General features: G+C 40.3%; 1 long non-coding RNA gene across 1 annotated transcript; it reads right to left on the bottom strand.

Moving 5' to 3' along the window:
• Window positions 1-38,240: 38,240 nt before the first annotated feature.
• On the bottom strand, window positions 38,241-53,324 carry LOC144589191 (uncharacterized). The gene is made up of 2 exons (XR_013545146.1): window positions 48,493-53,324; window positions 38,241-43,241 (listed from the first exon to the last, which is right to left on the bottom strand). It is a non-coding gene; the product is annotated as an uncharacterized LOC144589191 (long non-coding RNA).
• Window positions 53,325-72,089: the final 18,765 nt, after the last annotated feature.

Below are 72,089 nucleotides of genomic sequence, written 5' to 3'. Positions count from 1 at the left end.
GTAAGGCGAAAGGGGGGATATTTTAATTAAGTAAAACAATAAATAAATAAGACTAGCCTTCTGCTACAGTTCCATAACTTTTTAGCATTTTTACCCATTTGAAGTTTTGAAAAACCCTCATACCTCTCCACCCTTCCTTTTCCATTACCTCACATCCTCTTAAGAACAATGTATCATTTTTCAACATAAAAATATAAATGGCCATCAAAACTTTATAAAATTATTCTAAATTCAACATATTCATGTATAGCTTTTGTCACAATAATAATAAAAATATAATTTAACATGGAAATGACAGAAACAAGATGAATATAACGTGAAGGAACATTAAAAAATCCCACAACTACATGCCTCTTTGGAATGTCATTCTCCTCTTCCCCATCCTAGTTGAGAATCAATGGATTATCACCAGCTTTGCCTCACTGTAATTCACTCAACAGAGTTATTGATTTTCTATGAAGGTTTGGACAATCTACTCCAAAAACTGTTCCTACAATGATAAGAAACCAACCCAAACGTAGTTATACTTAAACCTCAGTAGTTACCAGATACTTCAGTGACAAACTCATTTTCCATCTGTAACATCAATAATCTTAGTGCAGTAACTTGGAAACAGCCCTAGAATAGGCAACTCAACACCTTTCTATAAAAATCTGCTATGCTATAAATTTAGCCACCTACGCTTATGCTGTCTTCTCATTCTTCTCCAGTCCATGGTATGTTTTGTAAAAGTAGCATAACAAAACATACAGCATTTTACTAATAACTAGGATGTAAGTACAGAAATAACTCTTAAGTTTTAGTTTCCCAAGGAATGAGTATTTATTGGATATGGATAAGTGGCCCAATCTTATGTGTGCTTTTATTATATTGAAGTGGTGATGTTCCTGAGTTTGATATGGATCATGAAATGCTGGCCATTTCATGATCCATACCTAAATTCTCTTGAAATATATTGTGCTTATATATAAACTAGGGCTATACCAGGCTGTCCTTCTCCCTTTCCTCTAAACATAATTTCCAGAAGTATCATCCAGTACACATGAATGTTACAGCTATTTCTTTGGCCCTTTGTGAATGATAGGTTAAGTTCCTAGCTCCAATGATTAGAGGGAAATGTTTAAGGGTTATTTGGGATGGCAATTGGTAACGGGGTGCCAGTTCTGCCACAAACCTATGGCAATTAGCGTTCTCTACCAGAGAGAATGGCTGGTCATCCAGAGCTGTCATTCCCCGTGGGTGACGAGTAATCCTGGCATCTTTATGTTTGCAGAAGTCCTTACCCTGCAATCCTCCAAGCTCCTCCAGTGTAGCCTGTATCTTATCCTTGAGATGTGAGTTTGGAATTTGTTGTCTTCCACCTCTTGCTATTTGGCCATCTTCTTCTCTTGAGCTGGTGGCTCAACCTCTGCCCTCAGATTACTCTTACTCTTCAAAATAAGGAAGCCAGTGGCCCACAGTACCCACTTCATTTGCCAGCAGCAATGCCCTGTGCTGAGTCTTCAGTGGCTGAGTTATTGGAAAGGTGGCCAGGTCCTGTCCACACTTGAGCACCTTCTTGCAGGGCACATACTCAGCCATGTGAACCTCTGTTGCACACTAGTGAAAATGGGTCCAGATTACTGACTTCTTGGGTACTTCACTTTTTTTACTGCATGTTCCTCACAGGGATTGCTAACTTGTCATCACTGCTAGTTCCAGGAACAGGTGGGGCAAGTGCAGATGGAGTAGGAGAGGTGATTTCAGTTGCACATGCTTCTGACATAATGCCCACCCAGGTCCCCTCCCCTCATCATCAGATATGTATATACTTGAAGGGGAGTTCCCACCAACCACATGCTACTTCACACAGAAGAGATTTGCTGGGAATGAGGGCTGTGGGTAAACCTTACCTTGAATATGATGGAGCTGCAAGGTATGGCTGTGAACAGCAATGTCTGGTGCTCTTCATAAAGCTCTTTCCCAATGAGAAAAGCAGCAGCACTGCTGCTGCCTAGGCTGACAGTGTCAGTCTGAGTCCTGATGCCATCCTTATCATTGTCTAGCACTGGATCTTTGGAAAGATTGTGCCTTCTTTGCTCTCATTTTTGGCCTCCGGCGCTGGCTGCCCTGGTTGGATTGCACAAAGATGTCACTGGAACATGTCTGAGGTTCATCGAGATCCCTCTCATATTGAACCAGAGTCTTCTCTATTACTTGCTTGACAGAGGCATGCACACCTTATACTGCTTTCTGCTACTCTTTCATAGTGCCATTGCTGAACAAGGCAGATAGGTGAGAAGTTTAGTATTGTGGGCTAATAGATGAAAGTTGTCTTCTCCCTCCCCCACTCCTCTCAGTAGAAGCTGCAGCAGTAGATAAAGTATTCTTGCAGCCTTCGCCAAGGGCCTACTTCTTCTACCACATCCACATTTCATACTGCCTGCAGTCTGCCCAAAGAATAACAATACAGTGGTGCCTCGCATTGCGATGTTAATTCGTTCCGCAAAAATCACTGCAGAACGAAAATGTCGCTATGCGATATTAAGAAGCCCATAGAAACGCATTAAAATGTGATTAATGTGCTCCTATGGGCTTAAAACTCACAGTTCAGCAAAGATCCTCCATAGCACAGCCATTTCTGGTGCCTCTTAAGTGAGGAATCCGCCCCAGAAAACTTCTTCCTCTAGCAAGCAGATGCCTAGTCTTTACTTTCTTATCTAAAAGAGGAAAAAAATGACTCCAAATGTTAGGAATTCTGATTACAGTTATTCAAAACTATCAAATTGATATTTGAATATATTCAGAACTATCAAAACATGAGATTATTCAGTTAATTCCAAATATTTCTAAATCCAAATGCACACCTCTAGTTTAAGTATCACTACTTTTAATATTATGAGGTTTGGTTCGCCTCACTGGGAGAAAAGAGGCATACAAATGATACATAATAAACAAACATGAGGCTGCCCAAAATTTCAGATCATCAGTGGGGGCCCTACTGGATGTCTCACCATGCAGAAAAATTAGATTCCTGAGCATATGATACAGGATTTTGTTTTGCTTAACCTTCTCAGTAGTGGGACCTTGATAGTAGAACTTACTCCTAAAGGAACCCAGCTTGGTTCCATTCATAAGGAGCTTCCAGCACCTCCGGAAGCCCCCCAAACATAGGCTAAGCATGTTATTAATATCCGATTCCCTGAGATTTGAGATCCAAAGACTAAGACAGAGAGACTGGACTCACAAAGCTAAGTCTCACAGGGCCAATACCTGGGACAGTGGCAACCCTTTCACAGTGCTAAGGAGGTAGTCATGCATGGTTCAGAAATAAATTTACAGGGAGACAAACTTAGATTAACTTTTAAAAATGAATTGTAAGTAAGCAATATCATGGATTAATGTGAAAAACAAAATAATTGGCCGCAGACTAGAAATGTTCAAGATACGTACTTTATAGAGCTTCTCCATCTTTGGATGCAGAGAACATAATCGATTTCGGTATTGCCCATCTGGTGATTTCCATGTGTAGAGTTGCCTCTTGTGTTGTTGGAAAACAGTGTTTGTGATGACCAGCTTGTTCTCTTGACAAAACTCTATTAGCCTTTGCCCTGCTTCATTTTGAACTCCAAGGACAAACTTCCCTGTTGTTCCTTTTATTTCTTGAATCCCTACTTTAGCATTCTAATTTCCTATAATGAGAAGAACATCTTTCTTTGGTGTCAGTTCTAGAAGGTGTTGTAAGTCTTCATAGAATTGGTCAGTTTCGGCCTGTTCAGCATTGGTGGTTGGTTCATAAACTTGGATTACTGTGATGTTGAAAGGTCTGCCTTGGATTCGTATTGAAATCATTCTATCATTTTTGAGGTTGTATTCCAATAGAGCTTTTCCCACTCTTTTGTTGACTATCAGGGGTACTCCATTTCTTCTATGGGATTCTTGCCCACAATAATAGATATAATAATTGTCTGAATTGAACTTGCCCATTCCCGTCCATTTTAGTTCACTGACGCCCAGGATGTCGATGTTTATTCTTGCCATCTCCTGTTTGACCACCTCCAGTTTCCCAAGGTTCATAGATCTTACATTCCAGGTTCCTATGCAGTATTTTTCTTTCCAGCATCCGACTTTCCTTTCACTTCCAGGCATGTCCACAGCTGAACGTCCTTTTGGCTTTGGCCCAACCACTTCATTAGCTTAGGAGATACTTCTCCTCCTCCTCCACTCTTCCTCAGTAGTATGTTGGATGCCTTCTGACCTGAGGGCCTCATCTTCCAGCATCATATCTTTTACCCTTTTTTCTGTCCACGGAGTTTTCTTGGCAAAGATACTGGAGTGGCTTGCCAGTTCCTGCTCCAGGTGGATCATGTTTAGTCGGAACTCTCCAGTATGTCCTATCTGTCTTGGGTGTCCCTGCACGGCATAGCCCATAGCTTCTCTGAATTACTCAAGCCCTTTCGCAACGACAAGGCAGTAATCCATGAAGGGGCAGGTAATGTATGGCTCATCTGAACTCCAAGCATTGCAGATCATGCCATTACAATGCTTGGGGGGGGACGTGCTGGGGCCACACCCGGACCAACCATCAACAAGGAGTGGGTGGCTTGAGGTCCAGGCATGGTCAAATTTTGGTCGGCTGGGTTATCACGGTCTTTATGATGGTGAAAACATGGGGTCAGACACTCTTCCATTGGTTTGTTAGGGGGTCTGTTGAGAACCCAGGGCTTAAACCTGACTGTGCACTACAGCAGGACCCCCCCTTTGCCAAAGGATTGGCAACATGGATTATTCAATAAAGTGTGGCCCATGTTTGACCCATAATTCTGGTCTTGCGTTTTTATATAGTGCCAAAAGAGAATTTTGCATATACTCTGTACCATTAAATCAAACCTGAACTTTGTAAGTAAAACTGGCAAAGCTGACGCTGTTGTGTTTGGGGCACTTCATGAGAAGGCAAGACTCAGTGGAAAGACAATAATGCTAAGAAAAGTTGAAGGCAGCAGAAAAAAAGGAAGAACAAGTATGAGATGAACTGACTCCATAAAGGAAGTCACATATTCGAGTTTTGAAGAACTGAGCAAGGCTACCTAGGACAGGACATTTTAGAGGTCACTCATTCATAGAATCATTATAAAGCAATGGAGACTTGACAGCACATAACAACAAGCAATATCAATGTTATTGTACCTAAATAAAGTTGGATGACACTTGAAGATATTCTGAAGAAATGTCTCAGATGTCTACATGATCAACTCTAATGTGGAAAAAAGATATTAACAAATATGAATGTTCACAGTGGGAATTTAGAAGGGCTGGGAGATTTCGCTAAGTCTTTAAAAAAACTTAAATATTTGACTGCTACAGTTCCCCTGGTAATGTTTCTAAGGTCATGCTGTGACTCTGGCATTTTGTTGGAGACAAAAAGAGGAAATGATTTCTTAAATGGAAAATTGTTTTTTAACTATTCCAATATGCTCTCCCTTGTCACACATTCAGACTAGCTATGGGGTACTATATCTTAGGCGTAAGGTAGGTTTATTGTGTTTCTCTTTCAGGATTTTGTCATGCAGATTATATGATTTCTAAGAAAAACTGACATCTAAGAGAATCTTATATAGAGGTAGGCATAGTGAGAGATATTTCTTTATGGAGACTACCCTGAATAAGAAAAATTACCAGACACTGACCTTTCTTCTTGATTTTCTTACTAATCCTTCCTGTTCACAACATATTTTTCAATTTGTAAGGCATTAACCCAGTTCAAGCATTAATGAAATGTGTGTGTACCTCACAAAAGAGGAAGGAAATGTGGTAGAATGCTCACCCTCAGCTACCTTATGTGAAAGTCACATGTCTTAAAAACACTGCTTCTCTTGTTATGCTTAATTCCAGATGGAACTTTTCATTATTCAGTACAATCTTCTAGTACTGTTATGAAAAGCAAATCATAATTTTATTTCTAATTTCCCTTTTAGAAGTTGCTTCAAGCAGCAGTTGCTTGCAGCCCACTTTGATAGTACATACATACCACCTCTTGGGGGTGGGCCTAACAGAGATCCTGGCACCAGGGCCCTAGGAAGGTGCAGAAAGGGAAGCAGAGCCTCCAGATGGGAAACATGACCTGGGGGCTAACAGGCCACATCTGGATGAGAAAGTGGGACTTTGGTCCAACTGGCAGGAGTCAGGTATGAGAAAGAGAGGTGGAGTTTAAAGCTTTAGCAGAATCCAAGGAAGAGGAATGGAGTGAGGCTGAGGAGGAACTACAGCCAGTCTAATGTCTGAGAGAGCAAGACTACTTGCTGGTCCAGAACCCATGGGCAAGTGTCTGGGATAATGACCCAGTGGCCAAGGGGAGAGGACATAGCAATGATTTGTAATGATTCTTTTCTAAAATGATAACTTTCAAATCTTCCACAGAATATCCTGGTAGACTGAAATGGTTGGGGACATGTTTCTGTGTATTGTGATTTTTAATGTCAGATTTGTCACCATTGACCTGTTTACATAGAGACTGTCAGCCTATGTTGTTTGTCCTATGTAGTGCAGAGGGCATTGTTAGCAAAAGATTGCATAGATCACATTAGCTGAGAAGCAAGTGAAGCTGTCTTTGATATTGTGTGTGGTGTTGTTAGGTCCGCTAATTGTGTTGCCAGAGTAGATGTGTGGGCTGGATGAGATGTGACATTGACCACAAGATAAAACAAATTGCTTAATACTGGCCAACAGAGAAATATAACATGTATTCATCTGATAAGCTGAAATTTCTGCACTGTCTTTAGGAATATGTTTCCTCTACTCCTTTATTTTCATTTCTAAGCATTTCTTTACAAATGATACTTAGGAAGAAGAAAATATAAATTAGTCCATTCATTTATTTAGAGTAGAGGGTATTGGTTGCTTCTCAATCAGGAGAGGGAATTCTACAACTAAACTGTGCTTGTGCTCGTGCAGGCATGTGCGCACAATTGTAATTATATTTGAAATTAAGGTGAAACAAACTGCAAAACAATAACGTGTTCTAATATCAGTTTTCATACACAGGATATGATTCTTTATTTGAAGATTAATGGGAGAACATTATTGCTTTCTCCTTTTAGCTAGATTTATGTGGCACTGAAAATCATGTTTTTCTTTATAGATGCCATACTTAGCAAGAATAATGCAGCAATGTTTAGAATGCAGACAGTGTTGGATTTACCATGCCCTTAATATTCTATGGCTGTGTTCTTAAACCCTCAAGCTCATTAGATGTTATACTCACTGTGTAAGATTAATCAGTTCTAAAACTATGATGCTCCAGTTTAGAAAACCTGGGGTGGGGGGGTGGGGATGAATGTATAGTCTCATTTTGACACTGTTAATATAAATATTTGGTGGGGATGTTCATAGTGAAAATTTGTGTAGTTCTTTCATTTTGGGTGCTTTCAGAGAATGCCTCCTTTGCTTTTTATGTATTGGTCCTTCCATTTTAAACAAGAGAGAAAGCCATTTAAACCCATTGTGACATCCTGCCAGGCCTTGTTGATGAGTCTGACGCTGTGGAGGACATTGAAATGTGTCTTCCAGAACTCTTTCAGGGTCAACAAAGTCTCCTCGATGACATTGAAACACTTGGTGAAGAGTGCCTTTGAGTACAGCTTCTTGAAATTGCTGACCACTTGCTGGTCCATGGGCTGCAGAAGAGGTGTTGTGTTGGGCGGGAGGAACTTGACCCTGATGAAATCCTCTTCATTATCAACCACCAAGAATGGGGTGTGTGTGTGTTGGGGCATTGTTTATGAGAAGAAGGCACCTCTCAGGAAGCTGGTTGTCCAAAAGTTATTTCTTGACAGTGGGTGCAAACACTTCATAGAGCTGTTCCATAAACAGCTGCCTTGTCATCCAAGCTCTTGAGTTGGCCCTCCACATGACAGGCAGTGTGGCCCTGTTAACTTTCTCTCGCTGGAATGGGCGAAGAGTCTGGGAGTGGTACACCAGCAGAGGCTTGATATTCAGATCACCAGTGGCGTTGGCACAGAACAAAAGGGGCAATCTGTCCTTCGTGGGTTTGCGGCCCGGCATTTTCTCTTCCTCCTGGGTGATGTAGGTTCTCCTGGGCGTCTTCTTCCAGAAAAGCCCTGTCTCGTCACAGTTGAAGACTTGCTGGGGGAAGATAGTCTTCTTCCTTGATAAATTCAGCAAAGTCCAACTTGAAGGCTTCTGCAGCATCATGGCCAGAACTGGCAGTCTCCCCATGTCTTGTAACGCAGTGGATGTCACTGCTCTTTTGGAACTTTTGAAACCGCCCCCTGCTGGCACTGAATTCTTCTTGCGCTGCACTCCCAGAGGGGTTTCTTTCAATTAAATCACCATGCAGCTTCCTCGCTTTTTCACAGATCATGGCTTCAGTGATGCTTTCCCCTTCCAACTGTTTCTCGTTGATCCAGACCAGTAAAAGTTTTTCCACTTCTTTCATCGGGGTGGTCTGTTCTTTATTAGGATTGTGACTCCTTTTGCCACATCAATGTGTTTCAAGACATCTTCTTTAAGATGGTGGCGATGGTTGACTTTGCCATTTGGTATTCCACAGCCAGTTCAGTGATACATATGTCATCTTCATGCTTTTTGATGATTTCTTTTTTTTCCCAATGGAGATGATTTTTTTTTTTGGCTTTGCTCTGTTCTTTCTTTGGAGCAATGACTAGGGTTCAGCTCACCACAGTACACAAAAAACCTTAAAAGACACAGAATCCATCAACCATTATTCCAGCACAGAATACTTCATCAGAAAAAGAGAGCATAGAGGGGATGGGGTATAGAAGAGTCTAAACTGCATTTTACAGCTTGCTTGCACCAACAATCCAAAACCATTCCAGCACAGAACTCTTCATCAGAAAAAGAGAGCATAGAAGGAGACAGAGATAAGACAATGGGTAGGTGGGGGGGAGCCTTGAGTCTACAGTAGACTCCATTTTAAGCTCCATTTTAAACTGCCTGCATCAACATCCATCAACCATTATTACAGCAAACAGATCCCCAAAGAAAGACGTTGGAGTCACATTTTAAACCCACATACAGCATTTTAAAACAACAGAGAGGTCACAGTACGTAAACACTAGAAGCCACAGAATGCAAAAATAAATTAATAAATTTTACATTTTAAAATTACAGTCTAATTTTCACATTTAATTTTAATTTAATATTACAGTCTACTTTTCACATTTTAAATCCACACTGCAAGACCCATCAGGGCACAGAAACATAACCCCCACCTATCCCTACCCCCCACCAAGCTGCAAAAAACCCTGTACAGTACAGTAAATACAGTACAGTAGATACAGTGTACTCACCCAGAACAGGCAGTCGCTCTGTTTTTAAAAAAAGGTCAAAAATCCAATAATCAAAAATTTAAAAAGCAAAAAAAAACAAAAAAAAAACCACTCTGTACACTACAGTACAGGCAGTGTAGTATACCAGGCAATACCAGACAGTCTCCCTATCCACTCACTTAACCGCTGGGATGAGTGAGGTTGCAGACAAGCAGCCTCTTTACTGGCCAACAGTCAACTGAAAGTTCAAGTTTCGTGATTTCTTCACCTCCTCACATGCTTTTTTGTTCACAAATTGAGGTTCATTTCCCAAGTCGAAACAACATTTTGCAAATGGAGCCGTTTGTAATTCGAATCATTCGCAAGTGGAGGCGTTTGTAAGTCGAGGTACCACTGTTCGCATTTGGAATCCAGATTTTAAAGATTTTAAAGAGTGTGGAGCTACAAGGTACTGTACTGTAGTTTGATATTCTATTCCTTCCTCATGGAAATTCTACTATGTTATCCCAGAGATGTAGCTCCTGTGTTGTTTGTGCAAAGGACCTCTGACTTTCTCTGGAATTTGTTAGCTATTGACATGCCACATTAAGTTTACCAAACTTGAAAACATACAAAAGAAAACATATATGTGACTTGTGTATCAACTCTCAGGGGTGGATTGTCTTCCTTTCACTTTGCTTTGAAAAGGTGGGTATTATACCCTTTGCTTTAATGCAGCATGTACTGCTGTTTTCTGCTTTGCAGGATGCAACCTTTAGGCCTTTGGCTAGCTCCCCATTTTTGCAGGTCTCTCAGCTAAGAAATGTCTTGTGGCAACATATGTGATGCCATACATGGATGCATTCATTGCTGGTATGAACTTTTACTACAGTAACTCTTTCATTTTTCATTGCATTTCACAAATACCCATCTGGTGTCAGATGTTTCAAGGTAGGAAGATCTGCCCCAAGAAAGGCACTAGGTACAGTTAAGTTGAAGAATTAAGTTCCTGGATCAGAGGAAAAATAGGGAAACCCAGGACCCAGAGCATTGAAGAACAAATATACCACACAGCTTACAACACAATTAAAACTTGCTCTGTAAGGATGCACACACTGAAATAAAAACCATGTGACATTAAATTGATTTCTAAAAAAATGAGTCAGCTCTTGATTTAATTCAACAGTAGAGTTGCACCCTAAGATGGAGATGTAGGTAGCCATGGCTACCCCTTCACCTCTCAAGAACTAAGGCAATACATCTCCTCTGTCCTGTTGCAGACAGGATCAAGAAGAAAATATGGGAGGAAAGATAAGGACATCATCATCAACCTTAAAGCTATCCGTCTAGTTTAAAGGAAAGACTGTTTTGTACATCTGAGGTGTTCCGTCATCTAGTTCTTCTCATGGAATTACATACATTTTCACAAGAGTAAACGGAGTTGCCCCCCCAGCCACCTCCAACACAAATCACATGGAATCCACTTAGAGGGTAGCATGTTCAAGTTCATGAAGTGCTGATGCCCATATGCAAGCTCATATTGTCATTTGATACATTTGATGCTGGGCTTCTGAAAGTATGAGCTGTGAAAGCTATGTATTTAAAATGATATGAAATGAGCTGAAAATTATCTCCATTCTATGTGGCCCAGTTATCTATGTTATCATACACCAACTATCTTGATAGTGGGTGAAAACTACATTGGTATTATTAACAGCTGAGCAAATTGTACTCCTTCTCTTAAACAGATTAAATTATGCAGGAATGTGTTGGAAACTCGAGTATAATTTGCAATTCATATATGACAGATGGTAATAAGCTGTTGAGTTGCTCAAGGTTGGAATATTGCTTCACTTTATTATAATGTATTTGTGTTTAGGGGATGAAAGAACTCTAATGGCTAAATTTGTGAACAAAATTCGTCTTCCTATAAAGCTGAGCCACTTTTAATGTTGCCTCTTAAATGATTTTAATGTACTAAATACGGTAGTTGTGAGAACATAGAAGGGTGGATGAGAAGAAGCAAAACTTTGATTTACATTTTAAATATAACAAATATATAATGGATGTTGAAAGAACAGCAACACAGAGAGAGGATCACACATACACATTACAGATGATTTCTTCTTTTATGACTCCAGTCTGTTTCTTCAAGTTTTGGTCTCATTTAAGGAATAGAGGAGAACAACAAGAGGGGCGAAACAAGAGTTCTCCTCCAGAAAATCCAAGAAACTAAAGGGAAATTCAACCCTAGATTAGGAATCCTGAATAACCGACAGGGAAGAACACTATCTGACCAGGAGAAAATAAAGATACAGTGGAAACAGTAGAATTAGAATTAGAAGAGATAACCAGATGACAGACTCTTTTGATTAGGAATCTTATGATGAAAACCTGCCGTTTTAGAAACCAAAGTGAAAACTTTTCTGAAAGCAGTGGGACAAAATAAATCACCAGAGGTTACTGGAATATCCATGAACTGTTTTAAGCCACAGAGGCTGGATCTATCTAGAGATATACCACAAGATATCTAGAGATATTACAAGAATATGCCAACAAATACGGAAAACAAAACAATAGCTCACAGACTGAAAACATTCAATATGCATTCCAATTCCCAAAAGAGATTTTTTCCCCACTGGTGGTGTTATTGTTTTGTTTTATTATATCATAAACCACCCAGAGTGGCTTTGCAGCCAGTCAGTCAGTCAGTCAGTCAGTCAGTCAGTCTGTCTGTCTGTCTGTCTGTATGTAAGTATGTATCAATAAATAAATAAATAAATAAATAAATAAATAAATAAATAAATAAATAAATAAATGAGTGCAATAGCTACATGATAATTGCTTTAATTTTCCATGCAAGCAAAGTGATAATCAAGGTGATACTTATATGGAATGGAAAATGCTTGATGTGTAATTTGTATTATGGACAGGAAGCTACCATTAGGACAGAGTATGGAGAGACAGAATGGTTTCCTATAGCTAAGTGTCAGAGAAGGGGGCATTATATTCCCTTATCTGTTCAATCTGTATGCAGAATATATCATACAGAAAACCAGATTAGATTCAGATTAAGGAGGAGTGAAAAACTGGTGGACAAAACATCAATAATTTAAAATATCCAGATTAGAGATGGAGACAAAGTGCCAAATGAAGCAGAAATTGTCCCCCAGTGACCCCACAAACAACAAATCAATTTGTTGTTTGACGAGTCACTTTTCTATTTAAAAAAAGCTCCCCGCTCCCCTCAGCTTTCCTATGCCCTGCAGAGCACAGCATGAAGAGGCAAAGCAAGGATCAAAGTGATTCTGCAGCTGCACTGCCTTACCAAAGGCAGCACGGCTGTGGGATTGCTTTGATCTCTTTTCCCCTCCTTTGATCCCTTTTCCTGTGGGGCATAGAAGAGCAGGGGGAAGGGATCAAAGCAATCCTGCAGCCACACTGGATTGCTTTGATCCCAGCTTTCCTTCTGAGTGGGCAAGAAGTTGGATCTTCTCCTCAAAGGCATAGCAGAGAATCAAAGTTCTGACCACTGTACAGTGGGGTCTTGACTTGAGAACTTAATCCATATTGGAAGGCGGTTCTCAAGTCAAAAAGTCTGTAAGTCAAGTCTCCATTGACCTACAGTGCATTGAAAACCGATTAATCCCATAACAGGCCATTTTTGTTCCATTTTGGTTTTTTTCTGGTCTGTAAGTCAAATCTCAGTCTGCAAGTCAAACCTAAATTTTGCGGCCAGAGAAGTCTGTAACTCAAAAAGTCTGTAAGTCAAGCCGTCTGTAAGTCAAGAGTCCACTGTATTTGAATTCACTGAGCTATCCAGCCTGCAAAATATATGTCTATTCAAAACTAAATTTCATGGAGTTCATTCCTTGGAAACATGGTGTAGAAGTGTAGCCTTAATCAACAAATGGAGCATTGTATTCTCGAAGCCTTTGGTTAGAGCTATGGAAATGATCTAGCTGAAATCTGAATTGCTTCAGACAAATTTGGTCATTCAGAATGTAAAAGCCAGTAACCCACGTCAGGTATTACTTTATTCAGCAAAAGCAACATAGATAGAGAAAATTAGTCTCACTTCCTTTTTAAAATTATAAGTATTTAAACATCTAGAAATGCAATCTAAGGGAGGAAAAAAAAAAACCATCTGCGTCTACATACATAGTTCTCCCCACCACCTAGACCTACATTTTTTACTCTTGTGGAGTCCCTTCCTCTTCTAATGTTGCATAGACTGTTGTGTAAAATTTTATCCTTTCCCCTTTATGAATGCAAAATCTATAAATATTCTCCATATATCTGCAAACATATCTCTATCAATTACCTCCTGCTAGCTTTTGCATTGCACTGGAATTCATCAGTAATTACTATATCCCAGGCTTCCCTATACCAGTCACTTAACAAAATATTATAAGCTGCTTTCCAAATCCTTGCAATGAGCAGTCTCATTGCTGTTAATGAATTCTAAATGTATTCTCCAGTTCTCCAATTACTTGTCTCATTTTCAAATATCAATAAAAGGGCTGTTTTAGGGTAAATTTATGTTGCTTCTTTCATTTATTTTGCTATGATCAGTTCTTTATTCTATTTTATTTAAAATATTTGTGTGCCACGGTTCTCTTAAAGGATCCAAGGCAGCTTACGAAACTAAAAACGAAATAATTGACTGCAATATTTTAAAAAGCATTGAGCAAATATTATATTAGAACTCATAATAAGAACATTAATATGCAAGTAAAACACAGAATAAAATACTCCCTTGGTCAATTGTCAAAATCAATTGCCAACAATTCAATATACAGTATACTCACATTTCCACCACATATGAAAGTAAGTACCTTTTTCTGGCACTCTCTCCAGCACATCTTAGATTAATTGCCATCTGATTAAGTTTCACTGGAATTAAGTGCCACCTTGAAACAAATGTGTAAAAATTTTCTTTTATCCTTACTGACATAGATTTCAGTATTCTAATATTGTGGATACCTCCAACATCTAATCCCCATAACAATTAAGTTAATCCAACAATATGTTACAAATTTGACTTACTATGCCCTTCATCACCTTGTTGTCACCTACATTTTCCTTTTGTAATATAATTCTTTCATATTTTGTCATTTCTCCACATTTGCCAATTATTTTTATCCATTCTTTATCCACAGTTTGAACTGAATAATATTACATCAAGACATTTCATCTTGACCTATCACATCTTTTGTTCGTTCTTTATTCTTCATTTTTTCCCAACCATTTCTTTAATCTAATAACTTGCCTCTATAGTAAAAACTTTTCAATTCATCTTTTTAAGATTTCTGGGAATTTTTGAAGCTCTGTCACCAGGGATAATGGAGGTACTAGCTGAATAAATGATTTTCTACATTCATTCCAAATTGTTAGCATCATATTATGGAAGGGATTTTTTTAAATCAAATTCTTATGTAGCTCTTGCATTTCCATATTCAACCTAATTAGTTTTATGGCAAGAGATATAACATATGGTATATGCCTTAACTAGTTAGCAATATTATTATATTATATTATATTATATTATATTATATTATATTATATTATATTATATTATATTATATTATATTATATTATATTATATTATATTATATTAGTAAGTCCTATGCCTCCTCTTTTTTAAGATTTTTATCATTTGCTTTTCGCAATCATTGATTTCTTATTCCCATTACAAAATTTGTTGATCATATTTTGCTAATTCTTTAACTCTTCTTCATTAATCTTTACAAATAGAAAATTAATATTTTCATTTTACATGCTGCAATTCTACCAAACCAAGACAACCCAATTCTTCTTAAATCAAGTAGCTTATTCATAATTACCTGGTCCAATATTTTAAAATGTTCTTCCAATCTTGAAAATATTTGGAATATTTATACCTAGATTATAGTCTTTGAAAATTGATACTTTTTTAAAAAATCCTCTTTGCTATAATTATAAAAATTCCTAGTTATCCTGATTTATTTCCAACCCAGTTATTTTTTCTGACAGTGGTGCCCCGCTTGACGATTACCCCGTTAGACGATGAAATCACTTGACAATGAGTTTTTTGTGATCACTATAGCAATCGCAAAACGATGATTCCAATGGGTCTTTTTTTCATTTTATGATGATCAGTTCCCTGCTTCGGGAACCAATTTTTCGTTTCACGACATTAAAAACAGCTGATCATCGGGTTTTCAAAATGGCTCCCCACTGTTTTTCGGACCTATTTCCGGAAGACAGTGATGCAAAATGGCTTCCCCTATGGAGGATCTTCGCTGGATGAGCAGGTATTTCCCCCATTGGAACGCATTGACAGATTTTCAGTGCATTTCAATGGGTTTTTTCCCCACATGATGACGATTTTGCTTAATAGCGATTTTAACGGAATGCATTATCATCGTCAAGAGGGGCACCACTGTATTTAAAACGTAATTTAACACTCTCTACAACTGTTGATAGATTTTCTATTATTAATACCAAAACCCCAAATCTCTTTATCTTCCCTAACACTGTGTTTTCCCAAAAATAAGACAGGGTCTTATATTAATGCATTAAAGCTTATTTTCAGGGTATATTTTTTTCATATACAACAATCTACATTTATTCAAATACAGTCTTGTTATCTTCTTTTGGTTGCTGCACAATGGTGGAAGGTGGGGTTTCACTTAGCTGGGGCTTGTTCTTGGGGTAGGCCTTATATTACGAGCATCCTGAAAAATCATACTAGGACTTATTTTCAGGTTAGGTCTTATTTCCGGGGAAACAGGGTAGCATTTGCTAGTAATTCTGTTACTAAGGTAGACAATAGTCTTCCTTCCTTCCTTCCTTCCTTCCTTCCTTCCTTCCTTCCTTCCTTCCTTCCTTCCTTCCTTCCTTCCTTCCTTCCTTCCTTCCTTCCTTCCTTCCTTCCTTCCTTCCTTCCTTCCTTCCTTCCTTCCTTCCTTCCTTCCTTCCTTCCAATAACAGAGATTTCACTGAAACTGTATTCTTGAATTTCTCTCATACTGTCCTTAACAAAGTCTTCCTTCCTTCCTTCCTTCCTTCCTTCCTTCCTTCCTTCCTTCCTTCCTTCCTTCCTTCCTTCCTTCCTTCCTTCCTTCCTTCCTTCCTTCCTTCCTTCCTTCCTTCCTTCCTTCCTTCCTTCCTTCCTCTTTTTCTTCATCAGAAAAAAAACTTTAATAATCTTAGAATCCTAGAACTGCAGAGCTGGTAGGGACCCTATGGATTATCAACTCCCAACATTTGACTTCACAGCCAAAAGTGGTGCCTCCACTTATGAACGTCCCTACTTATGACCAGCTCCTGTCGCAAAATTTTGCTTCTACTCATGACCAGAGTTTCCACAAACAAAAAAAAGGCAGGGAAAAAAGGTGAGAAATTCAAATTGCTAACTGTAGGTGGCAAAAGAGACTGCTTCTTTGTAGCTCTTTCACCCCAACCGTTAGAGTGAGTGTGACTGAGGAGGGACTGCCTGGCTTCTGCTTCTCTGTGAGTGTGTGTGTGTTTGCAGGGAGGCTTGGGACTGCCTGTTACGTAAGGTAGGGTGCTGTTTTCTGCTTTTAAAAAACTTCTGGGTGTTTTTGCAGTGTGGTTTTAGGCTGGAGGGGGTTATGTTTCTGTGCTGTGATGGGTCCTTGGAGGGTTTGTTTATTTTTTTGGTTCCCCCCCATTTCCAATGGGTCTTGGGGGGATTGGTTGCTTTTTGGGGTTTTCCCCATTTCTGATGGGTCCTGCATGCTTCCCTTGCTTTTTCCTTTGTTTTCTTTGCATTTCTGACCTTGTCCCTATGTTCTCTGTGCATTTCCAATCTGCTCCAATTGTTTTATATGCATTTGCAATGAGTCTTGCACGCTTAATTGCTTTTGTTCACTCCCTTTGGCCGGAAGGGATTAATCGTGTTTCCAATGAGTCTTGCAGAGATTTTTGTTGTGTGTGATTTTTTTCCTTTGGCCAGAATGGATTAATTGCATTTCAGTGCATTCCAATGGGAAATGGTGCTTCAACTTACGACCATTTCAACTTATGTTCATCTTCTGGAACGGATTATGGTCGTAAGTCAAGGCACCACTGTACCTAAACCACTGAGTTATCAAGCAGGTTTGGTGAGTGGTGTGCTTACTGTAGCTTGTTTCTCTTTCCTTCATCCCACCAGCGTCTAATTTGAATTTTCCTTCTGTAACATTTCCCAAATCCAGTCTCATCCTTCCCTACAATTTTTCCTGCCACTATATCTGTTGGTCTTAGTGGGTTTTTTTTTAAAAAAATGTGTTGCATTGTGTTCTAAGGGTATCCTGGGACTGTGAAGCTTGTCCAAGGCCACAAGGGATGGCTTTTCTGGAATACCCAGTGGGGTATTGAAGTCCCAACCTCTAGCTCTGCAGCCAGACATTTAAGGCACTGAGCTATCCAGCCAGCTATGGAACTTATTGGTCAGTAGCATTTTGCTTATTCCCCTTCAGACCTACATTTTAAAGGTTAGGTTTGATTTATAGTGCAATCTGTGGAAAGTATTGATTATATATCAGCAATCCTAATAGAAGACTTCATATTAAAACAAAGTTTAAAACAAGGTAGCATATTGCCTCCTAGATATATCAGTATGCAGTTTGACCCTATCTGTATAACATCTGACAAGTTTGATCCACTCTGAGAGGGCTACATTTTCTCCAGATTTCATACAGTCATGTCAAAAGGGGCAGGAGAGAGCAGCAGTGGCTGCATTTTCAATGGTGCAAAGATTCAGTCCAAACCTAATCAAAGCCAAATCCTAATCTCCAAATCAGGTTGTGAAAGAAATCAGGGTCTTGTCATACTGTTGGAGTCACGAACGTAGCAGGCTGATGGGCTTTGTGGTGATCAGCAGATAATTAGGATAGCAAATAGTCTCTTCGAGATAGAGGTTAAAGAAGTCAGCCACATACACAGGGATGTCTGCCAGCAGTGCTCCTGGTGGGCGACTAGTAGAAGAGGCAGAATAACACCGAATGGGTTCCCAATGAATTCTGCCCTGCCCCCAGGAGGACTGTGTTTTTATTAACCTTACAAGCTCAGAGATGATAGTGGACAGTATACAGATAGGTTACAGAGTTCAGATACGACAATGGTTACATCATGGCATTATAATTGGCCTAAGGAAAGGCTCTATGCAAGCTCTCTATCACCTATGAGAAAGAGGAAGAATGGTTGTAACTCCCCCTCTCAGAAGCAGCTATGACATCATCCAGGAGAGTTTTCTCTACACTGAAGAATCAGCCAACAGCTTAGCAACTTTGGGGAGAAGCGTTCCCCCACATCATACAGCTATTATTTGTATTCAGCATGAAGCAAATTTCACAACCGGAATGCCTGGGCCACTACTGTTAAGAGATGAGTACTACCAAAAATTAAGTGAACTTCTGCCCCAGCCTCAAGACTTGGGTGTGTGCTTCAGGCAATCCCCAAAGGCGTTTCTTTTTGCATTTGACATTCTTGAGTGACAAGTTGAAAGAAGGAAAACACACACACTGCTTCCTGTATAAAGATGCCTCTAGGCTAGAGTAAACAACACAGCAATTTCTCAGCAAAGTTGCCTTAAGAAGGAAAGGAAGTTTAATTTTGCAGCTCCACTAGTAGTAGATTAGCTTAGTTTTGTTCTACAATTGATCACCAGGAAGAAAACAGGGGTTTTTATTTGCAAGGCTATAAACACAGCAGGTTTTGAAGAATGTGTCTTTCTGAGTGTGTTATGAGCCCTCATCTTGGAACCATCTTATTGGGCAAAATCCTCTTCCTTAGCTATGGAATCTTAACATTATACCAGCAGTAGCTACAAAAGCCCCAAAGCAGAATTGTCCATGACACTTCCATTGGTGCATTGTGCAATGGTCACAATGGGTCTCATGCAACCAACTGTACAATGCCCTGTTGCCAGGAATAATAGCTGGGGCATTTACATGAGTATAGCTTTATGTTATGCCTGTGAGAACAGGATCTAACCTATAGTGGCCCCTAATAGAGCTTTCAACATGAATGAAATAGTCAAGAAATGTTTTTACCAGTGCCACACATTTCTAGTGGGCTTCCACGGCTAAGAGCCTATATGCATTTCAAAAAAATGTGCAATATGTAGCACTTCAATTTTAAGTGAAATCAAGTCACATGATTTTTGAGCTGTTTCCTGCATTTTTCCTTTTTTCGGTTAATGTACCAATTACTTTTTTCACAAAAGAGGGAGAAAAGCTCATTAGAGCTCCACCTGGTGGTATTAAATGGGTTACACATGGAGAAGCTCCGTTTTAAAACCAGCTGTTACTGCATGCTAAAATAAATAGCCCTCTGATGGCTGTTTATTTAAAATCACTTCCTAAGGAAAGGAAACAAGTGAGGGGGTATGCACTTTGGAATTCATTTTGTGAACATGTAACTCATCATGGTTCTTAACGTTGGTCAAATCCCAGGTTTTTTGACTGTGTGACCAGGACAGTCGTGGTAATTTGGCTGTGTGACCAAGACCTAAGTGTGAATTCAAACCCAGGTCTCCTGAGTTCAGTCCATCACTTTATGGAGTAGAGCTGTACTGCAATAAGTGTCATGAGTTTTTGGAGAGACAGTATTTTATAACTTTCTGATTGCGAAGGTATTCTCTTTCTGGGGCATCCCTCAGGGATAGGGTTGCCAGATCCACGGGTACTAAAAGGAGGACATAGAAAGACAAAAAGGAGGACAAAGGAGGACATATTGAATGTTTCATTTGAATCATTCCAGATTAAACCCACAATCTATATAAGTTTATTACAATAGCTGCCAATAAATGTCTCTTAGTGAACTGACAAAAATTAAAAATAAATTCAATGGAGGCTGTTTTTCAAAATATCAGGGGTGGGCAGGCAGGTGGGGGCAGGGAAAGCCAGGGGGAAGGGGGTCCTTCCACCTCTCCCCCTCCCATCCAAAATTATAACATAAAATATACAAAAGCCTGACATTTTAAAGGTTTTTATCTTTGCCTGCCTGATGGAGGACATTAGGCTAAAAAGGAGGACATGTCCTCCTTTTGCCTGACATCTGGCAACCCTACTCAGGGAACTCACCAGCAGCCCTACTAATAATAGCATTCCGTTTCTGCTTTGCCTCAATTAAAACACAAGTTTCTTTTCAGTTCCTTTCAGAAAACTATTACTGAGGCCTCACTTCAAGTCTCTGAGAAAAATGTTGTTGCCCTCATTAGGTAAGCCTTCATGCTTGACTACTTGCCCTATTATTTTCTGTCTTCTTGGGTAGATTAGACAACACTATACCCTAATAATTTTAATCACACCCATCTGAAGTTCACCTTTTTCTTGGCCTTGTTGATGTACGTCAGATTTCCTTCTCTCCTTCACATGCTTTTGAGCAGTACCTTCAACTATACAAGAGGTGAAACATTGGAGAAACGCTAAAAAAAAATATTGTGGGTTTTTTCCACTGAGACTGGCAAATTGTTTAGTGTATTCCCAATTTAAATTCATCTGAAGCAATGAAAGAATTGCCACATCGAATCAGATCAATTTAGTAGCAATTCCTTGTTTTCTGTCTTTAGTCCCCCCTCAGATCTGGGATGAGAAGCCCCGGCACTAAGCTTTACCACTAAAGCTCTAGCAGGTAACTTACTTCTTTACCACAGACCTCTGACTAAAAGGTACCCTTGACTCAAAGAAAATTCTCTTTTAACTCTGGCTTGACTGGATTCTTTCATATCCCACCTCTGGATGTCAATTGTGATGTTCGCCTCCTTGAGGCACCTACGTTTTGTGCCCTCACAAAGGTTCCAGTCGTGTTTTTCTTTCACTGCCACCAGTGGATTACCTCAACACACAAAATAAAGACGTTTGATCAGACACTTGTATTGTGAATGCAAACCAAACTTATTTATCAAAGTGAAGCCAATTTATTAATCACAGAAGCTCTTCAGATGTACATACTATTCTTTTGCCATATAATTTCCACCTTCTCTATTTATCTTAACCAGTCTCTAACTCTATCTCTATGTCTTCTGACTCTCTCTCACCAACTCACTCCGACTCTCCTCCTCTCAGGCTCCGCCTTTTAACCTCTCTCTCAGCTCCACCTCTCAACCACATCAGCATAAAACATGAATAATACCTAACTTATTTAGTATAATAAGGGTGAACGCCACAGAAACTATCACCAATATCCAAAATTAGTTATATATTTATTAATTTATTGCATTTCTATCCTGCCCATCTAGTGACAGAGCACTATTCTGGGCTGCTAATAGCAATAAACAGAAATAAAAACCCACCCACCAGCATATACACCCATTTTTTTAAAAAAATAAAAAATGAAAAGGCTCCAGAGGCATTGCCAAATAAAACCCATTTAAAAACAAATGGGTCTGTGAACATATTAAAAGGGGAAATGTTAACATTGTCCTCTTTGAAAGGCTCAGCTTTCAACCGTTTCCTGAAAATCGGAAGGGAGGGAGCCTGGCAAACATCAACACATTCCATAGCAAGTTTGTGGCCACCACCAAGAAAGCCTTCTTCCTGGTGGTGGTTTTTTGGACCTTTCTATAGGTGATCTAGAATTCTAATAAATCCTAATAAGAATAAGCCAACAAATACAGAGCACAAAGCAACGTCCTATGGACACACTATAGCTATAGCAAAGCCTTTGACTATGTGAAAAAGCTTTGTATCTTCCAAAAAGAAAAAAGTGTATTATGTTGATTCTTCTGTTGCACAAATTATAATCTAGATGCTACTGCTATGACAGAACACAAAGAAGCGAAATGATTTGCAGCTGATGGAAATGCAGATGGCACTATTTCAGTGACAGAAAATAAAGGAGGACTTCCAAACAGCTCTATGAGCACAGAGTCTTTACTAACTGCTGAAAAAAGGGTGTGTGTGAACATTGTAAGGGAGAGGGAATACAATGGAGTGTCCCAGAAGATGACAGGACTAACTAGAGTAGAACTGCTGGAGAGCTCGTGGGGTTAGGAGATTGGGAGTTCAATTCCAACATTGAGGGCTTAGCACAGTATTCAGACTCTTTTGGCAGGGGATTTACATAGGTGGTGACCAAGCTTCTTCACCAAACTTTATATGTTTGTTCACTTGTTTGTTTGCTTGCTTGCTTACTTATTTACTTATAATATTTTTACCACACCTTTCTCCTCAAAAGGCACAAGGTGACTCACAACATTAAAAGGACAATATTTAAAATCTGAAAACAGTAACTAAACAAATGCTCAAGCCACTGCTGAGCCAAAGCTTAATAGGCTAGCAAACTTTGCCTCCCTCCCTGGATAGCACAATACTAATGAGAATGACTTAGGAAGAGAGGGGAATATGTTAGGTTATTTAAGGGAGTTTCCCCCTCCCCCCTTCCCTCTTCCTTTCCTGGCACTAGTGAAGGATAGAGCTCCACTGCTTGGCTCTTTATTGGCTTCATCGCTATTTGAGGCCTACAAGGATTGGCACTCTGGTGGTTGGGAGGATAGCATCGGCTCCCTCCCAAGGTTTGATCACCAATTTTATTTGATTGCCTTGGGGGTTGTTTATTTAGTTTAGTTTTAAAATTGTTATAGTTTGTTGTCTTCATTTTTGTTTCTTTACATTGCGGTTGGGATTTAGTAGTAGGGAGAGGGTGCAGCTGCGCGGCTGAGCACAGAGTGCTGTCCTCTGAAGATGCCGGCCACAGAGACTGGCGAAACGTTAGGTAGAACAACCTTCAGAACACGGCCAAAGAGCCCGAAAAACCCACAACAACCATTTGCTTATAGAGTTGTGGTGCCTGGGTGTGCCTTTTTGCATCAGCTTTGCAAAGCAATGAAGGGTCTGTGTTGCCCTTTGCATAGGACTAGGGCTACATGGGGTATGAGAGATTATTTACAGGTTTGGAGTCAGTTCGTAACAGAACTCAATAGAATATCCTTTTGGAGAGGTGAACTAGGGCTTAAGGCGGACTTTCAGGTCCATTTGGATGCGGCAGGTTCTTTGGGTTTGTAATTTATTTCAGGGGAAGATGGTTCACTGGCACGTGACCAGAAGATTGGCATCAGGCTGGTATCACCAGGGATTTAACATTCCTAGAATTCTTCCCAATAGTTGGCGCACTGTGGCTATGGGCAGAAGAGCGGTCAAACTTGGTTGTGCAGTTCTGGTGTGACAATCAGGCAGTTGTTTACATTATAAACAACCTTATGTTGCACTAAGACTGGGTCATCACCCTAGTTAGGGCATTCACATTGCGAGCTTTGCAGTTTAACATTTTAGTGCAGGCCCAACATGTTCCAGGTATAGAAAATAGATTAGCTGATATGTTGTTGCGCCAACAGGTTGAGTGGTTCAGGGTCTTAGATCCAGGAGCCAATGATTTCCCAGAGAGTCTGCCACCAGAGGTCTGGCAAAATGGTGCAAAGACGTGGAAAGGGCAATAGGCTTGGTCCTGGCACCAAGGACACAAAAAGGGTACTCAGCTGTAAGTATAGTGATCCAAGAATTTAGGAGAATGGTCAATTTGGAGCCAGTTTGGCCGGCACCAGTAGAACACCTTCAACAATTCATAGTGCATTTGAATAGGAAGGGTTTGGTTCCTGGAACCATACAGGGTAGGTTGTCAGCATTAGCCTTTTTTTCTAGGGTTAATGGCTATCATGACTATTCCTTAGATTGCCGCATTAGGAAGATGATAGAAGAGTGGTCTAAGGAGAGGGGTAGAGCGCAGGATACCAGAGCTCCCATATCACCTGTGTTGTTCGAATGAGGTTGTCAGCAATGGGAACTTTTGTATAGAGATGAATACAAAATTGTTTTATTTAAAACAACATCCTTGTTGACTTTTTTTTGTGCCCTCAGGATCAGTGAGGTAGTGGCTGCTGGAAAGGGCAATGTGACCAGGGTAGTTTTGCAATGGCAGGATGTTCGTGTAGTTGAAGGGTCAGTTCAAATTCACATTAGACAATCCAATGCTGATCAGACAGGAAAGGGTGTTCAACTTACACTAGTGCGCTGCCACATTGAAAGCATTTGCCCAATAAAAGCCACGAGTGCATACCTGGAACTTAGGGGACAAGAGAAGGGATATTTCTTTCAGCATATAGTTCACCATTAACAAAGTGCCCGTTTTGGAAATTGACAGACTTAGCGCTGGATAAGGTTGTAGTGCTGGGGTTGAGATTCGGTGCCCATTCCTTCAGAATTGGTGCAGCATTCATTGCTGCCGCCCTGGGATACAACACAGAGGAAATTAAATGCTTGGGTCAGTGGTCTTCATCCAATTATCATAGATATACTAGAACACTCCCTAATGTCTAGGCAGGGGCCTGGTTTTGTTTTGTCTTTGCAGGTCCTGTGGCGACGTCAACACAAAAGCAAGTTTTCATCATCGGCCACAGTTATATTTTTTGGGCAGCGCAACATGTGGCTGCACCCCATTGGGGGAGCCAGATCCTTCATGGAATGGAGAGGACTACATGGAATGCTGTGGAGTCAGCGATGCAGAGTGGTTGCTTTTGGACATTTTCCACCAGATGTGTTGGTGATACATCTGGGTGGCAATGATCTGGCCAGTCATAGTAGAAAGGCCTTGATCCTGGATGTTTTACGTGACCTGGCATGATTGAAGGCCATATACCCAGCAATGCATATTGTGTGGTTGAAAATTGTTTCTCAGTTGGCATGGAGAGATGCCAGGAATTTTTTCTCTGTTAACATGGCACGGAGGCATGTCAATCAGGAGGTCTGCAGAGTAGTCTGCAGTGGCCTTGGATCAGTGATTGGTCACCAGAGGATCCGCATGGATAGGCCTGGGTTTTTTTGGAACGATGATGTACATCTGTCCAATGCTGGTTTGGATGTCTTCCTGGAAGACATCAGGGGAGCCTGCTTGCTGAGCTCAATAGGCTAGATGGCGGGCATGCTGTGGCAGATAGTGCAGATATAACAGTTTTTTGCTGAGTCCCATTGCAATCTCAGGTAAGCTTTAGCCCATCTGACCTCCCAGTGCTGCAGATCGTGCAATTACAGTGCTTGAGGGGAAAGATGCGCTGTAGCCACACCCAGGCCAACAGTCAACAAGGAGAGGCTGGCTTGAGGTCTGGGGGTGGTCAAACTGGGGCCGGCCGTGTTCTCGCTGTCTTCAAGATTGTGAAAACGTGGGGCCAGGGACTCATCCATTTGTTGGTTAAGGGGTCCATTAAGACCTCTGTGCTTAAACGTGATTCCGCACTACGGCAGGACCCTTCTTTGCCAAAGGATGGCAACATTAATTATGCTTAATGAAGTGTGGCCCATGTTTTAATCCATAGGGTGGGTAATATTTAAAAAGAATTAAACAAGTATCATATGAAAACAATAAATGAAATCAATACTAAAACACATTTAAAAGCAACAGAGCACAAACCTCTCCAAAGACTGAGACTTTTGGGTGCCATAACAATGCAGGACATGCCTCAATGTAGCCTGGCCTTTACTACATTAAGCCTCAGAAACACAGGAGAGACATGCTGGAGCATGGCTTCATTCTGTGACAGTTCTACAGATCCTCTTGCTGCAGTCCAAGAACACCACATGCTCTCACTAGCTATGCCAGCTGTGTACTGGAGAATGTCAGTGAAATTTTTTCTACCTACCTTGAATCTGTCTAGGACATTCAACTGTCCCAGCAATATCCCATAATGATTGTTTGCGGTCAAGCAGGCAACCTAGCTGTGGGAAGGAATGAAAAAAGCAATGGGGTAAGAAATGGGAATTTGGAGGATGTAAGGTCTTCCAGTTCATCTCTCACTGAGTAATCTTGTGCCTTTCACTGTCACTCAGCCTGATCTACCCTCTCAGGGTTGTTCAGATGGAGAGGAAGGAAGTCATCGCCTTGAGTTCACTGGGGGAATCTGAAGATAAAAATGTAACTAGATGATAGCAGCAACTCTCAGGTTGTGGAATCATGATTTCATTGAGACAATGGCATAAGAGAAAAGAGATAGAGATTTCAAATGTGCCACCAGCTTGATAAATCAGTCCTGTTAACTCACCACAGCTGCTTTTATCGTGAGTGCTCCAGACCCACAGATAATTGCACTGAGCACTCCAAACACATAATTTTACCGTACTGGCTGAAATTCTGTTGCTTAGTACAGTAAGTTGTTCTAGAGCAAGCCCACTGATTCAGTGGAGATCTGGTGAGTGAACTCCTCTGTAAACTCCATTGATAGGTCTACTGTAGTTGCAACTTAGTATGCTAACCTACAGGATTTCAGTCAATGCATAGTTTGGCCCTGAAGCATTCTTCTTTCTCAGGATTATTCTCAGCATTTCTTCATTTATATGGCAGGCTGCAATCTTGGCTGAACTGACAACTTTTTCTTCACTCACAGAAGCTGTAGTAATTGTTGTTGTTTAGTCATTAAATCATGTCTGACTCTTCATGACTCCATAGACCAGAGCACGCCAGGCCCTCCTGTCTTCCACCGCCTCCTGGAGTTAGGTCAAATTCATGTTGGTTGCTTCGATGATACTGTCCAACCATCTCTTCCTCTGTCGTCCCCTTCTCCTTTTGCCTTCACATTTTCCCAACAGCAGGGTCTTTTCCAGAGAATCTTCTCTTCTCATGAGATGGCCAAAGTACTGAAGCTTCAGCTTCAGGATCTGTCCTTCCAGTGAGCACTCAGGGTTGATTTCCTTCAGAACAGATAGGTTTGATCTCCTTGAACTCCAGGGGACTCGCAGGAGTCTCCTCCAGCACCACAGTTCAAAAGCATCAATTCTTCGGCGGTCAGCCTTCTTTATGGTCCAGCTCTCACTGTAGTACGCATTACTTTTTGGGAGGAGGAGCTGAATTTCCATAAACACATCCCTGTGCAGCAGTTTTAGGTTTCTATCATTGCATGAGTAAGTAGTTTAAAAACTGTGATATAACAATTCAGCTGATAGCTGGAACAGTGGTGGTGAGTATCACAGAAAGGTGTATCACAGAAAGGTAACAACTAATATTCAGCAGTATCTAAGATTACATCTACTACTTTTGAAATGACTGACTGGAACTACACCAAAAGGGAAAGTTGCCAAAATAACAAATATTTACTATTTCCATATAGACAACCCATAAATAAATCTGCTCACATCTGCTGTTTTCCTTGGAGGAAGGGAGCAAATGGACAGAGGCATTTTTTATTTTATTTTTAGTATAGAGATTATTTATTGTCATAAGTGAAAGATTTTAGTAGAAACTTATAGCCCTGTAGATAATTAAAATGAAAGATGGAAGTCTATATATCCTGAGGTTTCAGTCTGAGGGTATCCATTTGTTAAAACTATTGATAAGTTGAAAAGAGACTAAAAATAGTCAATAGAAAATGATGAATGTAAATTATTTTCCTCATTGAGCCTGGATTTTGTTGTTTGTATCTAACCATGAAAATATGTAGTGTGCTACAGGCACAATGAAAAAATAACACTTTTATTTCCCTCCCCCAACAATTATTTATGTGAAGAAATAAAAATAAACAGACTTTTAGCTGTTTTTTTTTATATTAAAAAGGTACGCTAGTGACCAATTCAGTTTACCAGCTTCTGTGGGCAAAATACCACAGGCCTCAAGAAACTCGCCTTCTTAATTACATTTTGAAAACTGCTATCATTTGTCTTGCCATCCTGTCATGAGTCATGAGCAACCTTTCCATGAAAGAACAGATTTGCTCAAACATTTTAAAAAGGAAAAGAAAAAGTTGTTTGCAACTGAAGCTGAGGAAACTGCCTTGTCTAGGCAGAGAGTCTTCCACCCCTTCCAATGAATCTTTGAAAACCAAGCTGGTTTCTGGATGGCACCTTACAGCATAGATGCGGAAAGCTTGTGTGCAGCTTCTTTCTGTCATGAGAATGATACATTTCCCCCATCATCTTGAGTGACACCAGTTCTGAAAACTATTCTCTAGAACACTTTCATTTTAATTCTCAGAGCTCGAGTTAGCATGAAAGAAGATGAAGCTCCCTTTTTGGGGCAGTGGAATTTAGGGGAGGAAAGAAAATGGAAGGCTCTGATATACTGTATAAATGGCTGGACCAGTTCTCCCATTAGACAGAATGATATAGTCACTTCAGTTGATGGATACTGCGAGACTGGAACTTTCCCTGCACCCATTAAGCTAGCCTCCTGCCTTCAGATGCAGAGAAGGGTGCCCACATGAAAAAAAGAGGACAGGCTCCTGTCCCTTTCACAGTTCCGGAAGGGGAAATTTCAGCATCTGCAACTTTTAATACAAGCAATACTTGCTGGAATTTCCTTCTCCATACAACTATTAAAGGTATAGGAACCTCATCCTCTTTTTCATCTGGTCACCCTACTCCCACCTGCAGTGCTGAAGAACGATTCTATCACCAGTCCAGTTGACTTTTTTATATGCCAGGAGAGGAACCATCTTATTCTTCACCTATTCCAACAGAGACAGATAGGACCCTTATAAATCTGTTTATCAATATGCATCTATTTGGAGTGAAAATACATTTATACTTGCATACAAGGAGAAAATGCATGTTTTAAATTCTTAATACATATATCATGATTTAATAAAAATGCAATTAATGCAGAACAAAAGGAAATTACGGATAAAAATGATACAAAGCTGATACAGCACTCACTCATCCCGAGCTTGCATCATGAACCATGTCTGACAACAGCAACACAAGTTTATGAAGTTTCATCCCACAATTAGTTGAACAGTGTAAATATTTTCTATTTTTATCTATTTATTTGTTTTTACAAAAGTAAAGTCTACCTGAAACACAAAGTTGGAGGCCTCGGCCAGAAAGACAACTGCAGTTTTCAGCTGCTGAATGATTAATGATAAAAACATATAAAGTGAGGTCGATAATCCTCTGGCAATACCAAAAGGGAAAACTTAATTCTGCCCAATATAGCATACTAAATGTCGGAGTAACAGTCTACAGCAGAAGTGAAAACAAAAACAGAATATGTGGGTTGATCAGATATCTGTACACTTTTCAGTAAAATGCATGCCAAGCTTAAATAAGTTTCTAAGTTGTTCAGACATGTTTGGACCTACATCATTAGATTTTTCTGTTAAGGTTGTATTAATAGCATATTTATGTATGTATATTTCTCTGTATATAAGATAAATTATATTTAGAGCTGATTAAGGAATGAAATTATACTGACACTTTCTTGAGAGCAGGGTTAGTTTATGGAATGAGTGAGGCATCTCACAGTAAGGTTTCATGGAAGCTCCCCTCCCCCAGTCACAAAGCACTCCTGTTTGAGAGTAAGGCCGTTTATTCTAAATGGAATTTAATTCTGAGTAAAGGCACACAGGATTAGACAGCAGAACTGATAGTTATCTTTTTTCCCCAATTTGTTATGTAACCCAGGAGCTTTTATTGCAATAACTACTGCTTACTGCCATTAACTATTTCAGCTTCTCCCATGTTTGATTTTTTAAAAAAATCTCAGCCACATGGATTCAGAAGCAGCCTGGTGTGTCTGAAGAGGGAGAGCCTATTTGTGTAGGTTCATTCCTTTAGGTATCTATATTGGGGAGCAACATCTTATCAGGGAGTGGCTGCCCTTACAGCCCCACTTTCCCACTGGAACCCCCCTTCACACGCATAACATATGGGCACGGTTTACAGTGTAAAATGCTGCTGTTATTAGAAGTCATATGAGGACTGTAATAACTCAAGAACTGGGCAAAGGGAGCATCACCTTGCCAATTTATGTTGGTCTGGTCACAGTCCACTTCCCCCGTTTCGGATTCTGTTACTTCAAGCTGCTTGACAAGATGTAGTTGCATGTTTGAATAGATGCTACTGGAGATTTAAAAAGCACATTATCTTCTGTCATGCCAATGTTAATTGCTACCCCTCTCCAATACGAGGGGCATTCAAACAAGCAATAGCATTGTTTGTCCCTCTGCTGTTTTTATAGCATCTAGAAGTGAAAAGCCACAAGGAACTGTTCGTGTTTACTGGGAATACACACATTTCTGAACAAGCTTTCCTGTTTCATCTGGTGCCCAGTAACATAGGAAAAGCTTGCATGGCAACTGTGCATCGCTATATACGGTTATGTGAAAAGGAAAGTACACCTTGTGGTTGTTGTGGGTTTTTCGGGCTCTTTGGCTGTGTTCTGAAGGTTGTTCTTCCTAATGTTTCGCCAGTCTCTGTGGCCGGCATCTTCAGAGGACAGGAGTAGCCACAGCCACTTGGAGTTCAGCTTTTGGACAATGCTACTCCTGTCCTCTGAAGATGCCGGCCACAGAGACTGGTGAAACGTTAGGAAGAACAACCTTCAGAACACGGCCAAAGAGCCCGAAAAACCCACAACAACCATTAGATCCCGGCCATGAAAGCCTTCGCGAATATAAAGTACACCTTATTTGAATTCTATTGTTTTACATATCAGGAGGTAATAAAATCATCCGGTCCTTAGCAGGTCTGCAAATTAGGTAAACACAATCTCAGATGAACAACACAGGGCATATTACAACATGTCATGATTTGTTTTACAAAAATAAAGCCAAAATGGAGAATCCATGTGTGAAAAACTAAGTACACCTCATGATTCAGTAGTTTGCAGAACTATCTTTAGCAGCAATAAATTGAAGTAATTGTTTTCTGTATGACTATCAATCTCTCACATTGTTGTGGACACATTTTCGCCCACTCTTCTTCACAATGTTGCTTCAGTTCATGGAGATTTGTGGGCATATTTTATGCACAGCTCTTTTAAGATCCTGACACAACATTTCAATCAGGTTGAGGACTGGATTTGAACTGGGCTATTGCATCACCTTGATTCTTTTCTTTTTCAGATATTCTCTTGTAGATTTGCTGGTGTACTTGGGATCATTATTCTGTTCCATAACCCAATTTCAGTCAAGCTTTAGCTGTCACAGATGGCCTCACATTTGACTTTAGAATACTTTGGTATATGGAGGATTTCATGGTTGACTCAATGACTGCAAGGTGCCCAGGTCCCGTGGCTGCAAAACAAGCCCAAATCATCACCCTTCCACCACCATGTTTGACAGTTGGTATGAGGTGTTTTTGCTGATATGCTATCTTTGTTTTTATCATGCAACTGTGCTTTATGGCCAAAGAATTCCATGCATGTGTATAAAAACTAAGCATGAAACTATATACTATTTTTTGAGAAATGAGAAAGTAAAGAGTTAGTTATATTTTTAAATTTGTTGTTAATTTTTCTTATAAGCATAACTGATCACTTATTAAAAGCAGCTTTAAAAGCTCTAAGGAAAAGCAGTTAACATTTTCTAAACCCAAACCTTACACTTTGATTAGGAACTGCCAGGAGTGGTTATTCACTCTTAGATCAAGGGTATAGGAATGGGAAAGATAATATATGGAACTAACACCATTTTTGAGATACCTGAAATAATGTACAGTATATGAAAGCATAATGTGAGGCTGGGCAAGCAAGGGTTATGATTTGGATTTGCTAATTAGGAAAACATGAAAGTACTCTGGATAAAAGGGTTTTCTGGCAAATGTAATACCTGGTTATCTTTAAATTTATTGTTTTTATTGAGAGGCGAAATACATTGTTGTAATGCATTGTTTTAGTAAGTATGTGTTTGGAAAGTGTGAGTGAGGAACTTGGAATGTTGGTAAAGATGGTTCTCATTGGTTGGAAATAAACTAGATAAGAAGGAAAAGTGTATTTGTGAAGCAATCTGAGAAGAGGAAACGGAGTAGAGATGGGCACAAAATGAACCATAAACTAAGCTGGTTCATGTTTTGGTTCATGGTTCAGATCAGGGATTCTGTTTTGCAGGAATGGAACAAAAAAATCAAACCTTTTCCCCCTTGGCACTTCATTTTGTTTGGCAAAAGGGGATGCCTGCCCAATCCCCTTTCCACTGCCCCCAGCGGTCCCTAGCTTATCTTGAACGTGCAGCTGCCTCTTCCTCCTGTACTGCCACCACCACCACCACAATCTTCACAAGCAGCAGGCCTGGACCTGCTGTGTGTGCGTGTGCATGCACCATCATGAACCTTGGAAGAACAAAATGGATGCTCTGGCCTAAATCTGCTTCTTGCCCCAATCTGAATAGCCCTTCTGAATCAATGGAAATCTGATATGTCAATGTTAGTGTAACTTATTAATTTCATGCATCTACTCTAGCTGCGACTAGGAATCACTAAGAATCTCAATATCAACAGAAGTATTTTCTGTTCCTGAGACTCTTCAGGAGTTATAGACATGCATCTATTTTCTATGTAATCATTTCACACTCCTTAAAACATGAAACATAAAACATGAAATAAGTAACCCATCAGTGACACTGATGTGAAAGAGGAAAAATGCTAGATGATTGTGAAGAAACCAGACTTTGGTTGTTGTGGGTTTTTCGTGCTCTTTGATCGTGTTCTGAAGGTTGTTCTTCCTGATGTTTTGCCAGTCTCTGTGGCCGGCATCTTCAGAGGACTACAGAGAACATGTTTCATGTTTTAAGGTGTGTGAAATGATTACATAGAAAATAGATGCATGTCTATAACTCTTGAAAACCCACAACAACCATTAGATCCCAGCTGTAAAAGCCTTCGCAAACCAGACTTTGCTTTATTACTTGAATCTATGAGTCTTAGAAGAACATGATTGCTTAGGAGACATCTCTTGTTGTAACTGGAAACTGGCAACTAAAAGGTAAAGGTAAAGGTTCCCCTTGACAATTTTTGTCCAGTTGTGTCCGACTCTAGGGGGCGGCGCTCATCCCGCTCTTCAAGCCATAGAGCCAGCGTTTGTCCGAAGACAATCTTTCCGTGGTCACATGGCCAGTGTGATTTAGACACGGAACACTGTTTACCTTCCCACCGAGATGGTACCTATTTATCTACTCGCATTTGCATGCTTTCGAACCGCTAGGTTGGCGGGAGCTGGGACAAGCAATGGGCGCTCACTCCGTCGCGTGGATTCGATCTTACGACTGCTTGGTCTTCTGACCCTGCAGCACAGGCTTCTGCGGTTTAGCCCACAGCGCCACCACATCCCTACATCAGAGAAGTGACTGCAATTGGTATTCCCATGAGACTGATGATTGGGAATGTTCTACTCTTTATGGCATGTAACTGGTTTTTAGGTTACATCACTGTTTACTTTAGTTATTTGGTGTAAAAGCAGTGGAATCCCTTTATTTATGCCCTCTCTATCTATTGGAGATGTTCTCTTTGCTCTGCCCTTGTATCCTGACTACTTGCCTTGTGGTATCCATCATAGTGTCTAAGTATTTTTCAGGCAAGTTAGATTTCTTATTTTAGCAATCTCTAACTCATCTGTATAATTGTGTCCCCGTGTCCCCTCGTGCTGGGTTCTGTTTTAAAATAAAGATCCATCTCCATGGGTTGCCTAAGTACAAGAATTCATACTAAACTGCAACTCCTTCTCTGAGTTTTTCTGTTCCAGAGTTGGTGTTGTTTTGTTTTGTTTTGTTTAAAAACAGAATTAATTGCAGGGCAAAATATTTAAGTTCCCCAGATCTAACACCTCTGTCCTTATTTTCAAGCAACAATGAACAGCTAATTCATAAACAGATGATTATCTTTTTCTGTATGGCAGCACATTTGGAAATTGCCACAAACTGGAACTTGTAATTTGTCATTACATGCATGGAGAGAGAGAAACTGGCATATTGCTCTAATGGAAATATCAACACACCATTTCAAATTACTTAAACAAGCACATTAAGAAGATCATTTTTTTTTCAACACATGGTTTCCTTGTATTTTTATGTGAATAAGAATGACAAGAGTTATTTTTCCACCAGCCTCCCATGTCAATCTTTGGAGTGACATTCTGTTCTGAGGTAAATTACAAAGGTGTGAAAATTTGACAGTGGATTGCATATTTCTAGTGAAAGACCTGTACAATTATTGTTTTGTTGCTGCTGCTGCTGCTGTTGTTTCCATGTTCAGAAGAAAGAAAGAAAGAAAGAAAGAAAGAAAGAAAGAAAGAAAGAAAGAAAGAAAGAAAGAAAGAAAGAAAGAAAGAAAGAAAGAAAGAAAGAAAGAAAGAAAGAAAGAAAGAAAGAAAGAAAGAAAGGTGGTGGTGGTAGTTATCCGCTTTGCAGAGCTGCAACCATACCAAAGTACAGTAATTGTGTGTTCTTGGGGTCACACCCACAACCTCTCTGTGACAACTACTTTGTACAATGGGAGAGAATAAACCTTGACTTTGCTGACCAGATTGATGGATTGCATAGTGAGAAAAAAAAGATATAGCTTTCATTTAAAAAAAACACACACACTGAAGTCAAGAATACCCTATTTCAGAAAAGAGGAAATGAATCTCTCAGCCAGGATTTATCTTTCGGTCTGCCTCAAGGAAATAGCAGTTTCACACTGCTGAGCATTTCCAATTAGTGTTAGCATCTCCTATTTATGTGATGTGATGTCCTGTTTACTTTTCTAGATATTGAAAGGTATTGCTTTGCTTGTTTGTTTTGGTTTTTTTGCTGTTTTGGTTGTGGTTTTTTTTAAAAAATAAAAACTGGTTGTTTTTGCTCAAGGAACCCACCTCTTTTTACATTTCAGTTAATCTGCCCATTTCTTCAACCCTCCCCCTGCCACCGAATTTCACTTAGGAGTCACACCAAATGGTTCCGAAACTAAGGCATGGGTTAGCCAAAATTATGCAGTTTAAATCCTTTTTCTTAAAACAGGGAAATTAAATTCCCCTGTTAGTTCAATAGAACTTGAATGTGCTTACCTTCTGCTGGATCATACTTCATAAACAACAAAACCCATTAAATGCCAGAAATGCAGCAGTTTTCCATATGTCTTGCTAATGCAGGATGAGCTGCAAGTTGGCTATATGCAATTTGTACCTCCAAACCCCAAATAAAGGTGCTTAGTCAATGTTGGGCAATTTATTTTGGTATCTGAGGCAATAAATTTTAAAATGTTTCTCCTCTCTGTAATACAGTAATATTACAGTTATACAGTAATATTAAGTCAGCTATGTTATCAAGTTGTTTCTCCTTTCTGTTTGAGGCACCTGCCTCACTCTGTCCTATGGTAGGGCCAAGTCTATCTTTCTATAAGCCTTTGCCCATCAAGATAGGCAACACTTCATTATTACCCAAAACCGAAAAGGAGAGGATCTTTTGTGTTCAATATGCAAAATACATGAGTTGGCTTGGGGGTGATATGCTGTATGCTTATTTAATTGGTCTTACATCCCATTGCATTGTGATCTAATTCCATGGATGAGTCCCTGGGATTTCATTCTTGGCAGAAAACCACCATCTGATAGGAAAACAGCAGCTAGTGGTGAGGAGTGATTGACACTTGCAGTGTTTTGATTTTGATGTTAAAAAAGACAGAGAATTTTCAACTTTTATCCCAGTGAGGTCACCATTTGTATCCCATTTTCTCCTCTTCTAAAATTTTGCATAAGGGAAAGCAGAGTAGCACTCAGACATGCTATTGCAATCCAAATCTTTAAAAACACCCCTCTGGTTTATGAATGTAGGATATTGTGCTTTTGCAACGCACCATGCAAAATGCCAGTAAATGGCCCAATATTGTGGTGCAATATTATGTGCTCAATCCCAGCAGGATAAAGGATGCCAAGCTTTACATAGCAAAGGCCAGCATGAATTTTGAAAACACCAATGACAGCAATGAGGACAGTCTACAGCAGGGGTTCCTAACCCCCGGTCCATGGCCTGGTGCCAGTCCGTGGGCTTCCGAGGACTGGGCAGTGGAGATGGATCTCTGCCACCCTGCATGCACATACAGTGAGCATGTTGCACTCATGGGTGGGTGTGTTGCGCTTGTGGGTGGGTGTGTCATGCATGTGGACAAGTGTGACACACCCACATACGAGCGGAACACACACACCCATGAGTGCAACATGCCCACCCACAAGCGTGGGGGTGCCCCTGCCCCCCCACACATTGGAGCCCACCCCCCAGCCAGTACGCGGTTCCAAAACAGTTGGGGACCACTGGTCTACAGGATACCCTTGTGTCCCTGCTACCATTTACAGAGTGTCACCATGCATGGGAAAATCCCAGAAGCTGACTCCTTTTTTCATCCATTAAGCATATCTCATCCAAACACAAAGCAATTGTCAGGGCTATTTTTCAACAAGTACAAATGGTAGTGAATACAAGAGGGCATCCTGTAGACCATCTTGATTTGATGCTGAACTGCTGATTTGAAGCCCAGTTTCAAAGTTACAATTCTTTTGCTAGGGGATGCCCCGATTTTTAGAATTGCCTTCTAGAATGTTGATTTGCTGTGCTGCACAAGACATGCAGCAAAAATGAAAACAAAACATCCCTTCCTCCATGGTCATAGCTGAGGATATTTTTTTCAGCTTGTTTTGGATCAAAGTTCATGACAATTCACAGAATTCAAATGTGGCAGAAAATGAAACTGACAAATGTGCCCATCCACTGATAGAGATGTTGGGAAGCCATAATGTTTGTTGGTGTGCAGGGTGTATAGAAAGGCACCAAAGACAATGCAGTATACCCTTGCTGTCATTCTCTTTCCTTCTCCTTTCTCTCACAAGCATGGAATTGTTAGTTCAAACCACAAGAGACCCACTGAATGAAAAGAATTCATCTCACAGTTGACTTACAGGTCCCACTAACATAATGAGTATGTTCTAGATGGAACTGAGGGTTTGGATTTATCATAACAGACATTCTGCTTGTAAGTAATAAGGAAACATTTTATTTCATTTTTTAAAAAACTATAAAGGACTAAGCATGTATGGTAATTTCACACTTTAGTTAATGAGTCAACTCAATTCTCTTGCTTTCAATCAGTTCTATCTCACAACTGTGTAGCTCCTGCATTAAAGCAAGTAAATGAGCAAAAAGGAAGAGGAAATAATCATACTTTCAAACACAATTCCCATTTGTTTCTTCAATCACACACAGCCTATGTCAGTGAATTCTTCTAGTCACAGCCTCCTGAAGGCTTCATACCGTGTGCTTATTTGTTCAATTTTTCAGGAGCTTCTCTGACAACCTCCCAGATTTTGCCTTGGGCACTTTCTATCCCTCTGCTTTGTTCAACCTGCAAATCCATAGAGGGATCCTTCTCAAATTAGTGACAGTTACTTAGGAGAATGGCATGGTATGTCTATGGCCTCCAGGTTTTTCTGGCTCTCTGGATGTCATTGATAGTTCTGTAAGCTCCACCTGTGAACCTGTCTGAAAAGATATTTCTCCCCCTCTGCCAATGCTTTAAACTCACCAGGCTAAATTAAATCCCCAGTGAAAGTCTAACAGGGATATACCTTGCCCAGCAGCTTTAAAAGCTGCACAAGACTTTCATATTTTTAACAGCTTGTGAACAACCTAGGCTTTCCTTTATTCTCTCTGCATTTGCTTTTTACTGTTATCTGGGGAAATTTCTTCATTTCTCTAAGCTCCTTGGGCTGAATAGAACTGCAAACTTTTATTCAACAATGTATGTAGGTATGGGAAGATTTCTCACACTTATTTAAGGTCTTCAAAAAGTCTACGAAAATAGTAGTGGTACGAGGATACCATTTGCTTTATGAGCATATTCAAAGGACAATACAATCTAATTTGAACCATATATTATCACTGGGGTGAGAAAATATCAGCATATTTCCCCCACTCTGGCTGTCTTGCATTGGCTGCCTATTCATTTCTGCATTGATTTCAAAGTGTTAATGATGACCTATAAAGCCCTAAATGGTTTAGGACCTTGATATGTAACGGAATGCCTCCTCCCACCTAGATCTACCCAAATCACTTGTTCTAGCCAGGAAGGGCAGCTGAGAGGCCTAACGCCAAGGGAGTCCCAGAGAACAAGAAACTAGGCCTTCTCGGCAGTGGCCCCTCGCCTTTGGAACAGTCTGCCCCCAGAGAATCTGTCTGGCTCCCTCACTGGGTGTTTTTAAGAGCAAACAAGATCTGGCTCTTTAGGCAGGCTTTCCCTCCTGTCATCACTTGATTACTACTGTTGGTTTTTATTTTATTATCTTGTTTTTATTCTATCTGTTATTGTTAGCCACCCAGAATAAATTTCGGTCTAGATGGGCAGGGTATAAATTTAATAAATAAACATAATCAATTATGACTACATCTTGATTTGATATCTTTGAAAATACTCATTTCTCACTAGAAAAACAAATAATTCATTTCATACTCAACTGAACATTTGTTATAATTTATGGGTTATAAGCAAAATAAATACATAGTAGGCACGGCTTTGAAATGTTTTTGAATTTAAACTAATAAAAATGGAAAACCTAATTATAGAGCCCTGGAAGGAAATTCCTCTGCCCAGGTGATCAGCAGCCATCTTGTGAGGGAAGTATGTTAAAAAATAGAAACTAATATTCACCTCACTTTCTTTTTCAGAAGATAAGGCGAACTGGAGGATTTTTTCCTTCCTTTTGTAAAAGCACCTGCAGATCTCAACTCAGGTGACTGGTTGTATGTGTGAAAATTCTGACATTGTGAGGTATTTAAGTAGGCCACCATAGTAATAGGAAAAAGACAAACTTAGGCTTGCTAAATTGCATGGTTCCTGGGGAGGGGGAAGGAGAGAAAATGTTGGAAGCTTTGCCTGCATGCTGGAGGTCCAGCAGCAGTTAATGGCACTTATTTTCATTCCCTAGGTCAGATCAGAGACCCTTATTTTCACTATATTGTCTGTTTAGACATGTAGAAATACATACAAATGTTGTACTTCAGAATATTCAGATACAAATCAAAGTGGCCTATAAACAGACGCTAAGTAAATAATTTGCTGTTGCCCTCCCAACCCCAGAATAAAGAGATGAGACAAATAATATGGGTTAAAACACGAGCAACACTTTATTGGTTGTAATTCAAATTTGCCATCCTTTGAAAAAGGAGGGCCTGCTGTAGTGTGGAAACAGGTAAATATCCAAATACCCCTTAATCAACAGATCAGTGAGTCCCCGGCCCCAGGTTCTCACGGCCTTAAAGACAGCAGGAACCCAGCCAGCTGCAATTTGACCACCCCCAGACCTCCAGCCATCTTTACTTGATGACTGTTGGTCCGGTAGTGGCCCAGTGCATCTCCCCCCCCCAAGCACTGTAATCATACGATCTGGAGCACTGGGAGGTCCAATGGGCTGTTAGCTTACCTGATTTTGCAGTGGGACTCACCAGAAAATACCATTTTTTTCCCACACTACCCACCAGTGTGACTGAATTTCCACCATAAAATGCCAACACCCTTTTTCCAGTGTGGGATAGGCCAAAAAAAAAAAATCCTAGGGCGGGCGGGTGCCAGAAAAAGAAGAGGGTGGCTAGAGGGGGAAACACCCCTTATATATCCTGGCATTCCCCCCTCTCTTACAGCAACTCTCGCAAGACCTTAAGGTCTCGTGCTATCCATGGGGGGAGGCAAAGAATGAGCCATCCTGCTGAAGCCTCAGCTCGTCAGCAGCTTCAGCATCTATAGGACAAATAATTGAGAATGAATCAATGCACATTGCATATGCACTTGTACTTCACATTTGTCTGGAAGGTTATAGACTGACTTTTGAGAAAAGACAAATCTTAATTGGAATTGAGTTCTTCTGCCCTTTATTTGTTATCTGTTATCATTTCCCTATCCCCATTAAGTAGCTGAGCCACTATTTCTTAAGTAGTTGAGCCAGCATTTCAGAATTCTTTTTTGTTGCTTTTAGTGTCTCTTGCTAAAAGCTCATTCTCAGCTCATTCTCAGCTTTTGCTTTCCTAATGCCTTCCCTCCAGTTCTTAGCTATTTGTCTTTGTTCTTCTTTTGATGTCATTTCATAATGACCATCCATATTTTCCAAGCAGTAGACAACTAGAGAACTTGTTGAAAAACAGTCCTAACAATTGCTTTCTGTTTGGATGAGAAGTGGTCAACTGACGAAAAACAAAAAGTCAACTTCTCGGACAATGTACCCTCTAATTTTCAGCTCTGCTGGGCAGGGCTCCACCTCTCTCTCAAGTGACTTTGCCCCTGCATGCACGTGTGACTCCACCTTCACACCCCTGTGCACAGGGTTCTGATTGCTGCACGGAGGAGGAAAAGAACTGCATGTGGGACGGCAGAGATGCACACACACGTGCCCAGCTTAGAGGGAATCTTGTTCTTGTGTGTTCCCCTGCATGGTGCCATTTTATCAATGGTAGTGAACATAAGAAAGTATACTGTAGAATAACTTGACTGCTGCAGTTGGCATTATCTACATTCAAGCTGCTCATTGCCATGTAAAGTTTGATATCCTTCTTTCTGCTGGAAGTGCAGGCACAATATTGCATCACTGTATTGGGCAATTTCCTGTCATTTTGAATTGTGGATAAAAAAGGACAATATCCAACATTCATAATCTGGATACTTTTTTTTTAACAACTGAATCTATTCAAAGTGTGGAGAGGACTGTGTCTTATCTGCTTTACAGGTGTTAAAAAAACAGAACGTCTACAAAAATGGTTTTCAGCAGGAATTCAGACTGACCATGAATTTAATGTTGGTAGGCAATAAGTACAGGAGGGCTGTGTGGTTAAGCACAATTCAGTTCCAAGTGTTTGGATGTACTCCACCATTCTAAGATTTAATATTCGAATTCAATCAGTCAAGCAGGAAACACACAGAAGGACAGTCATAATTCAAACCTGGGTTGCATGGAGTTCTAAGAATTCTAGGCAGATGGAAATGCACATTTAGTTATGTTTGTCTGACATGAGTCAGATAAGACTGTTGTGGGCACTCTAGCTGACCATGAGATGAGAATGTATAAGTGGCACCTCCTTGACTTGGCATTATCTATTTCTAATTAGCTGTTTCTGATTAGTTATCATGTATCTATTTAACTATTAACATAGTATTTCCATATCTGGTATAAAAGCTAACGCTGGCTTCAGTACTTAGGCAAACAGCCAGCATGTCTGCCAGGCACTCTTTATTCTTTGAATCCTCCCTAGCAAGGGTGGCCTCTGCCCTTCTCTCCTGCGCTTCTGAGATACTATTGCCAGCTATGTTGGAAGGTGATGGAAATGGCAACAGATGGCATGGGACTAGAATGCTCCTTTCTGCATTTGAGTGTGCAACACAATTAATCCATCACCTTCCTACACATGGAAGGTGATGAATCTGACAAGGAAGAGGGCTCTGTGTGAATTAGAATTTTGGAAAATCAGGGTTCTAATGTGGTGGTGAGTCCTCAGAATTTTTGCCCACCATGTGAAGGGAGGTGACAAAACTAGGAATGGGGGGGGGTGCAGGACCAGAGTGCTCCCCTCCATATATGAGTACTTTATACAGTTTGAAGTGACTGAAGAGGGCCGCAGTTGAAGCACTCAGAGCCCTGGATGGGGATGGACGAATTTGTCGGTTTTGGTTTTCCTCACATTTAATTAAAAAATATCCACAACGTTAAGAAAAAACACTTGAATTCTTTCTGACCTGATTATGAAGAAATGATATGTTTTCATGAAAAGCAAACTGAAACATGATTCTTACCCATCTTTACCAAACTGGCTGCCTGAATGACCTGAATGTAGGTCAAAGTGGATCAATCAAAGGTAGTCATGATATCAAAACTGAAGTATTAGATTACCTAGGCAGACCTACAATGGAAAGCCTTCTGTTCCAAAGTAGAAAATATTGTTAAGAAATCAGGAGATAATCTTGTGACTCTTAAAATGAGATGAGTTTGTGGGGTAGACAGCTGTGGAAACTTCCAGCACTGCATTGAATGTTGTGGGAAATAGTTAAACCCACAACAGCTATCTGGAATCTTAATCTCTTTTCATTATTAGCTATCTGGAAGCTCAGCTCCTATGATTTTAAATTTTCCTCACCTTAGACTTTCTGATTACATATCTTTGAATCTGTGGCATGAAGTCTTCTTAAAAGTTTGTATCTGCTAAGAGACTTCATTTTTGTCCATACAAAATAACTCTTTTTCTGATTAGATTAGATTGGGCACTGAGCATTTGCATGGGTTAAGTGGAGTTATGTATTTCTGGCTTCCAAGTAACTGAAATAATATCCGTTTGTCTACTGTCTGTATTTTGTATTTTCCCAACTATACTTGCAATCATAACTGCATTTTACTACCTGCTGATATTATTATTATTATTGGTTTTTTACATACCATCATATCTTTTTTTGCTTATAGTTATTATTATTTTATTTATCAATAACTATTTTGGCACTATGATATTGACATTTGGGGGAGTTTCAGTGACTTATTCAGAACAGGATGTAAATTCTTCATAACAATAGAAGTAGTGGCCAAATCACATTGCTTAGTTAAGCTTGTGGAAGGAAATGCACACAAGTTTCAGTTGCTTCTAGCTGGTTATTAATAAGTCTCCACTGGGATTCCTGAATATGTGCCAAGTCAGCAGTGTGTGACCTTGAGAATGTCAGCATTGACCTACTAATTGCCACTGAGATATAACTGCAAGTTATGCGCTTTCCTCCCACATACATATGCAACAGGATTTCAGCCAATACATGTGGTTACTACTAAACAAGCCACTGAACCCAGTGCACCAAAATTCCAAGGTGAGGTGACACAACAAGGTCTGGATATTTGTTCCCTACTTGGGAGCTACAAAATGAGGCAGGAATTTGGGGTACATGGTGGAAAACACATTCCTGGTGAATCACAGGTTTTATAGACCTTTAACAAGAGTGATTTGCTGAAGAAGTTTCAACCGTCTCCCTGAGTGAACAAGGCTTTGAGTACAAGGACTGAAATACATACTTCTTTCCACTCCATCATACAGAAGGAAGGAAGTCTTGGCCATAGACTTATTTTAATGGCTTAGGGCAAAATTCTTTCTTTCTTTCTTTCTTTCTTTCTTTCTTTCTTTCTTTCTTTCTTTCTTTCTTTCTTTCCTTCCTTCCTTCCTTCCTTCCTTCCTTCCTTCCTTCCTTCCTTCCTTCCTTCCTTCCTTGCTTGCTTGCTTGCTTGCTTGCTTGCTTGCTTGTATGAGATATATGTCTGAATGAGAATAGTAAAAATAAAATATAGAATTAAGAAGCAGGCCTCCCAATTAAGACCATTGGGTTGAATTCATGGGTAGACATAGAATAGTCATGTTCTTCAGTCTCAAAGGGAGGGAAATACATTATTTATCAGAACAAAGGAAGCAAACCTAAACCAAATAATAAGTACAGCATTTGGAAGTTGATCCAATTAGCCACACAATGATGACAAGATTTAGATGGATCAGGTAAATCAATCGCCATTGGCCCCATCCAGTGTAATTGTTTTCTTTCAGGCATATTCAATCTTAAATAAAGATGTGTCACATTGGTTGTTTAAAATGCAGACAATGACCGCAAAAGTTACCATGTTGCAGTTAGGTTACAACAAGCTCAGCAGTGTGGGAGCTTGTGTGCAGTGGGATTTTCTCAATTAAATGTGAATTTTATTGAAAATCAATAGCAACTTAGATGAGTTGCCTTACCGTCTCTCACCAGTTTCAATTTGGCTAAAGGCAAGAAGAAGATTCTCATTATTTGTACTTTTAAGTTATCTTTGTTCCATGGCAACAAAGAACGCGTAAGGAAGAAACCACAGCAAGAACCAAAGAGGTACTGTAGTGCTGGTAAAGATGGTGCCCTCCAGAAATTCTGGACTATACCTTCCATAATCCCTTATCCCTGGCCATGCTGACTGAATTTTTTGATAGTTATGATACACAACATCAGGCAGCACCACCTTGTCTGCCCAAGGTGCATTTACTTAATCTTGGACAATTTCCCTTAAAATACAGAAGCTAGATTCTCAAAGTCTACATTGATGAAGCAAATAGGAAGCATTATGGGCTCTGGCTGCATATCTGCCATAATTCTAAAATTCATTAATTAGAGTTGATATGACTTAATTTGGTCCTTGACCACATAATAAAGAAAGAAAAGTTGAGATGCCTTCACATTTCAAGACTCATGAAAAGTGAAGGCATCTCAAGGCTCATCTCACATCCAGGCAAAATAGAGACATGGGGTAATTTTTTTCCCTTCTCTGTTTTCAATTTGCACAATATGTCTATGGAAAGCTAGTGTCTTCCAGTTGAAAAGCAAAGAACACTTCTAGCAACTGTCTAGTAAAGTTAGTAAAGTTAGTAAAGAGATGCAAAAGCTACAAACAATCCCTTCAATGTCTGTAATCTTTAAAAGTCAATGCAACAAAGCAGGAGGCATAGTCATTTTGCGCTATTTCGTGTGACTTATTTTAAAATATTATTTCTGCTATTTTGCAGTTTTGCTTAATGTGCGCCAAAAATGTTGTTGTGCTCATTCTCTCTTCTTGACAGCATGACAAAATATTTTGAGCCTTCTCTCATTCTACTCCCATCCCTACCCTTACATTTGAACTGGGATTCTTTAAAAAAATAAATAAATAAAAATTAAAAATTAAAAACTCTAAAAAAAAACTTTGATTTTGACATAGAACTAAATCCAGTGTAGTAGTAATAGGATCCAGGGGCTCTGCCTAGCTGATTTGTGGCACAGTAAGAGGGAGGGAACCTGTAACACTTTCCAGCACCAAAAAGCCCCTGCTCTGAAGAATTTCTTGCCTCACCAGAACATTTTTTAATGGGCCCTAGGGAGTACAGGGACGTGGTGGCGCTGTGGGCTAAACCGCAAAAGCCTGTGCTGCAGGGTCAGAAGACCAGCAGTCGTAAGATTGAATCCACGCGACGGAGTGAGTGCCCGTCGCTTGTCCCAGCTCCCTCCAAACTAGCGGTTCGAAAGCATGCAAATGCAAGTAGATAAATAGGGACCACCTCGGTAGGAAGGTATCAGCATTCTGTGTCTAAGTCGCACTGGCCATGTGACCACGGAAGATTGTCTTCGGACAAGACGCTGGCTCTATGGCTTGGAAACGGGGATGAGCGTCGCCCCCCAGAGTCGAACATGACTGGACAAAAATTGTCAAACGGAACCTTTAGGAAGTACAGGAGATTTTCCCTTTATGCTTGAGACTGCAGGAGCTGCTTCTATGGGTGGACTGACAGTACTGGAGACTGGCCACAGTTTCAGAATATTTTTTTTTTTTTACATAGGAGATCAGGTCAGCTGACATATATCCCCTTTGATCTAGGTTGCTTTGATGGGCTTCTTTAGCTTTAGTGCAGAATTGAATAAAGTTCCTGTGGCTAATTACTTAGACCACCTAACTCAATTGTAGAACGCATGTCAATTCATGCATAAATTCATCTGATTCAGTAGCTGAAATCCTATTTAGCAGCCATACTTGTCTAACTTAATGCTACAAAAGTAGTCGCTCTAGCTGCAGCAAGGTGGAAGTGCCATCCACAAAGCACTTTCCCACATGCATTGCACAATTGGTTATGATGGGACTCATTGTCCAATTGAGTTGGGCACTCCTTGTTGCCTGGGTGTTGGACCTGGCAAATTTACACAGATGTAACTTTATGTGGCTGGATAGCTCAGGAATCTGATTGGGAGTTCAATTCCCTACAATATATCCTGTGAGTAAAGCCAGCCTGCACAGTTCCAGGGTGCCCCCAGAAGAAAAGAAGGGTAAATCTACTGGGAGTCCTCTCCTGCTGAAAAACCCTGAAAAGATTCACCATAATGCAGAATTGACTTGACGACAGATGAAAAAAAAAAACACTTGATGTTATGCAAAGACAAATAGGATGCTGGCTAATGGGTCTACTCCAATTGGTGCTAACCACTAGATATGGGCCTAGATTCTTTTGTTATAGCCTTTAAGAAGAATTAGTTATCTGTCAAAATATTTCTGGATGGAGTTGGCCTGGTTTTAAAAGTTTCATTGCATTTTTATTCTTATGAATTTTTAATCTATTATTGTTGCTGTGGACTCTTGTTTTATTTTTTTGATAACGCACCTTGGATGCCTCTGACCAAATGTGATGAGAAAGAAGCAAATTATAAATCATTCAGACTTGTCTGCTCACTACCCAGGTAGATTTTGCCTTTCCTTGGAAGGATTGTTTGGCTGAATGTTTGATGAAAACCTGTACTGTGTTCTACTATGCTTTTTCTCAACTTGGGGAATGTGTGTGTCTCCAATGAGAAACGCAATCAGTTCCTAAAACTGCCCTGAAATCAGGTCATGCATAATTTATTGCATACGAGTTCTACCTTGAAGAACAGTTATGCACACAGCACTTTCGTTTTATGCACAGTGAATGAAAAATGGTGGTGGTGCCTGTAACCTCCTTGTTTCTGAATCTGCTCTATAACAGAAAGAATTATTGAGCAGTGTGTCAGTTAGTCAGAGTTAAGTGCTTTTTAAGTTTGTCTGATTTGAATGAGGGAGAGTTAAATATTTCCTTTACCAGGATTATGTGGGGAATTTCTGTGGTTCTGCTGGAATTCCTTTTTTTTATTTTTATTTTTTATTTTGCATCTCTCAGAGTTTATGAACTGTGTTTCTGGGAAAGGAACCTCCAAATTCATCTCAAAAATGCTGTTTTGGGGGGAATGGACTGGGAACTCTAGACTTCATTCTTAAAGCTTTGTGAACACATGGACAGTTTCTTTGTTATCATCATCATCATCTTAGAACTGCAGAACTGGAAGGGAACTCTATGAATCATCGAGTCCAGCCCCTGTCAAGGAGGTACCGTGGGACGGTGGTCTAGAATGAAGCAAATGCTTGATATTTCCATTGATATTTACTTTGTAGTTTTCAATACCCAGACTCCAAAGAAGAACAGATGGTGTTTTAGGTCTCTGGTTGCAGAATCATAGGTTGGGAGTTCAATTCTTCACTAGGCCTCCTTGACAGGGGCTGAACTCAGTGATCCATAGGGTCCCTTCCAGCTCTGCAGTTCTAAGATAAAGATGATGGTGATGATTTCAATAATAATCAAGCTCCACAGGAGAAAGTGAGCTCCTCAACAGAAAGGGCATCTAGAAGAGCAGAAAGGGGTGTATGTTGGTCCCCCCCCCCCAATTTGGTTCAGAGGCTGGATCTCACCTTGATCCAAAATGATGTGGATGTGATATGATCTGATTCATACCCTACATACAGATTGTGCTTCTGACTTTGGAATCACTGCAGCGTTCATTCACTTGCATGGGAATAGTTAAATGTTTATAACTTGGGAGAGGTATACAGCTACATGGTATAAGACAAAGAAAGGATCCACAGTGTAAAATGGCAGACAGACAACTTTAGAGGGTCTGATGCTAGCTCCCTCTAATATGTGTTAATTTTAAAAGGTGTGTGTTTTGCTTTTGCTTGTTTTTTTGTGGGTTTTTTTTGTCAAAAACAAAATCCTACTGCTTTTGACTGATGAATTTCAGTAATTTAGGAATTGTCACTCTTGGTGTTGGAGGTTTGGGGTGGGTAAAGAACATATTACTGCTTGCCCAGATAAGATTCTTCTTGGAGTATTCTAAGATGAGATAGTAGTAGTATAAGGTGCCCTGACCAGGCTGACATGAGCAACTAGGAGCTTAGGTAGAAGAATGGAAAATACTGTATTCTGATGCATTTTGTCCGTCTAGAATTTTCCCTAAGAAGAGAATGGTAAAAGTCATAAAAAAGCAGTAACTTCAGTTGCCTGTCAGTGACCAGCATCATTTGACTGATCTACGAGAAAAATACATTTTTTCCTTCTAAAATATTTCTTTCTGCCCTTGAAAAACTATTTTAAAGGGTTTTCCTGGTTGATGATATTCTTCCCTTCCCAATGTGGGCATAACTAAAAGATTCCCAAAACAGTGATAGATTAAAATGCCTACCACCGCTGATCTCCTCTAAATCTTTAGGTGAATGAATCCTGTGAATGCTCTCATGAATGTTGCCTCTGTTGGCAGAGAACAGGGGTGTAAATCCTTGTTTATCTCATCCTTGCAGGCAAGGACAAAGAATTGAAACATTTTTGACTTTTACGAGTAAGGATGACAAGGACTTGCATGACATCCTCAATAATCACATTGGTAAGGATGGTATTTTGCACAAAAAATACAATTTGGAATGAAAAAGGGCAATTTGGTCCAAAACTGTTTGATGCATATAATGGTGTAAGATGAACAAATTGTATGAACTTGGGATAATGTTAAGAATTTGAATCACGAGATTGGTTATTTGCACTTTTCTTAACAATCAGTCCATCCTTCTCTGCTTGCAATATGTAAGAGAGTGGTATTTGTGTGCTTGTTCATGCTTTGCTTTTCTAGAGACTTTTAATGCAAATTACAGATACCTTGTGGCAGGGAATAGGTTTTCCATTCACACTTACCTAGAGGCAAGAAACTTTGGAGGCTTTTACACGCTTCATTGACTTTCGTGGCCTGCTGAGACAGCCTAAATTGGCGAGAATGCGGAATTCAGTGAGTACAGCACGAAACATCATTGAAAGGAAAATCTGCTGTTAGTGTCTAGCTTTTCCAGTGGAGTCGTATCTGTCAATCAGCAAAATTCATTTCTATTGAAAACACCAGCAGCGGTTTGCAGAGGGAGAGCCAGCTATGAAGAAAGATGAAGTATATCAATGGGCATCCACAGTCAACAATATGAAATCCTCTAAATCACAGATTCCCAACCTGGGGGCCATGACTTCCAAGGGGGTTACAAAGTGTTTTCTGAGGAGGTCACTGTGGTTATTTTTAGCTGCAATTATTTTTATATATATTACACAATGCTATTTTATTTTAATCATCTTGGCCTACAGATAGATAAATTTAATCTGAACAGGAATTGGAGGCAATATAGAATTGTTCTTTGGGAGCGTTTTATTTTTATGCCTGTGCATCATGCTAACTCCTCTGAAAGAGTGGCTTTCTCTTGTTTCTCTCTGCTCTTCTGCATCCACATTTGGATGACCAATGTCAGCTCTTTGAACCCAAATATTAGCCTGGCTTAAAGAGGCCTGAATGAGGCAAGCTCATGATGCACGTTGGGTACGCTGATGTCTACGATGGCAGCAGGATTGAAAAGTTGTTGTTGCCATGGTAGTGGCACCTTTTCCTCCACCTGATTCTCTCACTCTTCCAGGTTTGGTGATGGCGGTGCAGTACAGAGAGAAGAGAGTTGGGAAGGGAGATGTCTCCAGGCCCTGCTTGAATCATGGAGAAAGAAGACAAGAGGGGCAAAAAAAGGTGACGGGGTGAACCATGGAGGGGATGGGGCACATGTGGGTACCACAGAGGAGGTGTTTATTTGGACTTGGGAGGGAGGGACCCTTCACTGGGGGGGCTTTCTTGGTGGGAGGAGACATGAAGGGGTGGTCATTTGTACACCACAAGAAAGTAAATTAAGCTCAAACTGTGCTGACATTTTTCCTTCTCAGATTTTAACTAGCAAAGGCAGATGATGAGACTCTCAATTATTATGTATCATTACACTAACACTAATATATTAAGTTAGAATTATATTCTGAAAAATCTATTTAAATTAGGTTTTTTTACCCTATTAAAATGCATTTTTAAGCAAATGTGGCAGGGGGCTGCAGGTTACTTGGCTATTATAAAACGGGTTTGTGACTCAGAAAAGATTAGGAAATACTGCTCTAAATATTTACCCAAGGCTGGCACCCTGGGTTGAAGATAGCAGCAGAAACAGCAAATTTTGGCAAAAAGAGAGAGCTGAGCAAGTAGGCATATTTTTACTGTTTGCCCACTCTCTCATTCATTTACTCAGCAGTTCCCTGGCCCTCAAGATATCAGCAGAAGCATTTGGCATTGATATGAGCAGGCTCAACAGAATATGAATATGGAGTGAGAAGAAGAGAGAAAGGCAAGCAGACCAATGAACATCTACAGCAATGGAAGGAAGGAAATTAATATTTGACAGAGAGAGGGAGAGATGGGTGATCTCCTTTTCAGCATTTTTTAAAAGTCTGAATGCTAAAGCAACCTGGATTGTTTCAGGTTAGTTCAATCTGCCCTAGAACCAGATCAGGTTGATCCACTTTGATCCAGATATGCTTCAGCCTGGTCCAAATTGAACTGATGCAGTTCAGGATTTGGACAAAGCACTAACACAGAACTAGTCAAAATTCTTGGCAATGGTTTTGCATGGGACTAGAGCAAGCTTCCCTTTCTCCCAGTTGGATCAGCACAGATGCCACTTATGTGTAAACTGTGTGCAAAATTTTACCTTATTGAGTCTCCACGTGTGTGAGGAGAGAAGGAGGAAAATCCTTGTTGTCTGATATATATTAGAAGTGGAGAAAACATGCTAAATGGGGAGTAAGGGGGAAAGGGGGGGAAGAACCTGAGAAGGAACATGAAGAAGGTTCGGTTGACATATTGCCCAACTAGATGGGTTTTACTTGAATTTTACCTTTGTCACCTTATACAAAATACAGTAAAGATATATCTGCACTAAACATTTACATCAGTTCCATACCATGGTAATGATCATGACTTCATCATAAGGAATCTTAACACTGCAGTTTGGCAAAGTACTTAGAAGGTAGTAAGGTATTGTGAGAGGAAAGAGATTAGCCATTAAATTAATTTAATTCTGTAGTTTAGCCAGGCATCAAGGTAACTGTAGTTCATTGAAATCAAATACAGTTCTCTAGCAGGGAATTCCAAGTTGCTCATTAAATTATAAATCCCAGAACTCCTTAGGATGCAGCCATGACAATTAAAATGTTATTAAGCAATCAGTTTCATAACCCATTTCACTGTCATGGTTCCATCCTAAGGATCTCGGATTTGTTGTTTGATGTGCTACTTAGAATTCTCTGTTACAGCACTCTATAAAACAAATACATGAGATGTCTCTAGCCTTTGTAAACACTTAAGATTCATGGCAGAATCTTCAGTCACTGTTCCACCAAATTGTTTTGCAAGAAACAAATTTGCTGCAGCCTTTCAGTGTCTTCAGATGGTGACTGAACTCACTCCAGTGATTTGAAGACTTAGAGATTTAAACTGTAGTGCACAGAGCACACTATATACAGTCATATAAAATGACTGCTATTAAACAATTGCAATGTGTGAGGGGATCACCTTGAGTGCCCCCAGATGGCTGTCTGGCCATGCCTCACAAGTACAGGGGAGCCCAGGACAGAGTGAGTCTCCTGGTCTCCTAGCAAGTGGGGATGTGTCACCATAGTAGAGGAAAGATCACCATCTGATGCAGGACAGCTGGGGGAGAGTGTGATGGCAGGAATAAGATGGTGTGAGTTGCAGGGCTCAGGATCATCATCAACCACATCGGATGAAGGGGAGATGTGGGAAGAGGGAGTCAAGCACCAGAACTCCATCTGTAGAAGTGCAAACAGGAACAGAGGACAAGTGGAGCCATCTCCTCCTACCAGCCCATTCAGCCAGGGAAGGGGTCAAGGACCAGAGGGTCTGAGAATGTAGCTCCAGCACCACCTGAGACTTGGCATCTTCATTGCCCAACAGGAGCTGTAGCACCTACCCCAGCCCAGCTTTGGTGCTGGAGATGAAAGCAGCAACAGGCACAGCAAAGGAAACTCCAGAAAAGGCAGCACAGTGGAGCCCAGTTTGCATCATCAGCCCTCCTTAAAAGGGCTGTGCCCCAGATTAGGACTCATACTTCCTGCCAGCCTCTTTGAACTCGAACTTTTGAAAACCCCAGTGAAGTCAACTGGTGCCCCAGTTGGATCAACTGTGCCCAGAGGGGTTGTGCTGGGAACGCAATCCCCAGGGAATGCAGAGAGGGTCTGTAACTGCCTGACTCTATGCCTTTAATAAAAGCTGCTGTGAGTGACAAAAACAGGCTGGAACCCATGGAACTTTAGCCTCCATACTCCTCATTTGCCAGGCCCCCAGGAAGAGGGGGAGCAGTGGGGTTCACACAATGACAGGCTTCAACTAGTCAAATGCTTGATTCAACTTTTTGCATTTTTCATTTGCATTGTACCTCACTGGAAGAAATCTTTCTGAAGGGCAAGGGAGCTGTGTGATCCCATATGTTGGTCACCTCTTTGGTGACCCACCAAGTAATTAGTCTAATGAGAAGATAACCTGCATAATATGCTAATGTGGCTAACTGGATTTGGGGGACTATGACAGCTGGGGGGGCAGAGTGAGCACCAGGATGAACACCAGAATGGGGTGAGAAAAAGACCAATGGGGAAAAGAAATGATGGAGGAGAGAGAGAGAGCAGAGTGTTTTTTTTAAAAGGTCCAATGGTCCTGAGGAGGAGGAAGAGAGAAAACAATAGGAAATTTTAAAAGGGGGTAGAAAAGGAGAAAGAGTATGTGCAAAGGGGTAGGCTAAGAGCCCCTCTGAGTACTTTAAGTACCAACATTAAGATAAAATCAGGTAGCAAACAAAACAGGCACAGAATTGTCTTCCAACCAGGAGATGAGATATTTATGCAGTAGTCTTTCATTTGCAGCCATGGATGAAATAGGGAGAATAAATACAGTACCACCAAAATGGAATGCCAGGTCAGCAGCATCCCAATGTTTTTGAGAATTCAGAACCAAAACCTGAGACCTGATGCCACAAAGATGGGGCAGGCAAGGGCGGAACTTTTCCCCAAGGTTTTGTGTTGCTGCAGCCAAGGCTTAGGCAACAAGGAAGCTTGTGAGTCTTGACTCTGGTGCTCCAAACCACACCTTGCTTCTAGCACACTAGAAAGTTACAAGGTAGAGGATGGGATGCAGGGGTGAGCCAGTAGGTTCACTGCGAGACTTTTTTTTACAGAAACACACATAATGATGAATCAATGAGCCTTGGCTTATTGTGGGAACAGGAGGAGATAGGCGCACACACTTTAAGGGACATCTGCACAACAAAGCAAACAAGCAATCTCTGCCTTTAGTCCTGCTTGCCATGAAAACCGTATCCCACCTGGAAAATCAGAGAGGCATCTGATTGCTGGTGACCCTAACTGCAACTTTACCATCCCCAAGGTAAGGTCTTTAAACTAGAAACCTTTTCGGGAATGTTCTGGCAATAGTTTTTTTCTTCTTCTTTTCCTTTTTATCTTCTTTCTCTCCGCTACCTTCTCTCTGCAGAAGATATTTAGGACCCAGCAGGAAATGTTAAAGTTGCCACACATCCAACAGAGATGAGAATCAATTGCAGCAAATAAGATATATCATGGTTACATTAAGCGCTGTGTTTACTCCATAAATTATTTCCTGTTGTTCGTTAAATATATATCATGCAGGAATGCACATCCATCTTCTGTGCAATGCTAAAAGCCAAGGAAGTATTTCACAGAAAGGACAGGATATGCAGGAGGAAAAGAAAAGGATGGCAGAGCAGTCCGAAATTGATAATGATAAAAGACAGAAATGGCTTCCAGTGGAATTATTCTGCAGTTGCAACACAATAACAGAGATTTCACTGAAACTGTATTCTTGAATTTCTCTCATACTGTCCTTAACAAAGTCTTCCTTCCTTCCTTCCTTCCTTCCTTCCTTCCTTCCTTCCTTCCTTCCCTCCCTCCCTCCCTCCCTCCCTTCCTTCCTTCCTTCCTTCCTTCCTTCCTTCCTTCCTGTATCATCATCATCATGTTTTTTGTAGGGACTGGAAAAAGTTCTTATGCAAGCAAGAATAAACCTGTTCTCTTGCTGAGTTGAGAATAGGGTTATAAATCCATGCATGTCTCATGTAATAAAGAGCAAATTGGGGATATTTCTGTGATTCTGGGCCATTATTGGAGCCACTGTTAACTCCTGGGGTGGAGCAGCACCACAATGGATCCTTCATAGCCTGTTAGACATTAACAAAGCTGGAAGTGATTTGACCTAAAGATAGACAAAATTAAAAGTAATATGGGAGAAAGAGCAAGTGGCAAGAAAGAGCTTTTTATCTCCAATAAAGTCCCAAATTTTCCCAGGCGCTCCAAACACTGAGTCACCAGGGAGGGCTTATACTGAGTTCACTACATATTATCTATCCTCTTAGAATCACCATACTCCCCAGCCATTTCACTCAACTATGGGGCATAGAAAAATACCTTGCTATCTAGATAATTCTTTGTGTTTTGGAATAATCTTTTTCTTCATTCTTTCACTCAGCTTAGTTTATTACACTTTATTGAAATATACCATTAAAATTCTATGTGTGATTGTAGAGAGATGGTTGTTTTATGGGCTTTGAGTAAGTAGGCCACACAGTTAATGCACTGTGTAGTCACACCCAGGTCGTAGCTCTTTGCATTTTGTTGCCATCAGTGAAATTTAAAACAAATAAACAAACCAGAGATCCAGAAATACACAGATGATGTCAATGGATCCACAGAACAGTGTGTGTTGGAATACCTCCAAAGGGGTGCAGGGCAAGGCAGCCCCAATCTGTATGTCCCTTATTTGTGTGCACAGTGCATTGGGGGCCTTCCTAATAGTCAACACAGACACAGATGCACATGGGCACCAATACAGACAGACAGAGGAAATAGACAGAGACAGATGCACAAACATGACATCTAGCAGCAAAATTCACAAGCAGAAATATGGATAGGTGACTTTTTAAAAAGTTCATTATTGATACAAATGTATCACCCACCATATGTTTATGTGTCATAGAATATTATGCAGGATTTTGTGAGTTTGACGCTGCCTTTAAAAATATATCTTCCACTTATCATGTGGTAGCTCATTCAGTCTGCATACACTATTGCCTACCAGCCAGCTGTAACCTAGATGAAAGTCATGCTGGGATGTTCTCAGTGCCCATGATGGGAACTCATTCGAAATGAGATGCTGGGTTGCATGAAGCCCTGTGCTGGAAAGTGCTGGTCCCGTGTCCTGCTTCTCACATTCATCATTTTTACTGCCTGAAAAAAGGCAGACTTTGCTTGCAATTCCGGTTCTTTCATTAAGTAAGTTTTAAAAAAATGGTACCCAGAAGCAATGATGCTGTTGCTGGGCAGACAAAATAAGTCTGCTGCAATCTTTAGATTAATGAAACAGGCAAAATTGAATAAATGGAAAGTGCTCCCTTGTTATCTGATAGAATAAATTATAGGTGTTTTATAATAAAACATCTAAGTTGGGTCAAAAACATAAAGAACCTATTATTTCTAAAACCATTTGTTACAAACAACTAAGAATACCCAGGGAAAATATAAAATATCTAAATGCATAGAAATGACCATACACAGAGACAGTGTTTTTATTTAGCATGAAGGCTGAGCTGTCATTAGCCCTCTAGATAAAGAGGAAATAATGAATCTGGTTAGCTACGTGACAACATCTGTATGAAATATTGCTAGTCCAGGCAATTTATCTTCCATTGGTAATGGTTTGTTTTACTTAGGAGGAATAGAAAATGAATTTGTACTAGGGAGAATGCATGAATCCTAGAACACTGCTCTCCTCTATTAAAACACTTGTGTCATTTTTGTTTTGAAGAGATCAACTCACAAACATAATTGAGGGTGCCGTATTAATCAGAGACATTAACAGAAATTTTGGGCTGCTGTGGTCAAAGTGACCAGCGGTGGAGACAAAGTGGAAAGCCCAGGACATAATGCTCATTTGTAGATTTTCCTTGCATCTTGGGTCAGGGCTAAATTTAGAGATGAGATGGTCAAAAGATGTTTCTCTCAGAAGATCCCATTCTATAGATGAAACGGATGAGAACAGCAGTCTAAACTGTACCATTAAGGAACTGATTCTTTTTTAAGAAAGGCAAATTTGGATATTCTTTTCCTTCATAATTTGAAATTAGATGAGTTAGATAAAGGTGTAGAGCTACAGTAACATTTGGAAAAGCCTCACACAGGTCCTTATGGTAAATTGTCTACAAACTAATACATGCAGATCCATCACATCCTTCTCCAACAAGGATTTCCACCGTTTCTGGCCCAACATTTGCCTGTAGATTTTTGAGAAATCTCCATTTCCACTTGCTCTTGACAATTAATAGCAAACTCTAGAATTAGAATTTAATTCATATTTTTTTAAAAAAAACAAAAAGTAAAATAAAAAAAGATAAGCAGAAATATTTTTTTATTCCTTGTACTGACATAATTGGGTGACACTCTGAAGGTACTAGAAAGACTGCTTCTATGTTACTGAATCTGTCTCAAGGCCTGACCAGAATACACAATTCCAGGAGAGAGAGACATCAACAGACCCATTAAAATGTGAATCAGATAGTGGCAGCTATTTGTTTTAGGGTGGTGGTAGTCAGAGTTTATCTTCCTACTTTTCATTTTTCACCTGTTGTGCCACTCTCGTCTTCCCTCATTTGTTACTAATACATCCTCATCAATATTAATATTAAATTGAGAACTGTGCATCTGATTTGATGTGTATCAAAATATTCACTGCACAGATTGGGACCGGCACACTCTGAGCCTGACTGGAGGTGTTGCTGGGTCCATGCACGTATTTGCATGTATTTATATGTTTCCAGATTTTGGGGTAAAATAAGTGGAAAAAGCAAAGGGATACAATTTGGGGTGAGGATGTTATGTAGTGCTATCCATTTTGGGTATGAGCAGACATTTAGTTTGTAGGCAAAGAACTTACCAGCCTCCCTCCTTCTTCTCCCTTTTTGCTCACTGGAACTGTGTGTTTACTTCTTATTCAGCTCTCTCCTATCCATAAATTCCCCTTACATCAGCCAGTAAAACGGTAAAGGTTCCCCTTGATATTTTCAGTCCAGTCGTGTCCGACTTTAGGGGGCAGTGCTCATCCCATTTTCGAGCCATAGAGCCAGGACTTGTCCGAAGACAATTTCCATGGTCACATGGCCAGCATGACTAGGGAACGCTGTTTTGCCTTCCCATTGTGGTGGTAACTATTTATCTACTTGCATTTGCATGCTTTCAAACTGCTAGGTTGGTGAGGAGCTGGGACAAAGCGACGGGAACTCACTTCGTTGTGTGGATTCAATCCAGTGTGACCAGACGTTAGACTTTCCTGGGGCTCCATCCATTTTAAGAAGTGGGTAGATTTATTTTCACTTTATAGTCCTGGCATTCTCGGCTGTTTCTTCACAGATGATAAGAAAAAAAGTTTTCATTGATTTTAATCTGGGAGGGGCAGGTTGGTAGAGTGGATGCACTTTTGATGTAGATACTTTGAGTCTTTCACCTCTCTTCTTGTGTCACTGCATACAACACCTGCTAGGGATTTGATTTTTGAACATATAGAGTGATACGTGATAGGTCTGAGTCCTTCCAAGGGGCTCAGCAGTTGGAGTTTCTACGATAATAGTTGGCTCCTTTTGAGGCTTCAGCTGTGAATCTCTTTCTGTTTGGCACATCTTTCTTCACTACACCAACTGACACTAAATGTTCTTTGTTCAAATATCACAATTTTTACCCTTCAAAATGCTGGAGCAAATTCTGTTTAGAAGACTTTGATTTGATTCCCCATAGATTTAGTTTGATAATTTCCTAAGAAATTTTAAAGAAACAATCCCCTGCTATCTACCCTGCTGGCTATTGATTTGTTTTTAGTTATAGGTATGGCTGAAGGTCCACTTTCAGATCATTCCTCTCCAGATGCTGTTGGTTCCATGGGGAGATATACTGACAGAAAAAATATGCTGGGGGGTACTTAATGGTAGAACTCTTGCTGAGAGTAAGATTTCTCCACTCACAAACACATACTGATGCTATTGGTCTACGATTGCCCGCATTTCTTAAAGCAAAATGTTTTGGAGGTTTGAGCCTATGTTAAATACAGTTTAAGTGCAAAAAAGGTAGCAAGCAGAAACAGTTAACAAGTTTAACAAATGCTCACCAGCTGCCCACTTCTATATGAACAATGAACACTGATGAACTACTCCTGAAATGCACACAATATTGTTTATAAGATTTGTCATGGATTTTCAATGATAGGTCATTTCCCTTGTGTTAGAATAAAAGAACAAAGAATGAACAATACAACATAAATTAGCTGTGATGAAGGGTCTTTCCCAAGTACTTCCCTCCAAGTAAGAGAAGTTTCCTGGACATCTACTACTTTGGGGGCAATGCTGCAGGCACATGACAAGCAAGCGCCTCACTGTGCAGATTGCTCAGCTAGTTATGAGGATGCCTGCTGTCCAGAAAGCTCAGGAGCCAATGAGGAGTGAACACTGTGTGAACTTAAGGGACTGGAGCATACCTTTACTTCAGGATAACCTCAAACCATTGGTAGAAAATTTTATAGAAGCATATATTTGGCATTCTAAAAATGATGCAACAGAATAAATATAGTAGCATGATATTTTTCTGGGTTTATGTGGAAAAGAAGTTATAATGAGAAGTCCCTTTCTGGTTTGGTTCACTCTTATACTCATTTAATGGATTTGTATTATGCACCCTAAAATTTAGTTTTGAATACTTAAATGCAACCATTGCAACTGGTGGATTTTAAAATATATATATTCTAAATCTAAATCCATACAAAGCCCTGCTTGGTTACTACTGCTTATCACTGCAGACCATATTATGCTTTAAGAATATAATTCAGGTTGCTGCAGTAAACATAGAATCTATTATTGTCCCAAAATAATAGATTTTCTATTTTAAGAATCTTTGCATGAAAAACAAATTAAGCCATTTCATAGTACAAGATAAAAAGTAAAGGATTCTAAAATAGCATCAGAAGACTTGATTGTTCACAATAATATTCTTTTCTTTTCTTTTCTTTTCTTTTTTGTAGCAGAGCCAGTTTAAGTTACAAGTTTTTGCCAAACTCCAAGGACGGATTAGGATGAAGCTTCATGGATGACACCACTGTTACACACAAGGCTTATAAACTCTGCCAAATCACCATCCCAGGCTGAACTGAACAAAATTCTCACTCACGCCTTTACCATACTATCTTCCACTCTGGTACAGTATTCAGCTAGCCTGGGGGTGGGTGAACACCGCCCATCTTTTCCACTCTGAAGGACATCTTCAAACAGCACACAACTGAACTGCAGAATTCTTTTCCGGAAGATGTTGCAAAGCTGGATACCTTTAAAAAGGGAACAGATAAATTTATGGGGACAAGGCCACCAGTCATCACAGTTATGTATCACCTTTAGTTTCTAAGGCAATAAGCCGCTGGATAACAGCTGCTGTAGAACATAATCAGTAGGATGCTATTATGGTAATATGCTGCCTGTGGGTTTCTCGTAGTCACCCAGCTGGTTCCTGTAGGGAACAAAGAAAAGAAGCCTTTTGCCTGATCAAGTACAGCTCTTCTATTCTGATTCTTCATAATTAATTCAAAGGAAAAAGATTAATTGCCAAATCAACTAATGAGCTGATCATGGGTAACTAGGTGAACTTTAGATTCCAATGTATCCCTCCAGGACATCGCTGCTACAACTTCCCAATTCAGAATCCACATGGAGGTCTTTGGAAATGCAGGGAGGTTCAGAGCATGTGCTACAGTCATGAAGGCTGCTAGGACTCCAGGTGTGCACAATAAAATGATGAAGTGTGCAACAAAGCTTAAAAGCATCAGGGAAAGCTAACATGTCTTTCAACCCGACTCTGGATATCACTTCAGGCAAAATCTGGCTTCGGTCAAGTTCATCAGAAGAATTGCTACCAGATCTTCAGCTAATTCGTATATACGCACATCACATATCATCACTTGATATGTTAGACAACTTATTCTAGTGGAAACCACAGTCCTAGCAGAGTTGTTCACTGCTAAGAAAGTTCTGTCAAGTTAAACAGAGAGGATGTTTAGACCTAATCAATAAATTGAAGATCAATAAGTCACCAGGCACAGATGGCATCCACCCAAGGGTTATTTATTAAGGAACTGAGGAATGAAGTTGCTGATCTCTTAACTAAAATATATTACTTGTCCCTAAAAACAGCCACAGTGCCAGAGGACTGGAGGATAGCATATGTCACACCAGTCTTTTAAAAGGGAAGGAGGGGAGACCCAGGAAACTACAAGCTGGTTAGCCTAATGTCTGTTCCAGGGAAGATGATGAAAAGTCTCATCCAAGATAAAATCTTAAAACACATAGAAGAATGAGCTTTGCTGAAGGAAAATCAGCCTGGCTTCTGTAAGGCTAAGTCTTGCCTCACAAACCTTTTAAAATTCTTTGAAAAGGTCAACAGGCATGTGGATGTGGGTGAACCAGTGGATATTGTCTATCTGGATTTTCAGAAGGCACTTGATGTGGTCCCTCACCAAAGGCTGCTGAGAAAACTCCACAGTCATGGGATAAGAAGGAAGGTCCTCTTATGGACTGAGAATTGGTTGAGAATCAGGAAACAGAGAGCAGATGTCAATGGGCAATTTTCACAATGGAGAGAGGTGAAAAGTGGTATGTCCCAGGAATCTTTCCTGGGACAGATGCTTTTCAACCTGTTCATAAATGAGATAGAGACAGGGATAAGCAGTGAGGTGGCAAAGTTTGCAGATAACGCAAAACTTTTCTGGGTGGTGAAGACAAGAAGGGGGTGTGAAGAGCTCCAGAAGGATCTCTCCAAACTGGGAGAATGAGCCACAAAATGGCAAATGTGTTTCAATATAAGAAAATGTAAAGTAATGCACATTGAGGCAAAAAAAAAATCAAAACTTTATCAGCTAATGGGTTCTGAGTCCATGACAGATCAGGAAAGAGATCTTGGTGAGCTGGTGGACAGCTCAATGAAAGTGTCAACGCAGTGTGTGGCAGCAGTGAAGAAGGCCAATTCCATGCTAGGTAACATTAAAAAGGGGATTGAAAATAAAACAGCCAACATCATAATGGCATTGTACAAAATGATGGTAAGGCCACACTTGGGGTATTTCGTACAGTTCTGGTCGCCACACCTCAAAAAAAGACATAGTGGAACTGGAAAAAGTGCAGAAGAGAGTGACTAAAATGATGACTGAGCCAGGGCACCTCCCTTATGAGGAAAGGCTACAGCATTTGGGGCTCTTTAGTTTAGAGAAAAAGCACCTGGAGGGGTCATGATTTAGACGTATAAGATTATGCAAGGCATGGATACAATGGATAGAGGGAGGCTCTTTCCCCTCTCACACAATACCAGAACCAGGGGACAACCACACAAACTGAGTGTTGGAAGAGTGTGAAGAGACAAAAGAAAATGTTTCTTTACTGAGTGTGTTGTTATTCTGTGGAACTCCTTGCCACAGGATGTGGTGATGGCATCTGGCCTAGATGCCTTTAAAAGGGGATTGGACAGGTTTCTGGAGGAAAAGTCCATCGCAGGTTACAAGCCATGATGGGGATGTATAATTTCCAGGTTTAAAAGGAAGGTACCTCCAAATGCCAGATACAGGGGAGGGGTATCAGGAGACAGGTATCTAGTCTCATGTGCTCCCAGAGGCATCTGGTGTGGCTACTGTGAGATATAGGAAGATGGACTAGATGGATCCAGCAGGGCTCTTCTTATGTTCTGTCTGTGATGGATGATTTCTGCACACATGCACATCATCACTTCATCCTGCTAACATCAAATGACAAGTAAGCATGTGTAAATGCAGCCTGGATTGTACGTTGTGGATGAGCACTGGGAAACAAGCTTGCATCTCTGTATTGCACACATGGAAAGCAGAACTAAATAAATGAGCTGCTAATCTCATTTACTGCTTAATCAAACTTGATTTTAAGAAAGTGCGCTGTGAGCAACCCACTGAAATCAATAGTGCTTAGTACTGAGTAGACAGGTTTAGAACTGCATAGCTAGAATCATAGGCTTTACACTGTCAGTAGGTTATAAAGATGTAAAGAGCACTCACAAATTCCCTCAACCTTTACAACAGTTGTCTCAACACATGGAGACAGCTAGTTGGAAAAAAAGGTCAACTGCTAAAATATGTTTCACTCCTGCACAAAATGGTTTTCAAGGGGGAAAATGTTTCAAAATACAAAAATTCACACAAACCCTCATAATCTCATCCAGCAGGGGGATTTTTTGTTCTTCTCTTCTGTGATAGCTAAATGTGTGAAGATTTATATCCCTACTGTGTTATAGTGAACCAATCCAGAATCTTGCACCCAAGCAGGTTTCACTGGCATAAACTTTTGAGGGTCCTGCTCACTTCTTAATATGTGCCTGAGAAAGTGAGCTGGAGTTTTAAAAAACTCTCATATCAGTATAGCATATTAACCTTTAAGGTTTAACAAAATTCACTGATGATTTTGCTGTAGGACAATAAGGGGGCAACTATACTGCCTATTTATCCTACAATTTATGTCAGATTGGACAAAAATGAATTCAATTAAAAAGTGATGACTACATGACATAAAACTCCATGTGGTGACGCTCATAGTGGATCCCACAAAATTAAAAAAATCATCTAAGTAATGGACCACCCATGCTTGGCCTACAGAGCACTTGACCAGCCATTCTAAAAAAAGTACTAAATTGTTCAAAAGCTGAACAGGACACTGAACACCCCTAGGTAATTATCTATCCTTATAAAAACCTCCCCCAAACAGAAAATCAAAAGATCAAAATCCTCAGGATGGACAGGGAGAAGCCAGAAGCCAGTCTTAAAGTTGCACTTCACCAGCTCTGAGCCAATTCCACAACTCTAAACCATGTGCACTGCCACATAGTATGATGTACATCGTATGGTGCACCGTTCCTGTGGGATTTTGTTGTTAACTGAATCTCCTGCTGGGAAGGACAGGTGTGAATCAAATGAAATTCATCTGGCATCTTCTTCAGCACAACCCCTAGCAGAGAAGCCCAAAGGCATGCCACTGGGGGGCCAGGAAAAGGCTTAGCACCCTTCATTCTGTCACTTATTTTATGGATTTTTGCATATTTATTCCCACCCTTTAACTGACTTTAAATTGTCAGACCAAATGGCTATCATACCCCCCCATGGGAACCATTTTAAACCCCTCACTCAAGAATTTAGCAGCTGCCTTATTAGGATAATCTTTCAGCCACTGCTCCAGTACTGACACTAATTGGGCTGGGCCTCTTTTTGAACAGTGGAGGTGCTGGCAGGCCGCTTGCACCTGTCTCCCAACTCCCTGCCACCCACTCCTCCTGGCTGTCCTTTAGGACATGCTGCTGATGCATGGAGCCCACTAAAATGGAGCATTGGTGCCTGAATTTGCACAGTTTTTGACTACAGGATTCCCGGGCATTGAATTCCCAGCAGAACAAGCAGGGTCAAACCACCTGGCCCATTACCATGCAGGTAATTACCATGCGGGTGTTTGCTTGTGCCCTCTGGATCAAATGGCCACTGTCAAACCTGTCTTCTAAAATAGGGCAGGACAGTGTCATTAGCCATAGCCATAATGCATTGTGGGGCATGTCCCAGTGCATGCTAGGGTGCAGCGCCACATGCATACAGAAACCTTTATCATAAAGGAGCTATGCATGGCCCGGAAATCTACTTACACCCTATATATTAGGTCCATGTATTGAATCAAAGAAAGGGCTCATTCTGGGTGGGCACAAACCACAGTTCCTGCATAGATTTAAAATAACCTGGCCACCAATTTGCCCAACATCAGTCTGGCCTGCACCACTGCACATTCTCCCTGTCCCTTTCTTCCTCTTTCTCATTCTTCTTTTCCTCTATTTTACTATTCAACAGTTCAAACATGTCCTCACATTTGTCTTTGGAATTTTTTTCCCACTGTAGCAGGCAAAAGGTGATCTCCCAGTGGTAGGGACTGATCACCTTCTGGTAGGGCGTCCCTAGCAACTGAATTATACCCAGTGTCAGGGACAGCTGGTTGGGCTACTGCCCTGACTCCCCTCCCCTACACTGGCCTGATTGACAACTTGGGTTGCACTCTCCAAGTTGTCAATCTTGGGTTGCACTCTCCATAACCCTTGTTACTGTATGCGCCCCAAACTGTGTGACTTGCAGAGGCGAGGCTGGAAGGACTGGCACCATCTAGTTCCCGATGCCCCACAGCCAAGCACTTGCAGGCTGTGTAGTGCCTGGTGTAGTCTCTCCTGCTGTCACCGATGGTACATTGGTAGGACATGCCTCCCTCTGCGCAGGCTGGCTGGCACTGGCTCCTTCACTCACACTTTGCTGAGCTATCAGTGACTCCCCCATAGTAACTGTCTGTGTCACTTCTCTGTCCACCTGCATCTGGGTGCTAGCAAATGCCATCTTTGGCTGGTCTACATACTGTACAGCCATTGGGGATTCTCTTCACTGCATCAATGGTGTGGTTGTCACTGCAGACACCCCCAAAGGGCTGGGCTGCTCCCCTTCTAGAACAGCAATGCAAGATAACATAATGTCACCTATCCTTTTCAGCTCTGCTAATTTATGGGCCTTGGACTCCCTATGAGACCTCTGTACTGCTGGAGAGCCTTCTGCCCCCCCTCCTCACTTGCCCTTTTTCTTTCTAGGATGCTAAGCTTTTCCTACATGGCCATTCTTACTCATCAGATGAGAAAATCGCTGGAGAGAATGTGGGGGCCCCCAATGTTTAACAGGCTTTCCCCCCTTTCCTCCTTGACCTTTCTTATGGCCGATGTTGCATGCTAATAACTTTGTGCTCGGCAAGCTCCCAACTACCTGCTAAGCTTCCTATTGCTGTTAATGGCAATGCCAATATTCCTTTGTTTCTTTATTTCTTTATTTTTAGTTTACTTATATTTTTAAATTTACTTATATAGCCCCAAAAAACACACCTAGCGGAGGGGGTAGGACTCCTCTTTTTGCCACCCCATGCCCCCTTTTCTTGCAGCCCCTTCCCCCAAAGGGGGTCCTGAGGCTCTATGCTTCCTGACCTGGGACAGCTGCCCCAGACCTGCTCCCTCTCCTCTGGTTCACTCCCCTCTGGCTCCCCTTCTATTATTATTATTATTATTATTATTATTATTATTATTATTATTATTATTATTATTATTATTATTATTATTATTGTTGTTGTTGTTGTTGTTGTTGTTGTTGTTGTTGTTGTTGTTGTTGTTGTTGTTGTTGATGTTGATGATGATGATGATGATGATGATGATGATGATGATGATGATGATGATGATGATGATGATGATGATGATGATGATGATGCCGACAATGACGATGACGACGATGACGATAATGAAATGGAGCCTGCAAAGGCTCTCCTCCAACTCCAAACACAGCCCTAGCTCCTGCTGCTCCCAAGTGCTGCACAGTCCACAGAGTCAAAGCCGAAACCACCTGGACCCACAGCACTGTCTTCCCTCTGCAATGCAGCCGGCAACAGGAACGGTGAAGCAGGGCTGGACAGCCTTCTTAAAGGATTGTTCCTGCCCAGCTTGCTTGCCCGATATGATGCAGTAGGCCTGCGTCCTTCTGGCCAGGCAGGCAAAGGAGTCCTGCCCAGGCAGCTTTGGGCCTCATGAAGAGGCCCTTCTTATGAGCCACCCTGGGAGTTTTGACAATCTAAAAAGCATTATACAAATTCCAAAAATAAGGAAAGAAATGAATCAATATATATTTTTAAATGGTTAAAATTCCCAATTACAGTGTTTAAAATCTGTTTAGTGGTGGTACCCAGACTCAGTTATGTTACCAAAGATGAGAAATTTTCTTGCCTCCAGCATCGTATTTGATCAGATGTCATACGTGCCCAACCCAATAAAAGAAGCCAATTATGTCTGTTCTCCTTGCTTCTCTAGAGAGTTTAATGGAAAAATTGTTTGTTGAAGAGCCTGTTAGTGTTCCTTTGCATCATATGCATTTCTGAATAAACCAACCTTGCTCATAATTACTGCCATAAGAGAGGAATGAACTGAAACAAGGCAACATTTTCAAGCAGGGGTGACATGCAACTATTATTTAACACAGGCTAGCATAACGTGTAGCTCAACACAATAAATGGAATCAGGTACAGTACTTGGTGCCTGACCAGGTGTTCAACAAACCACCTCTTGTGGAAGAGTGAAAAGCCATGGATATTAAACAGCAATAAATAGTGAATGGGCTTAGTTGGGTTTGGTGAATAAACTATAGGTGCCAGACATGCAGGAAACAGAATTATGCTGCACTGGGAATTCAGAATGCAGAGGAGGGTAGTGGCTGCCAACCAGCTGATCTTAGAAGTTCTGCAGCCATCACAGGTACCACCTCCACCAGAAGTTGTAGTGCCACAGAGGTTTTTTAGGGGGGGAAAAGGAACAAGAAAAATGAATGCTTCCCCCATCTCTCTCTCTCTCTCTCTCTCTCTCTCTCTCACACACACACACACACACACACACACACACACACACACACACACATATCTTTTTTTAAAAAAAAATAATGTTACCTCTGGCATTTTTCTGTCACAGGAGAGACATTTGCTGAGTTTCTGCACAAGTCCAACATTCAGCTCAATGCTATCTGATTTTCTTTTAAAAAACATTGTGAATAAAATTAGACTCCTACCCCCAAACTGGCGATGGTGGAAGAGAATAAAAAAGAAGTGGTGAAGCCCATCCATCAGCTTCTGTGGTGCACACACCACAGTACCTAGTCCCTGACACAAGTATGTCCAAGAGCTACTGATGGTTCTTCTGCTGATGGAATCATATAGGAAGCCTCCAAAATGGGGTATTTCATAGGCAAAGAGAGAAGCACATTTTGGATTTGTTGGATTGAAATTTCCTCTGTTCTGATGAGTCCAATATGGGCCCGTTACCCATGCCAGCCCTGGAGCTGGCATAGCTAATTTCGCCCACCTCCCACCCGGATTGGTGCCAGTGAGAGAGAACCGTAAATATCAGCACTGAACAGTCCTGTGAACCCATGCAAGGAGGAGAGGCGAGGCGAGGCGAGGCGAGGCGAGGCGAGGCGAGGAGGCAAGTAGATCCATCTCATCATCCTTCACTGTCCCACTAAGGAATGCTCTGCCACTTGCTTTCAAGTTCCTTAGGATGAAAGACAGGTTTAACATATTTTAATTAATGAAGAAGTTAACCTTTTAGTCTGTTTCACCTCACTTTGCAAGCCAAAACTCTAGGACATATAATACTTACATTTGCTATAGAAATCACAGCTCATCAAAGTATGCTCAACCAGTAACTGTATCAGCTTAAATCACATGCAAAGCCCGAACTTCATTTGCAGCTGGACCAGAATAGAAACCAAAAAGAAGCATTTAAGGACGCCTCTCAATGGCTTCATTAAAAGAGAGAGAGAGAGAGAGAAGAAAATACCAGGACTTAAAAAAAAAAAAAAACAGCTACCTAAAACCTGGATTAAAGTAGTCTCTTTCTCTCTCTCTTTCTTCCTAATTCTCTCTCTCTTTCTCTGGCAAATCCATATGTGCCTTTAATAAACATGTCAAATATATTTTCCATTTAGGTGTTTGTTGTCCAAGCTAAGAATAGTTAAACAGTACATAGCAAAAAGAAGACAGGACAAAGTGTGTTTCCTGAAATTTCCTTTTCCACGCAATTATTAAAGATACAGGAGCTCTGTCTTTTTTTTTCTTTTTTCATGTTACCTTCTTTAAAGGAAAGAAAACCCCCAGCAATAATTGACTTTTAAGGAATTCCTGTGACATTAAGGCATATATTTTACATCATTTAAAATAGACTGTATTTCCTCACTTCCAAAATACCATTTTTTTCTAATTATGCATTATCAACATGATTTCACTCCCACCACTAGCCCTTCAGGCAGATACTAATATATTGTGTGCACTCAGAATGATTAATTATTTTCAGCTTTTAGAAGCACTTTAACATCTGCTTCTTCACTTTGGTCTGTCTTGGCATTCATTTTTATCCCTTCATAATGGTTTCCTTGGCATGCTGTGTGTGCTGTTTATTTGCATTTTGCAACTTTCTGTTTCATATTTGTTCAGTTGTTTTAAAATTAATTTTAACAACAAAAGCACATACAGATTGTGATTTTCTTGTTGAGAATTTTGGTTAAATGTATTCTGAGGACATTAGCAGAGTAAGGAGATATTGGTTTGCATAGACACTATGACACAGAGTAAAATATCAATTTTATCTATTTACATATATACAGAGAGAATAGACATTCATCTGGCAGCATAAAATGACATGATAGAACACATAACATAGGAAAAAAGTCATCTGACTTACAGCAGATAAAATGTCCCCTTTTACACATAACTTATTTATATTTAATACATATTCATATCAAAATCTCAACACCCCTCCTTAAATGTAATTGTTGTATAGACCATGTTTATTGCATAGGTAAACATGCTTCTGTATTGTCAATGGCAATATGTGAAAATGTCTGCAATATTATTTTCACTTGGTTAGGTTAGGCATCCTTCAGTCTCGAGAGACTATGGTATCATGCTCTGCATGGAGGACTTGGAACAGCATCTAAGTGTGGCTGAGAAGGCCAATTCAAGAGTGACAATCCCTTCCACACTGAGAACAAATACAATCTTGGACAATACTGTAAAACTATCAGCTTCTGATCTACTGCACTCTTTACACACTATTCCAGTGTTTTAACAAGGTTTTTGAAGCACTCTTAAATGAAACTTAAAATGTTTCACTTTGGCTGCAATGTAAAACCTTGTGTCGCCAAATGTGCCTTATGTTGCTGGGTATTCTCTGTCTGTGCCTTCAATTTGCAAACCCATCTGCAATCAACTATTTGTTCGTTTTCAGGCAACTTTACTGGTGAAAGCTTTGTTCTCCTGCAAAGACTTATATTCATTTAACATTGTTTCTTTCCACTTCTCTTGTTTTGCATGAGGTAATTTTAAAATATGCTCATAACTTTCAGGTTCAGCCATTACCATATTTACATATGTTGCTGTAAACCTCTCAGGTGGAACACCAAAATTAGACCTCTGTGAGTATCTTGGAACATTTTCCTCAGCCTCACTACATTCTCATGTTCCCCTCCTACAGCTTCATTTCCTTCTTCATATGTCTCACAATCCCCTTCTATAGCCTCATATTGTTCTTCCTCATTATCAAACCTTTCTTGTCTGTTACTAGACAATGACAAAAGTATTTCACTGTTTGCATGTATTTGTGACCAAGTCTCATTTTCACAAAAATTAGCTGACCTGCTAATTATTACATTTCCATACTGATCACAAAACCTATAACTTTTGCTTCCTGTTTGATAGCCTAAGAAAATCAACTTCCTTGCTTTTGGGCTACCTTTTTTCCTGAATGCTTTGGGTATATGAACCCAAGCATGACAACCAAAAATGTTCATATGCTTCAAAGAAGGTTGTCTTCCATTTAATAGAAAATAGGATGTATTTTCTACTGCAGAGTTCTACACTCTGTTTACAACATGCTTAGCACATGTAATGGCTTTTTCCCAATAATGTCTGAGTAACTTTGCATCAGCAAGTAAAGAGTCTAGTACAGTTTGCAAAACTACATTCCTTCTTTCTGCAATTCCTTTTTCAGCAGGAGTGGCTACATTTGTACAACTGTGACAAATGCCTTTTTTCTTAAGCCAAACGGAAAAAAAAATGATGTGCTAAAAACTCTCCCCCTCGATCTGTGTGAACAGAAATTACGGGAGTACTAAATCTTTTTTCCAACATGGCATTGAACCCCTTAAACCACTGGAAGGTTTCACTTTTTTGTTTCATTATATAGATATAGCTGTAATGTGAATAATTATCTGTTATGCTCAAATAGAACCTACTTCCACCTTTTATGTTCTACAGTGGTCCCACAACAACAAGATGAACCAGCTGAAATATTTTCTCACTGATACTTTTACTTTTGTTACTCACAGGAAATGCCTTTGACTTGGTTAATTTACATATGTTACAGTCTAAATATTTTTTTTAGATCAGAAACACATGCTTTAGTTTTGTTTAAAACTCCAAAATTTACATGACCTAACTTTCTATGTAGGCTATGTATACACTTTTCATTGGCCCTGAGAGGTTAACCACATTTACAGCTTTATACACTTGGCTCTGACTCATCACATACAGATGATCCTTTAGATCAGTGGTCCCCAACCTTGGGCCTCCAGATGCTCTTGGACTTCAGCAGCCAGAAACCCTGGTCAGCAGAGGTAGTGATGAAGGCTTCTGGAAGTTGTAGTCCAAGAACATCTGGGGGCCCAAGGTTGGGGACCACTGCATTAAATAATCACTTGTCACCTGTGCACCATTTTTTTTTTACTTTGCATTTGCCTTTCTCAAAAATTACAGTGTAGCCATCTTTATCTAGACTTGGTACACTTAATAAATTATGCTGTAAGCTTGGCACACTCAAGACATTTTTTAAAGTTTGGTTTAAATAGTTTACATACACAGAACCTGTTCCTGTTACAGATCCTGACTTTAAATCTGCTAGTTTCACTACCTTTTGAGTTGAAGGGGTTAAGTTTGTGAATAACTCTTTTCTCTGGCACATGTGCTGAGAAGCTCCCCGCTATCGAAAAGCCATAAATTACTTTGCTTGTTTTCCCTAGCTTTAATGATACCCAAAGGACCTTCACACTACCACATTTGCATTCTTCTCCTCTCCACTCCATCACATCTGGGACAGGGCCAGTTTTTAGAGATATGTCAAGCACGGCCACAATTATAACAGTCTATAGCCAAAAAATATTCTTGGCTTGTTGTGAAGTTATCATCCATGGACCCTCTTGGTTTACAATGATAAACAACCTTTTCCGCCACTTTATCACGTCACCTCTGGTCCTCCTCCACAAATCTCCTGGACAAATATTGCACTGTCAGGTCCTTCTATTAGTTGTATTAATTAAACATACAGTCATTCCTATGAATAATCTCCAGAGTGAGACATGGTAAAGCTAATCCTTCAGGAAGTACTATTTCCCTGCATCCTGCATCCTATTTTGAAAGGACTTTTGAAATCACTAAATTTCTGATTTGGTTAACCTATATACCTCTGGAGACTATCTGAGAGACCATACTTTTTGGTTCCGTCAGTACTCAGCTCCCTCCTGGGTTGAAAGGGAGGTTACAAGCCATTGATGAAATGGGCACTCAACTTAGGAATTAAGAGCTGTTCCCTATTCTCTGTGTCTTTTCCTGGGAGCTTGAAGGATGAGCTAAGGATGGAAGGTGACAACTTACTTAGGTAGGCTGGAAGCTTGTTTCTTTAATTTAGGGTAATGTATAATCTTAGGGTCTTTCTTCGTATTTTGTTACCTGTATAGACATTTTTGTAATTCTGGGACTATTCTTTTTGGTTGGCAACAGCCTGTTATTTTTCTTTATCTGTTTAGTTTTATTAAACTCAGTTTGCTTATAAAGAAAATAGATCAACTGAGGATGCGATTAATACTGTGCTTTATATGGCTTTAACCCACTTGGAAACACAAGGGAATTACAGTGGTGCCTTGCTTAACGATTGCCTCGTTTAGCGATGAATTCGCATAACGATGTGTTTTTTTAGAAAATAATATGCTTCGCATAACGATGTTTCCTATGGGCGATTTTCGCTTAGCGAAGTTTGGGACCATGCTTCGCATAACGAATGCGATTTTAGGTCCCCTGCTTCACTTAACGATGTTTTTTTTTTCAATTAAAAAAGTATCTTAGAAAGGTCAAAAACGGTTCTAAATGCTTGGATTTGTTAGGGGACCCCTTAAGTCATGTGCAAACCTGATTTGGCTTTGATCTGACTTTTCGTTAATTTTTTGTGAATTTTTTTTTTGGCCCATAGGAACCAATGGACCTGTCAAAATCTGACAGCTCCATGCTTTCCTATGGGGGAGAAAACAATTTACAAAAAATTAACGAAAGTTCAGATCAAAGCTAAATCAGGTTTGCACACAACTTAGGGGGTCCTCTAACGAACCCAAGAATTTAGAACAGTTGCTGAGTCTTCATTATTTTTTTGTGAATTTTTTCTTCCCCCATAGAAAATAATGGAGCTGTCAGATTTTGACAGCTGTCAAAAGTTGGGGGGAAAAAATTCACCATAAATTAATGAAAAGTCAGATCAAAGCCAAATTAACTTTTGCATCCGTTTTAGAGGGTGCAGAAGCTAATCCAAGCATTTAAAACCATTTTTGACCCTTTTATGACACACTTAATTTTGCAAAAATTGACTTCGCAAAGCCATTAAAATGTATTGAG

The sequence above is a fragment of the Pogona vitticeps genome, chromosome 4 (assembly GCF_051106095.1).
Source record: "Pogona vitticeps strain Pit_001003342236 chromosome 4, PviZW2.1, whole genome shotgun sequence".
Taxonomy (NCBI): Eukaryota; Metazoa; Chordata; class Lepidosauria; order Squamata; family Agamidae; genus Pogona; species Pogona vitticeps.
This window is presented reverse-complemented; position numbering and strand designations above follow the sequence as displayed.